General features: G+C 39.6%; 2 protein-coding genes across 4 annotated transcripts; both read right to left on the bottom strand.

The window, feature by feature from the left end:
• Positions 1 to 27,199: 27,199 nt before the first annotated feature.
• On the bottom strand, positions 27,200 to 28,239 carry phlda2 (pleckstrin homology-like domain, family A, member 2). Its single transcript, XM_023291249.3, has 2 exons — positions 27,665 to 28,239; positions 27,200 to 27,528 (listed from the first exon to the last, which is right to left on the bottom strand). Exon 1 carries the CDS (start codon positions 28,120 to 28,122, stop codon positions 27,706 to 27,708), a length of 417 nt encoding a protein of 138 aa, XP_023147017.1. The 5' UTR covers positions 28,123 to 28,239; the 3' UTR covers positions 27,200 to 27,528; positions 27,665 to 27,705.
• Positions 28,240 to 40,092: 11,853 nt separating this feature from the next.
• Positions 40,093 to 60,222, bottom strand: nap1l4a (nucleosome assembly protein 1-like 4a). Of its 3 annotated transcripts, XM_035957682.2 has the most exons (19): positions 60,110 to 60,222; positions 59,120 to 59,157; positions 58,723 to 58,795; positions 57,256 to 57,400; positions 56,570 to 56,656; positions 55,885 to 56,019; positions 55,732 to 55,803; positions 55,504 to 55,643; positions 55,128 to 55,273; positions 53,111 to 53,130; positions 52,882 to 53,001; positions 52,684 to 52,719; positions 52,452 to 52,505; positions 45,716 to 45,832; positions 45,582 to 45,632; positions 44,073 to 44,189; positions 43,939 to 43,974; positions 41,916 to 41,950; positions 40,093 to 41,556 (listed from the first exon to the last, which is right to left on the bottom strand). In XM_035957682.2, exons 2-18 carry the CDS (start codon positions 59,133 to 59,135, stop codon positions 41,945 to 41,947), a joined length of 1,371 nt encoding a protein of 456 aa, XP_035813575.1. In that variant the 5' UTR covers positions 59,136 to 59,157; positions 60,110 to 60,222; the 3' UTR covers positions 40,093 to 41,556; positions 41,916 to 41,944. The 3 variants fall into 3 exon arrangements, with proteins under 3 accessions (XP_035813575.1, XP_054865224.1, XP_023147015.1); XM_055009249.1 differs by lacking the exon at positions 41,916 to 41,950; XM_023291247.3 differs by lacking the exons at positions 40,093 to 41,556; positions 41,916 to 41,950; positions 43,939 to 43,974; ... (1 more) ...; positions 45,582 to 45,632; positions 45,716 to 45,832 and adding an exon at positions 48,782 to 50,524 and having other exon boundaries at positions 60,110 to 60,220.
• Positions 60,223 to 72,089: the final 11,867 nt, after the last annotated feature.

Genomic DNA, 72,089 nt, shown 5'->3' with positions numbered 1-72,089 from the left:
TGCACAAGAAGACCACCCTTCATCCTTTCCCTCGTAATTACATCATATGATGTGGGTGGTTGGCACGGCAACAGACAGGCAGGGCACAGCTACAGCCACACCAACAGATCGGTACTCGCCTTAAACAGTTTTTCTTTTATAGCGAGACTTAGTGATTCACCCTTTGAATCATCAAAGGCCAAGTTTAATGAGTCAATTTAGATGGAAACGAAAAGTTTGAGAGCTCTTCAAGGAAATGTAGGTGGAAGACTGAAGATATATAGAAATGTGAACATGTTTCCACACAGCAGGGGCGGATCTAGAGAAAAATTAATACGGTGGCAAAGGGGTGCATATATATATATACATATATATATATATGTATGTATGTATGTATGTATGTATGTATGTATGTATATATATATATATATATATATATATATATATATATATATATACTCTGCCAAGGAGGCAGAGCCTTGGCAGAGTCATGTGATGACTGGCATTGGTTTGTCTGTTAGCAACATTACTCAAAAATGGAATGACGGATTTGGATGAAACCAACCAGCAGGCGTTATCAAATTGACGCAAATACTGCTGAAATAAGTATGTTAAATAAGTAAATATCATTTGTATTTGTCAGCCAATCCTAAACATGAGTTGTTCTTATTAGCTGTTAATCAGAATATGTGATTTGATATGTCTAGTAGAAAGAGGAAAAGATTTAAACTGAAATAAAGTCAACCTTATACACTTTGAAGAAACCAAATGCTAGATATGTTAAAAATGTTTCTTAAATTTAGCAACAAATTAGATTAAGACTAGACAATGTCTCTCTTATGCATTGTTTTGGGAAATCTGCATTTGTGTGATCTAGCTTATGTTCGGCCTGCCACAATGATTACATTATTAATTCATCTAGAACAGAGTCAGAGTCCAGATAATTTTATTTATTGTCTTAGATTTGTGGTTTTATATTTTGATGCTCTTTATTTGAGACATTTCTTACAATAATTATTTAATTCCAATATTTAGATATTCTTAAGAATTAAGGATCTACTTTTCATCTTAAAATTAACAGACTAACTACATCAGATAATAATTTGTCCAAAAAGGTAATTATTGTGACAGGTGTACCTCTTACTCAGATATATTATACTAAAGCAATATTCATAGCAGCTGGACCAGAGATAGTCTCTGATTTACCTTTCACTGTCTGAGCTCTCCATGCCTTCATTTCTTTCTCTCTCTGAACTCTTCCTCCTCCATCTCCTCTCTGGGATGCTCTTCCTCCTCTCTTCTTTTAGGCTGGGAAAAGCTGGTGATGGTTCCCTTCCGCTTCTCCTACAAGAATCATACTGACTGAACTATGTTTTTTCCTTTGATAATTTTCATTAACTATGATACAATCTGATGTGTACCATTTAAACCTTTAAAGAGATATTTCACATGTAAACGTTTTTTCAGCTGTAAACTAAATGATTTGACTGTACTATGATGAAACACATCAATGTTGGTGTTATGACCTTGACACCAACATTATAAAAACCAGCATTAAACAAGCAGGATGTAGTTTTCAAACAGTGCATGAAAACCTGGTGTGACTGGAGGTTTAGTTACACTTTAATGTCATGTAAAGTCTTAGTGAATGTGTGATTTCTTTTGACTTACAGTCTGTTGTCAGAACCACAGGTTATAACTATAAAAAAGAGAGAAAAACTTCCACAGACGATCCCCCACCATCCTTCTGTAGCTGTTCTCTAACACTAGCTAGCTACCAAAGTAAAAATTAGCAAGGCCCAGACTCACTGCAAACCGTGGCTCGTCTCGCAAGCAAACACTCTATGTGAATTTAGACACTATTAGCATTTAATACATTGTGGACAGTTATATTACCGTGTAGTCTAGCCCAGTCTAACTAGTGTCTTACTGCCACACCGAAGTCCAGTTTTCATCCCCATGAGTGAGGTCTAAGAGCAGCCCCCTCAGGGGGGTCGTCTTGCCTCGTATCTGTAGCACCGGACGTGACGTCTACATGGTGCATTCGAAAGCACTCGGACATCGGAACTTCACTCGTTATTCGTCTTTCCTGAACTTTCGCTCTTTACGGCCGGCCACAACCTTCCATACACATATTTTCGAATTAGTTCGTTCAGAACTGGGGTGGCAGCCGGGGTGGCAAGGCATCTTCTCGGGGTGGCAGTTGCCACTCTATGCCACCCCAGTAGATCCGCCCCTGCCACACACTGAATCACATCAGAGTTGGCATTAAATACAGATAAATGCTACTGTAGCACCTCAATTAGGGTTGCCACCCGTCCCTTAAAATACGGAATCGTCCTTTATTTGACAATTAATTGTTGCGTCCCGTATTGAATCAATACGGGACGCAAATTGTTCCGTATTTTCATAAACGCCCCGTACACGTCTGTCACACACTCATCCAAACTGCATAAGGAACAAAATAAAACACAGGAAATACTAAGGGCAGCCAATAATAAACTTCGTAGGACCCATGTAGCGAGGACCCGATGCGAGGTCCAGCAGATCACGCTGCACCCTCGTGTTTAAAAATGTCTCCACCCGAAACTCAACCACGTCCACAGAAGCAAAAACGTTTGCAAATGAACCGACGTGAGTGGGAAGACTCGAACCCCTGGCAATGATAACAAGGCAAACTGTGTTTTCTGTTGCTCATGGACTGGCTGAAGTAAGGCAGCATCAGGAGACCAACATGTAAGAAACATGAGAACAGAGAGAACCCAACCAGCAGATCACAGTTTATCATCATCCAATCATCTCCTGAAGTCCATACGGTAAGGGACATTAGTATCTGGTTGTGAATTTACCACAGGATGCTTATAATCATGCTGATGTGGTCCTAGACTCTACACAGTTTTAGTGATTCAATAAATGCTTAAGTAGTTTTTTTTTTATGCTTTTTTGTTTTTAGTAAACATTTATGTAATAGCCTATATGTAATCAATAAATGACCTTTGCCTATCTTAAGAAAAACTCACTCAGAACTCTGATATGCTAACAGTACTAAATAAATCAATAAATACATGCATACACACATAAATAAGTTAATACATTAACTGTGTTAAGATAAGATTTACATTTAGATGAAAAAAAATGTCTGTAGAGAATTTCTTTGTCCAGTATTCTGCATTGAGTTGTTATGTTTTTGCAGAATCCAGTATTGCTCACTGGTTGGTCATTACATTTTATTTCATTAGTATGGTTTCATAGTTTAAAATGATGCCACTTCTGTTCAGGCAGAACCTGTGATCATAAAACAATACAAAACTCTTAGTTTCGTGTTAATAAAGCACTTAAAGCTTTAAGTATGGCTAAATGCTTTTTTTCAAAATTAAATATATCACTCCTTAGGTGGTAGTGGCCCCAAGTTCAGTAAAGTTGGAAAGATATTCACAGATTCAGACTTCTGACATCAGTAACTCGTTAGATATAGGTTGTCAAAACATAAACAATGCCTCTTTCCCATCGTTGTAAGGTAGACAATGTGCTACAAGGCCAGTTTTATCAAAAGTAGCTGTCTTTCAAGCTGCACAAATAACATTGATGTCTATGTGCAGCCGGCTGAGTGACGTCTGTCTGCAAAACCACTGCAACAGCGAAGAGAGACACAAATATTCAATAACTTCAATCTTGTACTCTGTAGGTACACAATGTGCTACAAGCCCAGTTTTATCAAGTAGCACATTGTGTACCTTATAATGATGGGAAAGAGGCACCGTTTATGTTTTCACAACATATATATAATGAGTTATTGATGCTGGAAGTCTGAATCTGTGAATATCTTTCCAACTTTACTGAACTGTGGCCCCGAGGAGCCGTGGTGGGCGTCCTTTATTTTCATTTCTGAAAGGTGGCAACCCTAACCTCAATTCACTCTATACAAGTAACTGGATTAAATTAGATCAACTGAATAAAGAATCACAAACCACTTAGTGGTTCATTTTGACTTTGACACGCCAACCCACGCACTTAGAAGAGACTGTAAGGACTTAAAAGCCTCAAAAATACCACCAAAATCACTTTAAACTCTTTTCTTTCATCTGAGTAATACTTATTTTTCTCCTTATCCTCAATCCAGTGGTGTTAGAAGCAATGTTCCCTCTAATTTTTCATGAGTCTGACCAAACACACAAACTCCCTGAGCGTCCCTTGGACCACTGTGAACAACATCAGACATGTGCACTGCGGTCACACCAGCATCGCATCCATTCAAGTTACGTGGTTCATTAAAAGAATCAAATTACAGCATTTACATTTCTGTTAAAACACTTTGTCAACAGGAGCCAGTTGAAGGCTGCAGCGATTTTAGTGACACTACAATGTATAAGAGTGAAGTTATTGAATATTTGTCTCTCTTTACTGTTGCAGTGGTTTTGCAAATTGCAGACGGACCCTGTTCACTCCATAGACACCAATGTTATTCCTGTAGCTTGAAAGACAGCTACTTTTGATAAAACTGGGCTTGTAGCACATTGTCTGCCTTGCAACAATGGGAAAGAGGCACCGTTTATGTTTTGACAACCTATATCTAATGAGTTATTGATGCTGGAAGTCTGAATCTGTGAATATCTTTCCAACTTTACTGAACTTGGGGTCACTACCACCTAAGGAGTGATATATTTAATTTTGAAAAAAGCATTTAGCCATACTTAAAGCTTTAAGTGCTTTATTAACACGGAACTAAAAAAATTTTATTGTTTTATTATCACAGGTTCTGACTGAAAGGAGGTGGCATCATTTTAAACAGTGAAATCAAACTAACAAAATGTAATGACGAACCAGTGTGTAATACTGGATTCTGCAAAAACATAAACAACTTTTTTTAAAATCTTATCTTAACACAGTTAATGTATTAACTTATTTTTGTGTGTATGCATGTATTTATTGATTTATTTAGTACTGTTAACATATCAGAGTTCTGAGTGAGTTTTTCTTAAGATAGGCAAAGGCCATTTATTGATTACATATAGGCTATTAAATGTTTATGAAAAACTAAAAAGCATTTTAAAAAAAACAACTTAGGCATTTATTGAGTCACTAAAATACTGTAGAGTACAGACCACATCAGCATGATTATAAGCATCCTCTGGTAAATTAACAACCAGATACTGATGTCTCTCACCATATGGACTTCAGGAGATGACTGGGGGATGATAAACTGTGACCTACTGGTTGGGTTCTCTCTGTTCTCATGTTTCTTACATGTTTGTCCCCTGACAGCCGGGTCCTAATGTTTTTTGAGCAACACACCATACTATGACGTTTTTAAAATGATGGTTCTACTATGGAACCAGTTTGACATGTTCAGGTGTTCTTTGTGTGAAAACTCAGAGATTTCAGGTATCAGAAGGTGGTTTTCAACTTTCTTTGTTAACTTTCTGCTTCAACTTTAAATTAAATTTCCTTCACTAACCCAGCCCTCTGGACTTCCAGTAAGCTGCGTTCCTATTGGCTGTCCAGGTGGCTGCTTGGCATTATCAGGAACACCTGAGCAGCTCAGTGTCTTCCTGCTTTATTTAGCTGCAGACAAACATTTCCTCTGCTTCTCTTCACCATTTAACCGGGTTTGGCTCCATTGCTTTGGTTTGTTCTTTAGGCGTTGGCTTGCAGCTTCCAACAGTAAAATCGTCTTTAATGTGTTTCTTGGTGTGTTTTAGGGCTTTGTACTGGATAGTTGTCTTGGTAAATGTGGTTCTTTAGCCACAGTTAGCACATGGTGCTAATGTCTGCAGTGATTAGTGGATTTGGTGCAGCTGAGTTGTGTCTTTATCTTGGCTGTAGTGAGTCTTTAGAGGTTTCTGGTCAGACACATTCTGTATTCTTGTTTGTGAAGCAACGTTGGTTGTCCAGAAGGTAAGAGTTCCTGTCCTGATTCTCTGTTCTCAGAGGTTCTCTGGTAGGCTGCAGGAGACTTTAGCGTTTGAGTTGTACTAGTTTGGTTTTTGTACGGTTTCATTTGGACGACTATCTTGAGGCCCCTCCATGTGGTTTAGTGAGGTTTTCTGGTGGAGTTCTACAAAGCAACTTGCAGCAGAAGAGACTTTGAGAGTTTTTAGGAAGTTCTGGAGACCAGACTTTAGAGCAGCAGAAACATTTATCAGCAGTTTGAGCAGGAGAAGGTGATCTTCAGAGTAGAAATGAGACAGAAACCGTCTTGACCCGTGTGGTGAGGTCTTGTACGAAGAGTTTGAGCAGGTTGTGAAGAGTCTGTAGTTCTTTGGTCTGAAAGCACAAGAAGAGTCGACTCATTAAAGGAGAAAACAGGAGATATTGTTGGTTCTTCTGTCGCACTGCAGTTTCCTTAGACTGAATATCAAGTTTATGTTTTAAATGATTTATCATGTGAGCCCAAGAAGACTTCAATAAACTCCCTCCATCCCCTGGACACAACATATGTTATTACCATCTTAAATCTTTATTTTTAGATGTTTTTGAGTTTTAATCATAGTTTTAGCATAGTTTTTTTCTCTTTGCTTGTTTAGTTTTGTCATCTGTGTAAAAGGTGCTAAACAAATAAAGTTGAATTGATAAACTGAGTAATTGACTAACTCATGATTGTGACAACAGAAGTATTTTCATTGTGATTTAAGGGTTTATTTCATTTTTAAGGTTTGGGTTAAAATCTTGACAGAAAAAGAAGATTAAAGACATAAACTACATAACAAAAAGCAATTAAATCAAAGGAAAAAATTAATACAATAAAACTATTAAAAAGTTTTATTAAAAAGATTTAAGAAAATTAAGATGTGATTTTCTAATTAAACATTTAATTTTTTTATTAAATGTTTTGTCTTTTTAAAGGTTTAATAATCTAATTAAATTTTTTGCATTTTTAAAAATGTTTAATATTCTTCTTGTTTAATTGTATTTTTTAAATGTTTATGGAAAATATTTTATCTGTAATTTTTAATATTTGTATTTTAAAAATTTTGTTTAATTTCATAATGACATGTATCTTGTTGAATTATCTCATTCGATATTTTGTCTGTTTAATATCATTTAATTGTATTTAATGTTTAACTCTATTAAACAGACAAAATATCGAATGAGATAATTCAACAAGATACATGTCATTATGAAATTAAACAAAATTTTTAAAATACAAATATTAAAAATTACAGATAAAATATTTTCCATAATTAAACATTTAAAAAATACAATTAAACAAGAAGAATATTAAACATTTTTTAAAATGCAAAACATTTAATTACATTGTTAAACCTTTAAAAAGACAAAACATTTAATTAAAAAATTAAACGTTTAATTAGAAAATTACATCTTAAAGACAATAAAACTTCAAATAGGAATTAAACAGAAAATACAATGAAGCATTTTTTAAAAAATTAAACATTAAAAGGTGGTAAAACATTTAAAAAGAAAAACCTTAAAGATTGAATCGAAACATTAAATATTGGGAAAGAAAAAAAACTCAAACAAGCCGATAAAACATTTGAAAAAACAACCATTAAAAAGACAAAACATTTGGAAATCAAATCAGACATTAGAAAAGAATAAAAAGTGAGAAAAGAGCAAAACTAAATGTTTAAGAAGAATCAAACTAAAGATAAAACATTTGAAAAGACACCAGTTAGACTTTAGAAGATCAAATTAAACAGAAGAGACAATAAAACAATCAAAAAGAGCAAAAACAGATCAAGGTCTCAAAGCGTTTTCTAGTCTGAAACGAAAACATCAAGTTGTTTCTTCAAACATTTCCTCTTTCTATGTTCTTGGTTTGATTGTGGATGGATTTACTAAGAACTCATTTCAGAAAACTGCTTTCCAGATAAAGTCTACTAGTAGTTAAAGGCATTGATGAAACTAATCTCCACAAATTTTTTTCTAAAAAAACCCACAGGTGAAGGTCTGAGAAGAACTCAGATGGATGGTCTAAATGTGAAATCAAGACTCATGGTCACAAGTTTTAAGGCTTCTGTTAACCAGAAAGTTCAAACTAACAGAGAAGTACTGAGAAACTTTTAAAATTTCAATCCTCAGACTGTGGAAAGGTTCAAACTAACAGAGAACTACTCAGGAACTTAGAAGATATCAGTACTTGGGCTGTCTGAACGTTCAAACTAACAGAGAACTACTCAGGAACTTAGAAGATATCAGTACTTGGGCTGTCTGAAAGTTCAATCTAACAGAGAACTACTGTGGGACTTAGAAAATTTCAGCCCTCAGACTGTGTGAAAGCTCAGGTCCTGAGGACTCGGGAGGTCTGGAGGCTTGGAAAGTCTTGGAACTGAGGGTTCCACCCTCCAGCACAAAGGCTGAAGCCCAACCTCCTGAGAAAAACGGTCGAGTCGAGACTCGAGTTAAAAAAAAACTCGAAAATGGCAAAAAATAGATGATAAATGCGCAAAAAAAAGAAGAATTAGTATCTGAGCGAGTAGCTCAGGAGGATAAGAAGAGGACTACCAAGCGGAAGGTCGCAGGTTCGAGACCCACCACTGGCAATTTTCTTTGTTTGTCTTTGTCAGGATTTTGAAAAACTTTAAGAAGGGTCTGGTCTTGAACCAGCGACCTGCAGCTCCATAGGCAAATCCTTAACTCACTGAGCTACAGATCAGATGAAAAGAAATAATTTCGTCGTCCCTTTGGCATCGTAGTTAACAAAGTGACCTCATGGGCAGAGCCAAGGCGGAGTCTGGGTGGAGTCAGGGCGGAGAGTAGGCGGGGAGGTGGGTGGCGGCCTCCCCCCACCTCCCCCCACCACCCACCACACCTTCCCCCGCCCGACGAGTTCTTCGAGTCTCCACGAGTTCTTCGAGTCTCCATGGGTTTTCCCGTGTTTCTGGAGTTTCCACGAGGTCAGAGGCTGAACAAGCTGTCATGAAGAGGTGTTGAAGTCGGCCAGGATGGACTGACTTTTTACAGCGACTAGAAGGAAGACGACTAGAAGAGCAAGTCTTTAACCACCATCCATAAAATCCATGGAGTCGCTCCAGAGAAATGAAAGAAGGTCAACTTTTATCAACCTCCATCCAGATGTTTAACTTGATATCTTTGACATTTTTAGCACCACAAACCCTTAGTATCACACTTTATCATTTATTAGGATTTTAATGGAATCCACCAGCAGATTTACTTTTTGTTGACAAACTTTATTCTTGTCATCGTGGGACTGCAGTATTTAAAACCATTCCTTCTATTTGACCTCATGTTTATTAGTTTTAGTGGAGAAAGTTATTTTAGTTGTCGATTAGTCTCTTAAAAACCAAATAATAAATTGGATTAGTCAAGAGGTTTAAATTTCTTACTTTGTCATGTTTTAAATATGACAAAAAATATAAAAATAAAGTGTCTTGAGACAATTTGACCTGTATTTGACGCTATATAAATAAAACTGAATTCAAATTGTATGTATCTTGTAATGTTGGAGTAATTCAGCCATATATGCTGGAAAACATTTTCTTTGTCCATTAATCTGTTGATTGTTTTCTCCAGTAATTCATTTCTTGTTTTGGTTTATAAAATGTCAAGCCCAAATATATTCAGTTTACGGTCATAAAAACCAAAAAGAGTTACATTCATGATGCAGGAATCGGGCAGTTTTTCACTTTTTTATCTTAGTTTAGTCAGAAAGATAGTTGATAATGTGTGAATTGTTGCAGCTTGTGAGCCGTAGAAGGTTTTAATCTTTGGGGCCGAGTGTCAGAAAACATTTAGAAACCAACATCAACAAAACACTCAACAAAGATTTGAACATCATTAAAGGGAAATCCAACTTTTGCGTGACAATGTCTAATTAAAGGACATTTATTTCCAACGTAAATGTGTGATATCTATCCTCTGGAGCTTTCTCTTCATATCGTCTTCCACCTGGACTGGTTTGGTCGGGAGCATGTGCAACAAACATTTGAAAAACTGCACTTTAACATCAATGAATGACACTGAAGTTTAATCTCTATATAAATGACACTGAGTCTGGATGTGCTGCTCTGTCATTAACTCCTAAGTTTAGGGAAAGTTCAAACAAAAGAGTTCAGATAAGACTTGAGAATGAGCTTATTTTGAACAAACATCTCAGACTTTCTGAGCTTCAGCACCTCTAGCAAGATATTTTAACAACAAGCAACTCAAGAGATCCAGAAGTTGGAGAGAGTTAGCTTTAGCTGAGCCAAAGAACATGTGGGACGCTAACCTAGCAAACATTTCAGACTTTTCTCTGTGAATTCAGAGAAATAATTTACTATTTAATGACAGAGCTACACATCTTAACTCAGTCTTATTAAAACAGACTCTAATTCAGGGTCATCCATCCATATTAAAGTGCAGTTACCCAAAATGTTTGTTGCATGAGCTCCAACAAAACTGTCCAGGTAGAAGGCCACTTTGACAAACAGGAAGTGGAAGATTCCAAGCAGGTTTATAGAAGGGGAACCGGACTGTACTAAGTGTGGTCGAGTATAGAGGGGTGTTTTGTGGGTTTTTAAGGCTGATAATGATTATTAGTGAGGCATTTGGAGTAGATATTCATTTGCAGTAAATGAAAGTATTTAAAATCTTGAGTTAAGCTTAGAAGAACACAAACTCTTAACAGAAAACTTTGTTGATACGTTTTTGTTTTGTTTACAGATGTTAAGTTAAAGGAGTTTTATTTGTTATGTATAACCAATCAAATCACTCCAGAAGACAGTGCGACCACAGGTAGATAAAGGTTCAGAGCCAAAGTAGCACCATTTTTAAATGTATTTATTACCGTAAATCAGTAAAAAATAAAATACTGATAATCAGTAAATCAGTCAGCCCACAATTACTACAATTCTAAAATGTATGTCTCTTTCCTTTGACTTGTTATTTGTACAATATACGATGTATATGATGGTGTTTTTTCATACCAAAGGCTATACTATGATGTTTTCTAAGAGACATACGATGCTACTCTGTTTGTTCTGGCCCTGGACCACTGCACTCCTCTGTTGTTTTCTGGATTGTACTCAGCTGCATGCCTTCGTCCACCCGGCCTCCGTTGACTCGTCCCGCCTGCCGTCTCTGGAGCTGAAGCTGGATTGGAACAGACCAAGTACAGTTAGTTAGAGCTATTTAATAAGTATAACCTTGTTTAGTAACATTTGAATTATTTGAGAGCAGTCCTAAAGAACTGCCTGTAATCCCAATCATAAAATGGGTTTGGAGGAAGAACATAGATGGTAATCTGGATATACATGAGTTAGGCTTTATAACTACTATTGGTAGTATTGGTGGTAGTAATAGCAATGTGACTACTGCTAGTATTAGTGGTAGTACTCTACTGCTGCTGATACTGGCACTGCTACTACAACTTGTAATACTATTACAAATGCTGATACTAGTTCTACGACTCTAACAGCTGTTTATACTACTACTACTGCTTGTACTTTTAGTATTACTACTACTGCTTGTACAACTATACTACAGCTACTATTAATCGTCTGGTATTTGGTTGTCAAGCTGCTAGCTCGCTTTAGCGTTTTGCTAGTGGCTAACTAGTTAGCTCTCATAGACTGGAAGCTCTCAACAAGATTTCATAATGAAAAAAGAGCCAAAAACTATTCTTACCTATGAAAAGTCATTCCAAGTTTCCTTGTCTCAATCGTACGACGCAGTGTGTAATTGTATGCAGCAAAGTGAGACGGCATACTTGTTTCCGTTTTCACGCCGTCTACATCAACAGAATGCACTGAAACTTTGCCCCCACTAGCTTCGCCTCGCTGTAGCACGCAGCTCAAAGGGGGCGTGTCCTATCTACTCATTCATATCTATGAGAACAACGATGGCTGCACATAAGGACGCCTGACGTTGATTAGCTGCGTAAATACCATTATATACAGTCTATGGTAAATACGTATGTGAATCGCATCATTGGCTGCAGCAGCCAGTCACCGGTCACTCACTGACTCACACTGAAAAATAGCACAGAATGAACTGTTACGTGTTTATTTTATTTACAATTTAGGTTGGATTTTTTTTTTTTTGTGCGCAGCGCAGATTTTCTGTGCGCGGAGACCGTGTCAGCAGTGCGCAATTCCGCACGTGCGCAGCTTAGAGGGAGCGGTGCTTACGACACATTCACTGAACTCAGGTGATCTCCTTTTCACTCATCATATGACTTCAAGCACCATTTGGCTGCACCTGTGTTGACCTAAGTGACTCACTTTAAAGGGGATGAAGATGCAATCTGTTAAAAAAAAAAAAAAAAAAAGACTTGTGTGATTCACGTGTGGCTCGCATCAGATTTTTCTGGAAGGGATCACTCATTTTGCACCGGTTTAATCACTTCGCAGAAATCTGTTTTCAGTTTGACACGAAAGAGTCTTTTTGTAAATTCTTGTGAAAATAACAAAATTAAGCTGATTCAATGTTGAAAGTAACACAACGGGTTGAATATCTTTAATAGACAAGTCAGAAGCTAACTGTTCTGGAAAGACTTAAACTTCTCTTCTGTTTTCTTTTCTTTCCTTATCCGTCACTCAAACAGTTGCTCATGATCTAATAAACACAAGAGTGAAAGCTGTGATATGAGATCACAGCTGGCGTGCATGTGTGTTTGTGTGTGTGAAACCCTATACAGACGTCATACTTGCTACCAGGAACACAGACATGTGACACAGGAGGGGGTTTGTTGCCAACAGGTTGTTGTCTTTTTGGAACAAATGCATTCTTGTCTCTGGGTCGAATTTACAATTTAAAGAACGGGAGGAAAATGAATGAAGCCAGATCCAAAAAAACACCAAATATCTCACTTGACTAATCAGAGTTTCTCCAGTCACGATGCCAGCTGCCTCTCAAAAGGCTCCTTCATCTGGCAGGTGGTTGCACTTCTTCTGAGGGGAAGCTGAGCTGGCCCAGCAGAACTTTGGAGATGTGTTCCAGTGGTTGGTGGATATGTGGGGAGATAGAGAGGGACCTTTGAATTGTTCACAAAGGAAAACAGGGAAGCCATTGGTAGTTTTAGTTTAGGCTGCTACTGCGGTTTGTTTTTGGGTTTTAAGAGGTGAACAGGAAGAGTTTTTTTTCGTATTGATTAGCTTTTACTTTGTTCCTGGTTGGAATGCCCATCAATGTCAATGTGAAGTTCACTTTTAGTTCTGTTGATTTATTTTTATTTTACTAACACCCATTTGCTTTTAACCCCCTCACATGTTGTGTTGTTGTAAACTTACTCTTTCAAATAAATTCTCATCAAACCCTCTGGAAACCAGTGTTTGGACTGTTTTTGTGTTGCTCCTCACCTACTGACAGCTGTGGACTAAAGGCTATACTGTGACATTTTTAGAGCAACATGCTATACTATGATGTTTGTTGGGCAACACGCTATACTATAGGCTTTTTAAATTGACATGTGACTGACGTTTTTTTTGTTTTATTTATTTATTTTTTTTTTAAGCAACATATAAGAATTCGAACAGTTTTAAAAGTTACTACACTTTTACTTGTGCAATGAAATTATTATTCTATGGCATTTTTTAGATGACATACGCTGATGCTTTCTTGAATTACATACTTTTTTGACAATATACTGCACTATGACACTTTTTGAACCACATATCATACATGACAATTTTAGGCAACATCCTATCATTCTGCGCTTTTTGAACCACATAATCTATGTTTTGGGGTTTTTTTTGGCAACATGCTGTACTATGAACTACAGGCCATACTATGTTATTCTTGAGTAAAGCATACTATACTTTGACATTTTCTGAACTACATCCTATACTATGGCGTTAAACACAGAGTGCTTTGGTTACATGTTGATTTATAATTACATTTTTTTCTGTTTTGTTTTTTGACGGGATTACCACAGACCTGACTGTGAACACCGTCGACACCCACCTCAGGGAGACGCTGCCTAAGATCTCAAGGCTGCTTGGTCGTGGTCTTTCTGGCACATACTCTTCCAAGATGAGCCGGGAAGTTAAACACTGATGGAATGACACCAGGTCTAAGCCGACAAACTTCCAATTCCTCCTCAACCCATAGTCTCTGGGAAACCTACATGGAGTAAGAAAAGTAGAGAAGTAATTAAGTCTGTACACAACATATTAAAAAGAAATCATGCTAATAAATTAAGTACAAAGAACCGAATTCGCCAATATACTGGAGACCAGAGCTATTTAATAAGTATAACCTTGTTTAGTAACATTTGAATTATTTGAGAGCAGTCCTAAAGAACTGCCTGTAATCCCAATCATAAAATGGGTTTGGAGGAAGAACATAGATGGTAATCTGGATATACATGAGTTAGGCTTTATAACTACTATTGGTAGTATTGGTGGTAGTAATAGCAATGTGACTACTGCTAGTATTAGTGGTAGTACTCTACTGCTGCTGATACTGGCACTGCTACTACAACTTGTAATACTATTACAAATGCTGATACTAGTTCTACGACTCTAACAGCTGTTTATACTACTACTACTGCTTGTACTTTTAGTATTACTACTACTGCTTGTACAACTATACTACAGCTACTATTAATCGTCTGGTATTTGGTTGTCAAGCTGCTAGCTCGCTTTAGCGTTTTGCTAGTGGCTAACTAGTTAGCTCTCATAGACTGGAAGCTCTCAACAAGATTTCATAATGAAAAAAGAGCCAAAAACTATTCTTACCTATGAAAAGTCATTCCAAGTTTCCTTGTCTCAATCGTACGACGCAGTGTGTAATTGTATGCAGCAAAGTGAGACGGCATACTTGTTTCCGTTTTCACGCCGTCTACATCAACAGAATGCACTGAAACTTTGCCCCCACTAGCTTCGCCTCGCTGTAGCACGCAGCTCAAAGGGGGCGTGTCCTATCTACTCATTCATATCTATGAGAACAACGATGGCTGCACATAAGGACGCCTGACGTTGATTAGCTGCGTAAATACCATTATATACAGTCTATGGTAAATACGTATGTGAATCGCATCATTGGCTGCAGCAGCCAGTCACCGGTCACTCACTGACTCACACTGAAAAATAGCACAGAATGAACTGTTACGTGTTTATTTTATTTACAATTTAGGTTGGATTTTTTTTTTTTTGTGCGCAGCGCAGATTTTCTGTGCGCGGAGACCGTGTCAGCAGTGCGCAATTCCGCACGTGCGCAGCTTAGAGGGAGCGGTGCTTACGACACATTCACTGAACTCAGGTGATCTCCTTTTCACTCATCATATGACTTCAAGCACCATTTGGCTGCACCTGTGTTGACCTAAGTGACTCACTTTAAAGGGGATGAAGATGCAATCTGTTAAAAAAAAAAAAGACTCGTGTGATTCACGTGTGGCTCGCATCAGATTTTTCTGGAAGGGATCACTCATTTTGCACCGGTTTAATCACTTCGCAGAAATCTGTTTTCAGTTTGACACGAAAGAGTCTTTTTGTAAATTCTTGTGAAAATAACAAAATTAAGCTGATTCAATGTTGAAAGTAACACAACGGGTTGAATATCTTTAATAGACAAGTCAGAAGCTAACTGTTCTGGAAAGACTTAAACTTCTCTTCTGTTTTCTTTCCTTATCCGTCACTCAAACAGTTGCTCATGATCTAATAAACACAAGAGTGAAAGCTGTGATATGAGATCACAGCTGGCATGCATGTGTGTTTGTGTGTGTGAAACCCTATACAGACGTCATACTTGCTACCAGGAACACAGACATGTGACACAGGAGGGGGTTTGTTGCCAACAGGTTGTTGTCTTTTTGGAACAAATGCATTCTTGTCTCTGGGTCGAATTTACAATTTAAAGAACGGGAGGAAAATGAATGAAGCCAGATCCAAAAAAACACCAAATATCTCACTTGACTAATCAGAGTTTCTTTGGAAAAACTGAATCTGTGTTCTGCTACATACACACAAAGACATACAAGTCATAGTTCCACCATCTTACAGTGGAAAGATAATAAATTGTGTTGTGCTTACACAAAGTACAGACAACCACACACTGTACATGCGCCCTTCAAATTTTCTACAGTAGAAGCCTTTGTTCCAGAGGCCATGTCCTCCGCCGCGAGATCCTGATCCTAGATAGAGAAGTGCACGTATGTGTGTAGCGCTGTCATCCGTGTGTGTGCACGCTGTATGTGGCCTGCCCACTCAGCTCTTCCATCCATGGGCCCAGATTCCAGCGGACCTCCCTGCTCGGGCGTTGGAGGGGGTGTTGGGGCTGGAGAGCAGGCTTTGAAGGAGGCTCCAGTGACTCATTACCCAACAATCCACCCACCCTTCATGTCCTCTACACCCCTCCAAACATCTCCATCCTCGCCCCGGCCCCTGCTCCGGTCCTCTGGCTCAGACACTCGTCCACAGAAGAAAAGAGATTCTGTTTCAGGGATTGTGTGGACGTCGTGAAAGGCTCCTCTGTGTGTGTCGTCATGCCTCATGCACGGCCGCTAAACTAGATCTTCTAATATTTTGACCTAATTTTGCGTTAAATTTTTATCAGCGTGGATATCATCTTCCATATTTAATGTTTCAACCTTTCGCGTGTGACGCTGAAGTCCTAATCTGTGGCTCAATCTCTCCTGCTGGAGTCATTTCTTGCTGTTTCCTTGGGGGTTGTGTAAATCTACACCACAAACTCCTGTTCCCACAGCTCACACAAGTCAAACCCCCACCTTCAACCGGTGTGAACACACATCCAGCACGTACCTCGTGGGGACAGAACCAGACATCTGCAGCCATGTTTTAGCAATTGGTTGAGGTTGTGTGTATGTTTTTAACATAGCGCTGGGTGTCCGTGTACGGTGTGCTCATTAAAGATGACATCCTAAGGAGATGACATCATGGGACCTCCTGTCTGGAGCACAAGGGGCAACATTACATTTCCAAACACACACACACACAACACATTAATATGTCTCTGCATTCATGGGAAAATGTTCCCAATAAAGTCAAACGTAATGCATTTTGAAACTGGTTTGAAGGCAAATAGAGTTTTCACACTAATTCGATGTGAAATGTGAAGCTGGATGGAGAAGTAGAGTAGGCAGGGAGCTGTTGGCATGAAAATTTCAAAGTCAGATCTGATTTTTACAAAAAAGCTTCACAAGAATGTATCTACCACCATTCAGGACGTAAACTCTGTTCTTTTGAATAACATAAATGGTACAACTGAGACTTTATAGCAGGGGTGTCAAACTTGCGGCCCGCTGGCCAAAACCGACCCTCCAGATGGTCCGATCCGGCACATGGAACGACTTTATAAAGTGTCAAAATTACAGAGAAGACATTAACTGCAGATTGTAAATTTGTAAAACTATAAATTTAAAATAATTCCTAGACCATGACAAGTTGATTTGATCATAAATACTAGATTGCTCATTGTTCTTTTGTCATTTTGTGTCTCATTTTTATAATATTTTGTCTTGTTTTTGTTGTTTTTTGTCTGACTTGTGTCGTTTGTCTCATGTTTTTGTCATTTTGTGTTTCCTTTTTGTCTCACTTTTGTTTTTTCTTATTTTTTCATTTTGTGTTTTGCTTTATTCATTGTTTTGTGTGTCACTTGTTCCATTTTGAGTTTTTTTTGTTTCATTTGTGTTGTTTGTCCATTTTTTGTTGTTTTATTTCTCACTTTTGTCATTTTTGGTCTCATTTTTGTCATTTGTGCAATTTTTTGTCCTTTGTCCATTTTTTTGTCCCTTTGTAACTTTTTTGTCAAATTTTTTTCTCTCTTTTTTGTTTCGTGTCTTTTGTTTCATTTTTGTAACATTTTGTCTTGTTTTTTTGTTTTTTTGTCTTTTTTTCTGACTTTTGTCATTTTGATTTGAAATTGAACATGTTTTTCTTAAGAAATTTTAGGTTGTTCATAAAGTTTTGTAAAATAATTCCTTAAATGTGAACATTTCCAGAATGTACTTTTTTGCAATAAAACAAAGCAAAAAATTTGGAATTGTGGCTATTTATGGGTTATTATTCTGTGACTTTACAGCTCCAGCCCACATGAGATCAAATTGGGATGAATGTGGAACCAACCTGAACTAAAATGAGTTTGACACTCCTGCTTTACAGCCTTTAAGTCTCACGTTTCTACAGGTGAGTGAGGTTGACCCAGATGGACTCTGTTTGCACTGTTGAAGTGTGCTTGCGGTGCATTTAAAGTGTGCTGTCTAATTTGATTAATGCTGACCTCCGATGCAGCCATAGTTGCCCCAGTGCTCGGTGTCGGGGCAGCGTGTGCACAGAAGGGACTATTGTGAGCTCCTCTGCTTCTTGGGAAAGACCCTTGAGCCATGAAAAACAGGACTTCCTCTTATTTCAGGCTTTAGTCTTCCCATTTCCTCCTTCTATAGAGGATTTATAAAGCGGCCACTTACAGCTCTGTTATGCCACATAAATTCAGCCCTCAGCTTTCAGCTTCATGAGGCCCACATTACTGCTGTGTCTGTCTTACGATTGTCTGGTTTCAAGTTTTTAGTAGAAACTCCCAGAGCGCTTCAGAATTTTACACATAAATAACTCGTCACAGGTTGAAAAGCACAGGTGTAAAAGACATAAATGATGGTTCTCTTTCATCCAGGTGCTTCAGTTTTGAAGGTTCTGAACAAACTGCCTGAACTGAGCAATTGTCAAGGTGATTACTTTTATGTTTCCTGTTAAAGGGGCTATAAAAGATGCTTTTAGAACTACTCATACAGACAGCCAGATCAGCATTTTTACTCTTTATTGAAGCTTTTACAGTACTACCAGCTGGAATTTAGAATCCATCTAAAACTTAGTCATGTCAGTGTTAACATTTTACACATTTCTTGGAAACCCTTCAGATTAAAATCTAGTTTGTACCTTGTTAACACGTCCTCTTATGGTCCACTTTCTACTTGTTCTGGGACTTTTGCAAAACTAGTTTTTTACCTTTATACCGTGTCCATGTGGTGTTCTAAATATCCTTGAAGACACATCATGACCAGTATTTCCACATTGAATGACAAAGGTGAGGCTTCCAGAAAAACATCTGGTTCAAGCATTGTGGCTCAGATACTCCACTCTTAGAACTTGCTACTTGTCCGGTAATTTCAGTGTTTGGAAAGACTTGTAGGTGAGCTGGTGTGCTTGAGCTGCAGCAAGTAGCAGTAGAGTGGGTGGAAAAGACTTCATAGATCTGCACATTTTAGAGAAAACAATGGTGAAGGGATTTTGTCTGAGCCATTTTCCTCATGGAAAAAAACTTAATATATTACTTTGACACACAGATGTGAGTTTTTGGGGTTTAATCAATGACTGGACAAACACCGGAAAACTGAGCATCAGTGTTGAACCCACAGAGATTTCTTGTTAATTATTTCCATTTTATGGCTGACTTGACTGTTTTGATTCCACGCACACATCACTCAGTAAAAATTAAACAGACACACAAAGCTGGTGACTATCCAGTGAACACAGTGGAGCATTTAGCAGCTAAAGTGCCAGATGTTTCCCTCAGGAAGCTGCAGAGACCAAAAATTGAGCTAAAAACAGAGTGAAAATTGGATTTGCTTTCTATCTGTTGGATGCGTATGAAACACTTTGGCCATATAAATTGTATAAGGTCATAATAAGTCAGTGTTATGTGGCGCAGAATGGTCAAGTGCAGCTTTAACCTTAAGTTGTAAATGTCTACAATTACTACAAACCTACCAGTGCATACATTTCTACCTTTGTCGTAGCCAACACAACTGCTACCACCACTAATACTTTTACTAATATCAAAGAATAACTACAGGTTGTTGCAGATTAAGTGTTATATTAGCATATCCAGCCATTCAGGCTTTATAGCTCATCATGACATGTTTTTAGCAAAGTTGCTGCACTTTGATTGTCTAGTTTAGTGTGTACAACTGACAGAACCTGTGTTTTCAGCTGTGAGGAGAGAACCCAAGCCAACATAAATCACATTCTTCCTTTAATAAGAAGAAAAAGGAATAAGAGAGACACAAAACCTGACGTTATTGAGCTCCTTGTCTCTGATCCATTCATAAATCAGCCCTCACGGGCAGCACATCACCCCAGCAGAGGTATGCAGGCTCGGAAACACCAGCCTCCGTCCTCGGTGTCTTTGAACAACACACCTCTGTTGTGTCCGGCTATGACTGATAGAAGCGTTTGTTGCTAGGTCAATACCACACTGTAGAAGTGATCAGGGAGCTGCAGCCGTGCAGAGTAACAATAAGGAGGATCTGGGACTGCAAGAATGCATTGTGTTGGAACCTGTACTCCTGATGATGGGACTTTCCAGCTTCCACTGCCTACTCATTATACATTTAAAAACACATAAATTCCCTCTTTTACAAAATCATATCATGTAAAACATGAAACTTAACTTTTAGAAAATGTTTCCGACACGATGATGGACGTTCTTCTTGGAAACATAATAGAATCTTTTAATTGTTTTGGTGCTAATTATACAAATACAAGCATTATTTAATGACAAAATGTTAAAATATATTATAGACTAGAAATAATACAGTTTATTGTAGAGAAAAGAGCAATTTCCTGCATTATAACCCATGTTGTTATGTGCAAAAAATGCCAGACTGACAAATGTATCACACAGAAATGTCCACCGTATGACACCACACAATACAATACACCATGTAATTTGCTCCTAAATTAGCTATAAAACTGCTCTCTGAATGGTTTATCTTTCCTGATTGTGTGTCAGCCTGAAAGATGGATTGAAAATCATTCTGTTTGTAAAAGGTGCAGCTTCCCTGATACGTTACATCCTTCTTGGTGTGTCTTGTTGGCTTTGGTGTGACACGGGGGATTTCCTGCATCCATTTTTTCCCCTCCTAGCAAACTATTCTTCTGCTACTTGTAACATTCTCACCGCTGGAATTTATCCCTCCCTCCCTCCCTTTATGTGCTCATTTATCTTTCTTCCTCTTTCCTCTTGTGTAATATCTGCGGTGAACTAATTTCCTCTCACCCTGATAATGGCTGTGGACCCGGGGTCATCATTACAGGTTATTGCAGCCATTCATTTCAACTTCGGATCTGTGTCAGGCAAAATTGATCATGTTGCTGCCTTATTGGCTGCACCAACAATCTGATGCAACTTACAGTAACTCATGTCAGCTGACGTGGAGTTATATGGCACCTGAAGAATTCATATGACTATGACTTTCCTTCTGAGTTTACCTTCTCTTTGTTTTACTTTGTGTTTCAGTTTATATGTACATTTTATTTGTGCTTCTTCCATTGTAGTAACTACAGTTGAGATGTGAGATGAAGATCATGTCTGGGGAAACACAAAAACTTCCATCATTCTCTCCAGACACTGTAATATTTCTTATATTAGACCCAACTTGGAAATGTAATATTTTTGTAGTCTGGTTTTGGTCATCTCTTCACACACCCACTCAGACAGGTGTTAGTAACTAAAACCTCCCCTCAGGAGCCCAGTTAGACTGCGATCAGACTCGTACTGTACAGAGCAGCTTCAGACCTGAACCACAGCTGCTCTGCTCCATTGCTCACAGTCCCATCATCCACCAGCATCTATATTTTCCTGCTATCAACCTATTAAAGCATTAATGACTTTAAAGTAAACCACTTACCTGCCGTGGTACTCAAGTGGTGACCTTTGAGGCTGGAAAAAAAAAGATAATGAAGTACTGAAAACTGCAGTTCCTCAAATGTCCACTTGAGGCTGTCTCCAAAAGCAAGTCAGTCCCCATAGATTCCCATGTTAAAATGCCTAACTTTAGAGCAGAAATAAACATGCTTTCAGCCTGGTGCAAAAACTGGTTTGGTCTCCATAGCTATATTCAGTGTTCAAGACAACTGTACAGGGTGAATTTTTATATAACTTAGCCATTTAAATTGTATTAAGAAATACATAATAAAAAAAATAAATCTGAGACGGCGGATCTGAAACGACACAAATTGACTCAGATACATTTCATAATATAAAATACAAAAAGCAGGTGGCAGCTGAATTAGAAACTGTGTGACGCTACAGAGCTTTGGTCAGATATTTTAAGTAGGAGATGTGGAGCGTTAAGACGATGAGGAGCTGATGCATCCCAGAGTTTATTACTGGGAGTTGAAAGTGTTGGAATATTTAAATAAAAGCACTTAATGAGTGACACAAACAAGCAGAATGAAACTGCTATAGTGTTTTAAGGGTGAAATCATTGTAGAATTATCTTTAAACACCTACGGTGCATGTATGCAATGGAGTCTTCCAAGCAGACTCCCACATGAGGATGTAGAATATCTGAATTGGCCTTAACAACAACTACACATCAATGGGTGTCCACAGCTGACATATGCGTTTCTGGAGAGTGTAGTCAAGGCTTATAGCTGCCCTAACTCAATCATACGACTGACAGTCACTCACACCTTCAGCCGGTTTAGAATCACCAAATAACTTGGCATGCACGTCTCTGAACTGTGGGAGGAAGCTGGAGCATCCGGAGGAAAACCCACGCAGGCAGAGGAAGAACATTAAAACTCCAAACAAAGAGTCCCCAGCTGACCAGCAGGTTGATGTAAGGCCACAGGGCTAACCACTGCCCCACTGTGTCACCTATGTTAACAGATGATTATTATAAAAGTTAATTATTAATTGAAATGTAAAGACAGCCTGTTAGCTGCTAATATCAGCTTGTGTGGCCTTATATGTTATACATCAGTCAGTTCCATGATATAGCCGAGAACGAGCCATAACCAGACTTGAATGTTCCTGCTTTGAACCCTTTATTCATGAGTCCAAATCCATAGTTTCAAGTCGACACTTATCTGATACTGATCTTTGTGTCGCCCGCTTCCTCAGACCACAGAAAGCATGTGGAGCTCTCTGGTCCTCGGCCTTCCGCCCCCTCACTGCCTTGTAGACATTCCTGACAGCGTCTCCTCTCTCTGTCTGAAGCTTCCCTCCGGACAGCTGGGTCTTAGGCAACATGATCCTCGCTCAGCAGTGCAGCCCTGCCAACACTCTGTATGCATATATGCAGCATGTGTGTGCGGCGGTGTAAGTCCAATACGCATGCATGTCTTAGATATAAGTGGTGCTACATTCATAAGATTCTCTTTGAAAAACAGGCGCACAAAGGGAGAAACTATCTACTTGTGGGAAATGTTTCTCTGAACCTGACATGTGTTGCTTGTTGTCTTTTTTTTTCTATATTTACAGAGTAGCGGATGTGGTTTGGATGTCCATTAGGACAAGTCGCTGTTCTGTGCTGATGTTTTGGTGTCGCTGAGTCTCATGATTCCCAATAAGAGGGTTTTTAAAATCACAGTGTATGCAATCCAGTATTTCTCAGGAGTTTCCATGTTTTTATCTACATTCAATGTTGTGTTCTAGCCTCTGATTTCATTGGAATTGGTTTGTAATTGTCACAATCACACCCAGACAGAGCTGAAGATGCAGATCTGGGGAGTTTTCTTGCTGTGACTCAGCAGACAGAAATGGATGTCTGATAAAAAACAAACACAGTTGTCATGGATGCAGACAATTAGGAGAATGATGCCTTTGTGGATAAGATGAGGGGGGGATTGGTCCATTTTATCCACAAGACCAGATCTGGGAATCAGATGACCTTTATTTGGATGAAGGAATGGGCAACAACAATGAATCATGGTGAGCTGGACTTTGGTCAAGAATTTAAGAGTTTCCCAATTTTAACTCTCAAAAAATTCAGTTTTTAATTGAATCCAGGTGAGTTGAGGTTGTCTCGGTAATGACCTGTGGGTGTGTGTGTCTCTTTGTGTTTGCTGAAGTATGTGCTCAGGTATGCGCTCACCTGACTCATGCATCACAGACAGAAATACCTTTAGAGGTTCTTTCCAGTAAAACAAGCCTGTGAATAGCGCTTCTCTTAGATAATCCCATTCCTATGGCTTAAAAAAAAACTGATGTGGTAGACCGCTGCCAGCCTTTTCAGATGCTCATCAGAAAACAATATCTGTTAATTCACCACAATCCAAAATTAGCAGACACTAATAGCGTGGCTCAGATCTTTCAGGTTGTTAATAACCAAAAGCATCTTCTTGCCAAACATCCTCTGCTGTTTGGGTTTAGGAGCTTTTTATTTACATGAAGCAGCAGTGTTGTGTCCTGCTGGCGTCAGATTAGACTCTGACGGGAAGCGCGAGTGAGGAAATGATACAACAACTTAAAGCGAAACAAAGGTAGAGGTCACTACATTGTGGATTCTGACGGGAAACCGAGCGGTATACCCTCATACTCATGCCGACATGAGTCATGACGCACACCTGAACATGCCTGTGAGTGAAGTGGTGCTAACATGTATCATCAGGCTCTTGACGAGCTCTGAGGCCACACGAGGTAAGATTTTATGTAAAAGTGAAGCAATTTGTACAGCCTGAATCACAACTTGTCTATATTTAGTATCTAAACCACCCATCTACTGATCTACTGAACAGTGACCCTCTTGTTTCCCAGTCCCGAGAAAGACGATTAGATCTCTGCCTCTTTCATCCTTTTGCTATGCAGTTAGTCACATGATAACAAGACTGACGAATTCCAATGAAAGATCTGAAACACGAAGTGGACGTTTCAACTTAGAATTTTGTGCTACATTACACACTGTTTTGAAATCTATAGGATGAGCTTTGACGTTGAAATGTGTCAATTGGAAGAGCAAGTGTGGAAAATGTTCATTTATATTTTCTATAAATCTAATCTCTCTAATTCTGAGGGCTGAAGTGCTAAATCGCTTCTTTATGTTTTATTTTATGGCCTATAAACAATCAAATGCAGTGACATTTAGTCTTAAAGTTATTATAATGAGCCTTTACACTATGTAACTGAAATAACTTTTGAGCGTATATATATATATATATATATATATATATATATATATATATATATATATATATATATATATATACATATATATATATATATATATATATATATATATATAGTTTGTGTTGATGTTTATGCTAACTCCATTCAAGCATTTTCTCATATTTGAACTAATTTTCCCTTCATTTCCGTTTTTCTATCTGCCAATGTCACTACTTTCCTCACAGTTCTGTGGTTCTGTAGCTTCATGTTGAGGCAAACTACCCCTGTGTGAGCAGAACCAGCGCACAATATTCATGTCAATAAAGATTAAAGATTTACCGCTATAAAGGATGTGAGAGGAGTTTGTGTGGGAGTGATGTTAACTTTATCTGAGTGACGAAACGGAGCGAGACATGTTTCTTCTGGCCACAGACCTTCACCTGACAACACCCTGGATCCTCTCGTCAGCACGACTTCAAGTGTTTACTACAAACGCCTCTGAATCATTCATTTTGCCGCCCTCGGTCGCACATGCTTGTCTGACATCTTCACCGTTTTTTGTATTTATGTTTTTCTTGAGAATAACAATGCATTGAGTGCTGCTCCTGACTGTGAAGCAGTGACGGCAGAGCTGCAAGTATGGCCTGAGTGAGCGCCGGTGCTGCGTCACAGGATGTTTATACGCTCGGATCAGAGAAGACGACTCGGCGTGTGAGTCCTTGTGGTTGGCGGTGTGTCTCCAAACCAGCCAGGAAGTACACAAGACGTCTTTACGTTCTGTGGCCAGATGCAGAGCAGATTATGACGTCTGCAATCAGCCTTTAAACCGCTGCTTAGAGTCATATGGAATGCGTCAGGAGTTGCTTCAACACAAAATATTTGGAAAAAGACTCCAGCTGGATGTCATTGTCGTCTAAATTTACACTCTAACGGCAGATCACTGGTAGCAAAAAACCCCTGTGTGGCCCTTGGCTCAGGGGCCAAAGGTGTGTGTGTGTGTGTGTGTGTGTGTGTGTGTGAGATTAACGCGGTGCCAATTTGTGAAGCAGTATTTTTAGACAGGAGGCCCCATCCGCTGCTATAATACTCCACAGATCAACCTCTTTGATGCGCTCATTGTAGCGTGATCCTACTTCAAAGCTGCACATATGGACGGGATGCGACAGGGAGGGGTGTGACTCTACGATACACTTCATTATTCCCCGCCGGCAGTTCAGCTTTCTGTCACCTCTGACCTCCGGGCATTGGTGCTCATAACACACTTCCACTCCACAAGATCCTCCAGCGGAGATATTTCTGTTCAGAAGGGTTCAGGCCAGGCAGTCCGACAGGAACGAGCTCCCTACTGAGTCTTTTTAAAACCCGCCTGTACAGACTGATATTTAATATCCAAGTCTAATGGTGTTGTGTTTTCTCTTTTTAATTTGCTTCATCCATTTTCTTGCACCTTTCAAATAACTTGTGACTGAACATTTCTAAAAAGTTCACTTGCTGCATATTTTTAAGAGGCATCAAACAAAGTGGATATCAACCACTGGTGATCAGAACTGTCAGCTGAATTTCAGAAGTTAAGCGTTCTCTTTTCCTCATAGACTTTCCTTCATTGCAGAAACACAACCAAGCCAGTTTTAAAAGTGTGTCAACTTAAAGAACTCTATAAAACATAACAAAAACAACACCTTATTACAATACATACAAAACATCTGACTTCTTAAATGTCCCTGAACCACTCTGGCTTCAAATGTCTAAATAATTAATCGTCTAGTGTCAACTCTTCACCCACATTTTTTGACCTGTCATCATTTCTGGAATATGTTTATAGCTTTTCCCACGTAGTTTATGACAGCAATTAGCTAGGTGTGTTTCTAGTGTCTCATTATATCTGTTTCTTTTATGATAGCAGGGCAGTAAAATGAACTTCCTGTGCAATATTCTGCCTTTTAAAGAACAGAGGCGTCTGATAAGAAAGGTGCAGATGAATAAATGATCTCAACACTGTTAGAAAGCTGACTTTTTAATCGACTAAAATTGATTTCAGCTTGTATGAAAACCACGTTTAGATGAAAAGAGAAATGTAGCAGGTTCAATTGTTAGTTTTTACATGTGATTATCTATGTCAACAGCAGCTATAAACCCACCACACCTCAGAAGCAGGTGTGTTCAAAGACTCCAGCGGGTCTTTTAAGTGTCCTGTGCTGCTTATCTGAAATGACTCAGGCCTGAAACCCTCCCAGAGACAATAAAGCGTCACATTCCACCTGACAGCAGAGAGGAAAAGGGACTTTCCTGTCCTCCACTCCCTTTTTACGGCCGCATGTCTGGCATTTACAAAGAAATGCAGCCGGTGAAGAGTCTCCCTGAGTGTCACTGACTCCCTGAGCTGGTAATGAGATACTATCACACCTTAACACCAAGCTGAGGGAGTGAAATGCTTCCAGTTGGGAAACAATAAAAAGCAGAAGAGAGCATGAAGTTGTGTCAAAAGAAGCATTGATATTTATTCAAATAAATACACACTTAACACACATTGAATAGTAAATAATTTAAACAACACAAGCTGTTTGCCAGTCACACCACATCCTGGAAACAAATAAATTATGGTTTTAGGGAGTCATTCCTCCGAGGAGAGTGAAATAATGTCGACAGTTCAGCCCTTTGTGAAGCTTCTCAGAGTCTCTGTCTGTCGGGTTGGATCTCGTTTTGTCTCCGAGAACTCAGTCCTTCATCTCTGGACCGGATGACCTCGTCTTCCTTTTGGTCCGCGTGTTTTTTTTTTTTTATGTCTGCATGGTCCACATGACACTGGAGGAGACAAACAGCACCTCATTAGTCTCAACTTCTACACACTGATGCCACCGATCGTGTATTTTTAGCCTATATTACTCATATTTGGATATTCACACATCATGACAGCCACATTTCACGGTGCGTCTCTCACCATATTTGGAGTCCAGTTCACAGCCGGAGTCTCCCGGCGGCTCAGGGCGCCCTCGCCATGCGCCTCTCCTGCAGTCCGGGCGACGCGCTCTCGTTGTCCTGCCGCGTCTTAAAGTCCTGGATGGCCTTCCTGTTCTGGTAATCAATCAGCGCCATGGTGATCACCGCGTTCCAGCAGTTCTCCTCCCCGGAGCACCGAAAATCGATCTCCTTATTGTCTGTGGTCACGATGGTGAAATAGACGAACTTGCCGGTGCGCTCCACGCAGTCCACCTTCTTGATGGACTGCAGCTTCAGCTCCTTGCCCTTGGAGCGCTTCTGCGTGTCGGCGTAAATGTTGAGGCTGTCCGTGGTCAGGACGCACGTCTTCCTCTTCCAGAACTGGAGCAGGCTGTCGCTCCTCTTCTCCAGCTCTCCCTCCTTGAGGACCTGGCTGATCTCCGCCGCTGACATTTTCATGTTTTATTCACGTCGGGGAAGGTTGGCGAACCTCCTGCGTTCCGAGGAGCCCTGTGAAGGCGCTTCTGTGAAGGTGCTGTGCTAATCCAGAGTGTGTCTGTGAATGAACCAACGTGCCAGAGGTCCTTTATAGTGCGCGCTGGGTTGAGCCCTTCCCTCTTGACGTCAGATGGTTTGGGAATGCATCAACAGTTGCCAGTGGAGTAATTCAAGGCTGTGTGTGGGCGGAAGCCGTGGCGCAGGAGGGGGAGAGGGGCAGAGGAAGTCCTAAGTGTACCTAATTGCACTGGCAACATGTTAATTAGTAATCCACATCCTACTGGGGAGATTAGTCCAAATATTTGCTCATTCTGCAGCAACCCATTCAATCTAGTCTGGTTAATTGCTGCGTAATTCTGACCCTTAACATCACCAAACATTTCCTCAGGATTTTTGGATTCCCTGTTAAACTTCAAAAGCCAGACTTTTTCCATGACATCCTGGTAATTAATTCCCTTCATAACCCTCAGCTGTGCCAAGTAGGTGCTGCTGTGCCTCCCTGCTCTCCAGAGATCCTCAGACTAAACGAGTTTCATCTCAGTGCTGTTCGACATAAACTCTCTGCTATTCTTGTCTGTGGATGTCAAACCGTTGAAATGCACCCAAACACCCCACAAGCAGAGTTTCCATTCAGAGAGCAGAAGGATTCATTTGACTGCAAGTCAGCAGCTACAAAAAGAAGTGAGGTAACAAGGTTTAAAAAGCACAGGTAGTTACAACTCAGCAGCACCAGAGCAGAGTAGTTTCAACAGAAAAACAGAAAGTTAAAGATGAGTTAAAGTTAGATTAAAGTCACCTTATGAGTTATGATTAGAGTTTCTTACTGTTTTATCAACTTAAAAGGTTAGTTAATCATTTAAGACAGTAAACTACTCCTGCCAAAGCTTACTGCAGGGTAAAACGTCATAAAATCATTTAGTCAAATCAACATATCTTCTCTAGGTTCCTTAATGTGGTTTACTAATTTCTAGTTGAGTGAACTTTAAATGTTTTATTTTCAGTCCACCTTTGAACTTAAAATCAGCGGTTTTAACTTGAGGAATTCTGACTGAGTGATGAGTTTAATAAATGAACAGCTGAGAGTTCACATTAAATGAAGTTTGTAATAAACAAAACTAGCATATAAGTCGAGTTTAAAACAGCCAGAGACTCTTGTTTTTATTCTAGTTTGACGTCAGAAAACATACATGGTGGAAATCTGACGTGTGTCCTTGTTAAATTAGGTTATAGAGGATTCTTCGGATAGTAATCAAAACAGTTCTAATCATGATAACGGTTACTCTCAGGCTCGACATCTGTAAACTTCTAGTTCGTCTCACTGAGCAGCCGAACAGACTGTCTTTGCTCTGACTCTGGTCAAAAATAGCTTCAGCAGCTGTGAGTTTAAGTTTTCAGTGCTAAATGAAGAAGAATTACTTTAAATTTACAACAAAATGGAAAATAAAGCACATCTGTTTGTAACAATTATCTGTTTGACTGGTTGATTCAACTTAATACCTTGAGCTTATTGAACTTGTTTTTTCAGGTTCTGTTAATTTCACAACTCATGAGCTAACTTTGACCTAATTAATCGTAGGAAGTCCACATTTTTAAACCAGCAGGAGAACTTGCATTTCTAAACTGAGTGAAATTAGAATGATTCAGATGATTAGGGTGTGGATTTATGGCGATTTGGATCCTAACCTTCATTATAGTTCCCCTCTTTTTCATTATCGCTATGAAAATAAACCCTTTTAATCACATAGCAAATACAAAAAGAAGAGTCCTTGGATGTTTATAACTCTCACATAATGTCTTCTAATTTGCTGATAGACTCAAAAAGGTGTCTGAAGGCTACTACTCTCTGGGTCACAATCATAACAAGAGACCTACAATGGCCCATCTCTCCAGTGCATGAATGATACTCACATGTGTCTCCAAACCCTCCTAAAATAGGGCAGCAGATAAATTATTGCATGGACAAATGAGCTGCATACATAATGTGAGTGAGCTGCCGGGTCTGTGGCTGTGACTCCCACGCTAATGGTACAGTCCAACCGCAAGCTAAAACACAGAAATGGAAAGTTAGAATATGGAGGCATTTTTTTAAATTTCAAATTATATAGCAGCAACCCCAATGTGCACAGTTAAATATGTAAAGTTTTTATCCCTTTGTGAAGTAATGGGAAAATAAGTACAATGTAAAGCTTCAAGCCTGTTTTTCATTTGATCAAGTATGATGATGTGAAATAGACAAAGAAGTCATTACAGAACGTAATTATTTCTAAGTCTGTTCACTAATGGTTCTGAAATTACTTCAAAATCAGAGCTTTAACTGGGTCAATATATAATTGCGGGACTTTTGAAGTCCATGGGATATATCTGCATACATTTTTATTAAAAATTAAAAACGTTTTTTATGTTCATTATGATCATGTGTTTACAAATTTCATAATTATTTATTATGGAAACAATCCCTTTTTGATAAAAAATAAATGGATATCACTAAAATGTCAACTAAATAACCGTTCCTTTAACAACAACCACCTTCTAATTAGCTAAACAATAATAAAATGAGCTTATTCAAAAACTGCTTTGTGTGTTGATTTTAGGCTTGAAAACAGCAAAAATGTCAACTATGATACCTGTCACCTATGTTACAAAAAGTCCCGCAATTATATATTGACCCAACTAAAGACGAGTAAATTCCTTTTTTTAAAAAAAATAACGTAGCTGCTTTTATGATTTTACTGGCGTCTCATGATGTTGATTCATACTGAAGCCCTTTGATCCGACTGCTTAGGTGTGTCTGCTCTGTTATCACCCTGACTTCTGACACTCCCATGCTGAGCTCCTTCACCGGCGACTGACCACAGTGTCGGTCTGTCAGTCGCTCCTCAAACCAACAGGAACACACACCGGTTGTGTATCGCTGAGCTCCTGCAGTCTGTGAATCAGCAGGAAGAGGTGGTAAGAAGACAGATGTCATCGACTGTCTTATCCCCTGCAGCAGTTCCTGCCCTGCCAGGGGGGTTCAACCACACAAACACAACCCCGACCTCAGTGTCCGGACCAGATAAACACAACGTGGTGTGTGTCTGTGTGTGTGGACAGTTGTAAAGTTGCTTCAATCACCCACTTCAGGCTCTCCTGTCCGTCTCTTTATCAGTCTCCCTTCAAATGACGTTTCGGAAACATCCCCCCTCAGGAAGTGAATTGTCATTATGGAATCATCGACACCCCTCATCAGCACACACACACACACACACACACACACACACATGCCGGCTCTGCAGTAATTACACACACTATATGGATATAAAACCTCTGTGTGTGTCAGTGATTTACAAGCCCATCTGAAAGGCCTCACACATCAGCACCGCCATGATTACAGATTGGATAGGACCAAAGATGCAGCCGTGATGAATCATGTTAAACCTCCAGTGTGCTAACTAACCCCTGCGTGGTTATTGACACGGGAGCAGGAAGTGGTGGTCAATTTAATCCCCCGACCTCAAAGACAACAAAACCCCATGTGTGCACAGAGTCAAACAGCCCGCCGCCTTCTGCTGAGTGAAAAGGTTCACTAACCGCCTCTTCACCTCCTTCCTCCTGCCCCCTCAGGGTTTGAGGGGCTTTTCTTTTCCCTTGTCTGGCAGTAAGTGTCTCAAGTGGACATGTGTGCATATATGGGTTTTTGTTTGAGGGAGTATTGCGGTGGAGCCTCGCAGACATGCCCAGGCAGTGACTCAACCTGTGGCAGGGCGCCTTACATTGGAGGAGTTTGCTTGCCAAAGGAGGGCCCGTGGTTGGTGTGATGGAGCTTTTGCAAAAGATGAATGTGTTGTGTCAACCTGCATGTGTGTGTGTGTGTGTGTGTAAGTGTGTGTCGTTATTTATTTTACTTCTTTCATAGCTGGAGAATAATAGTTTACAGTCAGCAGTTTTAATGTTCTGTTCATGTTTTTATATGCAATTCTGAGAAAAGAGGATCAGAGAAGTTTAAAATTAAGGATTCAAGGATATTTATTGTCTTTGCATTTCTGCAACGAAACTTTGCTGGCGCTTCCAAAAAAACATCATAGAATAACAAACAACAAAGAGCTGTATAAAACAAGCTTTAAAATATAAATATATATACAAGTAAATAGGAACAAGTATGTAAAAAAAGTGTAAAGAAGTTTACTAAATATGAAGAAGCAGCAATGTGAAATGTATGCAGAAAGCATACAACAGAGAGTACACTACGCCTGCTTCACATAAAGTGTTTTAGGTCTTGTCTCTGTAATCAAAGTCTCCACACATCACACACTCAGAACAGTGACGGATGAACTCAAAAGTCCACAAACCACTCAGTGTGACTGCTGAGTTACAGCTGGAATGTGTCACCGTTTTCCTCGTTTCTCCGGCTTGTGGGAAAGTACAGCTTTTTCTGGAGGGAGTCGGGCCGTGTGATGGATCCTGGAGGTGTGTTGTGACAACCTCGAGTTCAAATCGGTGCGCTCCGGTACTTGCTGTCTCCGCATAGACAAAATAAATCCCCCAGAGACTCACAGAGAGGAAGTCCGATAATGTGCCAGCTGCGACAACAGCTATTCACTAAAATGCGAGCATGAAGGTTTTAAGAACTTCATGTTAATTTTCTTTGACCTTGTTTATTCGGGTACGATGTAGCCTTGCAGCTATGGATGCATGGGTGTGACGAGACAGCAGGTGGAAGGACCAGAAAGGCCCAGAGTTTGGTAGTCGTGTCGGGGCATGAAGCTGCTGAGTGTTTACTGTGAGTCACAACACACAAAATTCACTGAAATAAGGTCTGAAAATAAGACAGCAGATGTTAGAGATTTGTAGTTATTGTAAAACTGGTAGGGTGTTTGTGCACTGTACAGTTTCCCTTTGTTTTATTTAACTTTTAAAACACTGTAAATAAGCTTTTTAAACCTCTTGAAATGTAGAATTAACCAGAACAACAGCAATAAAGTGTCGCTAAAAGTGTGTGTTACTGCAACAGTCACACCCCGCAGTTATACTGAGAACACACGGTATTCAAATAAGTTATTATCCTGAGTGTTGCAATAAAAGAAAGTCTGACAAGATAATAGTGACCAAATTCACATCCTTTAAGCACAATAGAACAGAAGTTAGGTTCCTCTGTGGGGGACTGCAATAAAAGATTTAAATTTAGGTAAACATTTAACTCAAAAATATGCTTGGTTTTGGAGGTCTAATGATCTAAAACTGAGCGGCGTTTTAAAGACCTGTTATCACCCTGACCTTTTAGATTTCTGCACATTAGTCCAGGTAAAGAAACATGACACCGAATGCTGATTTTATGCTGCTGAAAGCTTCCCTCAGGCAGCGAACTATAGATAGTCGTCCTAACAATGGGCAGCAGTATGGATGATCTGGGCCTGATGGGCCGCTGACAAACACAGCCGAGCCCGCAGGTAACAGCTGCATACTGGGACGCACTGACGACTTTGGCCTGCCGCTCGCATGCGCACACACACATACACACACACACACACACACACACACACACACACACACACACACACACACACAACCTCTTGTGCTCTTCTTGCTCTTTGGTGACATGCCCTTGTGATGAGACTCTGCAGCTATTTGAGGCATTGTTCTGATAAGCCCTGCGTGTGTGTGTCTGTGGCCACGCTGGCATTCAGCAGCGTGGGAAAAAGAACAAATGGCTGATGAAGGCAGCATGCAGCCAAACACAATGCTGCAGGAGCAACCGTCGGAGAACAATGCAAACAGACACGGCTGCCGTCATGCACTCCGGACAATTACTGCGCCATGACTGTGTGAGATAAAGATGACAAGGAGGCCAAAAGCACTTCAACTGCTTTGTCACTGCATGTGGTTTGGTGCTTTATTAAAAAACTGAATTGGTCTTATTGGTGGGTTGGTGTAATTTCCCACACATTTTTCAACACTTAGGTGAATGAACCATGCAGTCGCCAACAACCCCATTTCCTTCAGACGCTAAACGAGCCGTGACACCGGAGATGTGACCCAGCAAGTCGCTCAGAGCGTCCAGCACCTCATTCTTGGCAGTTTGACTCCGGCAAGGAATGGCAGGTATGCAGGTCTGCAATCCTTGTCCCTGCCAGGAATGTAGCATTCACCGTGCCGTCTGCATAGCTTCATCGCGGCTTTACACGATAAACCTGCAGTCTTTCCATAGAACTAAAACTAATCTGTGGTGGGAGCAGGGGGGCTGATAGATTGACAGTTAAACCTTTTGTTTATGTATTTCAGCCTTTCTGGCTTTGTGCTGGGCTCTGACACACGACTTTGAGTTTGCTTTATTAGTGGTTTATCCATACTGTTGTGCAGAAACAATGCAGACCTGCACTAAAAGGCGAACACAATATTTCATTATCAGAAGGGTCAATATGGAATTGCAGGACTTTCTGTGACGTAGTTGACAGGCATCATAGTTGACATTTTTGCTGTAAAATCAACATGGCCGCCTATAACCAAAACACCACTTGGCATTTTTACAGAAAGATTCTTCTAAAATATTACATATACAATTGAGTAATATTGAAATTGAAAGTTTTTTATAAAGATATTGTAGTAAACCTGTTGACATATGATAAATCCACACTTGACTCACACACTATATTAAATAACTCAGAAAACCTTGAAGTCCTGCCAGTCTTTAAAAAAAAAAATTTTTTTTAAACTTTTAATAAAAGTGCATGCAAGACATATACCATGGACTTCAGAAGTCCCTCAATTATATATTGACCTGATAATGTTCAAAAAAAGGAAGGAGGAAGTGACAAGATGAAAAATCACTTGCAGAAAATCCCCTGAATATGTGCTCCTTTATGCAGCAGAGATTGAACAAGTCTAAATTCGACTGGATTTCATATTCATATATAATGACTCCCATGAATTATCTAATTCTCTGGGAACTTCAGGTCTTCACCAGATTGTGTGATGCAATGATTAATAAAAAGTCTTTCCAATATCACAAACAGGTTTAATCTTGTCTGAGGCGTTACTGCTTAACTCCAAACAAAGCCGAGCATGGCACAGCATGCGAGCTTTACATATATTTAAACCAGCACGGCCTCAGTTTTTTCTATTCTACACTCCTTTTTATGTAACATAATACCTGTTCATGTGAACCAGTTCTGACCGCTGCAGCTTTATTTGAGCTCGGAAGTGGAGGAGCGTGACTCAGGTTAAATGTGCCACACCTAGTTCCTCGTCGATCCATTCATAAATCCACACTGAGGCGTCCTGCCCTGCTGCTGCGCTCTGATTGGGCGTGAAGCCTGCGTTCCCAGACATACCAAGCAGGTAACTAGTGATAATGCAGTAAAACAAATAAGATTAGCTCTCTTACAGCTGCCATTCGTTTATAGTGTGCCGAATTAAGCACACATGGATGAACAGAGGAGAACAAAGTGTGCCTTTAATGGAAGAGATTGTGCAGAACCTTCTGATAAGTCTGCTCCAATTAATCCTTGCTGTCTTTAATGATTTTTTTCTAGTATTCCTGCACAAACTGATCCTGCTTCTTTTCATCGAACGCACTTTTACCTAAAACGTCACTCAGTGGTCAACTCAGGTGTGATTTCTTGCCATTCTGGGACACATTCCAGCCTAGAAAAAGCCAGAAAAAACAAATAAAAAGTTGCTTTTTGGCCAACAGCTGTCAGAATCCCTCCATATTTCCATCACCTGACGCCCACACACAGCATTCACACACAAAGGTTCATTGTGAAAGCCGGGCTGACGTGTTAGTCATGGCCCTGTTTGGTCTCGCTCCTGGAGGAGATCGTGCCCCTCTCTTCCCCCCGCTAAGGATGCCGGCCTGCCAGAACACAGTTTTCCATGAGTCTTCTGCAGTGTGTGTGTGGCAGGTCTTGGATATGCTGTCAGAAGAGGTTTTGGTTACAGCAGAATTGGCCCTTTGCATGTTTAGTGTTCATTCATTTGCCGAGCTTTGATTCAAACTGCACACATACATGTCGATTGAGGTTTGTCAACACCCCACCATGTAAGTACGAGCTCTACTGAGGTCTAAAGGCCACAAAGTGTAAATCTGAGTCACCCTTTTTGTTCAGCCTTCTCTCTAATGATTAGGTGAGCATGTTTTTTGTGCAACAGAGGTTTTAGTTACAAACAATAATGATAATTATTACAAAAATGCAGCCCATTCTGAGAGAGGCATGAAGGTCTGTCTTTAATTTCATTGAAATCCATTCATTAGTTGTTGAGACTCAAATGCCAATCTCAGATGGCAGCAAGAGGAAAAGTCAGTGGATCAGCAAAGTTTTCAGAACTTATCCTGCCAGGATGATGAATACATGAACAAAGTTTGATGGTAATTTATCCAGAAACTGTTGAGCTATTTCAGTCTGGATCAAAGTGGTGGACCAACCAGAAACAATGCAAACAAGGAGATGTTAGTTTTGTACTTTATGTATAATCTGGGAAACTTTAAGAAAGATCAAAATGTCTCAAATGAGATAGTCAGTGGTGAGTGTGTGCAACGCCAGCAGTAACATTATCAGATCTAAGAGGTAATGGGCTCTTTATCCTGCTTCCAGTTCAGCTCATTCAGCTCTGAACACCGACCCGGCGTCGGCAGCATAAAGCTCCTCTCTATTCCCTTCACTCTGTGGAGCTTCGCCTGGATCGCAGCGCTTCCGACCGGGAGGGAGATGATACAGAAGACCCCACACAAACAGCCTCCTTCACTCATGTGTGTGTTCACGTGGAGACGCTGCCAAAAGCACCTTGAGGCCAAGAGTGGGCCGGTGGGTGCAGCTGCAACTCGGATGAAGGCTGGAAGAAGACTGCGCCCTTTACGCTTCTGCTGGATGAGGATGAGACGATGGCAAAAGGCGTCACTTTGGAACAATCTGAGCAGTCTGAATGCTCCTCTTTGTTCTGCCCTTCTTCTTTGTTCTGCTGCAGCCGACGTGTACAACATAGAGATCGTCTTCCTTTGAGTCCAATAGACTTATTTCTGCTGTTTCTGTTGTTATGTTAAACATCTTCTCTGTCCACCCGAGCATGAACGCTCGATAAAGCATCACATAGCTGAGGAGGAATGTCAAGGAGAGCACTAAAGATAAAACCTTGCTGTAGTATCTCTTGTTTTTGTTTTTTTTTTTATTTCTTTCACCTGGACCACATGGATTTGTTTAACAAATGGTCCGTTCATTCAGGAGACCCATCTCAACTTCTGGATGAACACCTTTCCACAAACTAAAGTGTGACGCCACACTGTCTGACATTTAGTCATTCAAATATGAAAATCAATCTTTTAAAGCAGTCAATTTTTTTCCATAATAGTGTCTTTCATATGTCAGAAGACTCATTGTGAGGAAAATAAGCAGCCAATGCCAAGGTTGAGAATTTCCACCTCAATTCCACCTTGGTTTCTGGCTCGAACCTGTACATCTGTGTTACGTCCTCTGCTACTTATTGTGGTTGGTAATGGACTTTGTAAAGCATCTGTTTGTCTGGATGGTTTGTGGAGACCTTACTGATTCCACCTGCAGTCATCTGGAGTGACTGATCTGGAGCTCCAGATCTCCATTAGGTTCTGTTGTTTGCGGTGAGTGTTCCTATTTTGATTCAATTTGGCTAGGGAGTTTAGTTGTTGTGTTTTTGTTTAACTAGATAAGATCCTCTGTTAGCCCTCGTTTGGTTTTGTTTTGTTCTTTGATTTGACAACACCCACTGCTCTTGTTTGTTTGTTTGTTTGACCACTTTTATGTTGAATTTGCTACTGAGCAATAAATTCCTTTACCTGAACCAATAACATCTGGTGATTTTGTTACACCCAGCTGACCCTAGAGGTTGGATTGTAACAGTCTGGATTACATGAATGTTACATCTTGCTATTGTGCAGCATCAAGTAGTTTTCCAATGTTTAAGCAGAACTGTAGGTGAGCTGGTGTTCCCAAGCTGCAGCGAGCTACACAAAGGTGGCTCAAGATAGAGGCAGTGACGTTTCTCTAATGGAGGCGAGTTGCATCTTGGCTATTCTGAGGAATAATGGGATTATTTTATAGTGTTACTTGAGTTCACGATCTATGAAATCTACTTTTATTGCGACTTAACAACAAAGCAAAAATCATAACTAGCAGAGTTTTGTAGTTTTTATAGGTTTTATAGTCCTCGTAGGTTTTATTCTAGAGGAGGTAATAGTTGCATCTAAGTCATTTCAGGGCAGAAAATGATTATTTTCATGAAAAATGCTTCCAAATATGTAATTTTGACACACAGATTTGAATTTTTATGGGTTTAATCGATGCTGTCAGTGCTCCAATACGGACTTTAAATGTATCTGTGTGGAAGTCTTACTGCTGTGTTGGCCTACTTATTCTTAATGCAGATGGCTTCTCCTGTGATCCTGTGGCTCCAGCTGTCTGCCTGTAAACATTCTAATGCAATTTTCATAAAACTGAAGAAACAGTTTGCTGTTCCGAGTATAATTAAATCTGTTGAGCAAATCAACATATATTTTATGTTTTGTCTAAAGAGCCATTCATGTGAGACTAAGGCTATATAAAAATAGCCCGTCATGAGGAGGTTTCTGGCATCAGTTATAATAATCGCTCCTATTGTTGTTTGATTGAAGCTAAATGAATACAGCTGTTAATGTGGTAGACATGTTTTTTTAGATTCAGAAGTAACACTTTCATTTGTGTTTTGCCCTGTCTAACATTCTCTTGGTGTGCTAGAGGTGTATATATAGTGGATCTGACACTTGAAATATCAGTTTCCAGTGCAAAGTATAAGCAGGCGAGTACATCATTATAACCCCGCTGTGCAGTTCCATTTCCCCGGCCGTGTTACTGAAAATGCAGAAATGAGTTCTCAGACACAATTGGACTCCTTGTTCCAGCGAGGCGATCCTCAAGCCCCCACACTGCAGCCTCGGCATGAATAGTGGCTTGTTTGCAGTACTTTAGAGCAAAATCCCCAAAATTACAGTTAGAGACAGCAGAGAGATTTCAGTCTGTGGTTTGTCTGCTGCAGAGGATCAAGAAATCAGAATTCACAGCTCCAGTTCAGCCCCGAACCATTCGTGACCAGGCCTAAATTTAGATTTACAGCAAATTTCTGTTTGAAATTCTGTCTGGAGAGGACATAAACAAGTGACAAAAGACTGAACGGCTTTGTGTTAGAGACGTGATGGATGAACTATTTCTATGTTGTGCCATGTACAAAATTATGGAATACCCCTTCTCAGTAGTGAATTTAAAAGCTTTTGTTTGCCACATCAATCAAATGATTCTTACATTTGCAAAGAAGCTTTTTGAATTTCTCCACTGGGATTTTGGACCACTCCTCTTTTGCGATGATCTCCAGTCTTTGAGGTTGGAGGGCTTCTTTCCCATCATTGTGGTCTTTATGTCCCATCACAGCTTCTTGATGGGATTCAGTTCTGGTCTCTGGCTGCTCCAAAGTATTGGTATTTTTTTGTGTTCTGTTAATCATTTTTAACCATTGCGTCCAGATGTTCCAAATTGTTGTCTTGTTGGGAGTTCCAATGCTGTCCAACGCTGAGATTTTTTGCAGATTCTCTGAAGTTTTCCTCCAGAATCTTAATGTAGTCCTCTTTTCTCATGATGGAATTTGCTTTGATGAGGTTGCCTGGTCTATTAGCTGAGAAATACCCCCAAAAACACCACCATGCTTGACCGTGGGAATGGTGTTGTTTCCAAACAACTCCATTATCTTCTCATTCGACCACAGAACTAATGACCAAAAGCTTTCTTCTTTCTCCAAGTGAGCCTTTGCAAAGGCAGTTGACTAGTAAGTGACGAGAGAACTGCTGCACCAGCTTTCTCATTTCATAGTGTACTATAGTTATGACAGTAAATACCAGGATAATTTGAAATAGTATATGAGCTGCATTTAGGGCGTATGCATAATTTTGGCAAGTAAAAATGAAGCAAAAGTAGAAACAGTGTTTAAGAAAAAAAAACATTAACATAAATCTTACATACTGCAGCATAACTGGCGAATGCAAACATATATTACCCCAAAAAAGCTTAACATATACAATAGCTATATACTTGCATTAAATGTGGAAATGAAGTATTATTTATGACTGTTTTGAGCAGCAGTCAGAATGTTTTAGGATACGCTGTGTATGCAAAATGCACATCCAAGATATTTCACATTGAGCTTTCACCCAGTTAACTTTAACAATAGTAGGATGGACTGACTGATGTGTTAACTCTCCAGTTGTTGCACTGGAGATGATGTTCATGTGTATAGCATCTCTAAGTGCTTACAATTCATTGTTATAATAAGAATAATACAGTGTTCCTCTAAATGCACGACTTCATACAGCTGCACGACGCCAGAATAAATTCATAAATCCAATGACATGATAATGAACATTTTAAAAATTCAAAATGACACATTGGATGTCTATTAAAAACACCACAACAAAAGAAAAACACAAAACCAGTGAAAGATTTAACCTCAAACCTGTTCAGCCGTTTTCTCCTAAACTCATATTTCTCTTTGCTGGCATTAAAAAACCCTGAGTAACTGACTTATTTTCATGAAAACCAAAGTTGGGATCTGTTCATTTCCTATTATTTTCCATATAATGATCGCTACAGAGAGGAGATCCATCACCTGGTCAACAATCTGGCTAAGGAGATCATGGTGGACTACAGGGTGGACAGACAGCACACACCCCACTGTTCATTCATGGGGAGCAAGTGGAGCGAATGGACAACAGCAAATTCCTAGGAGTCCACATCACAGCTGAGCTCAGCTGGGCCTTGAACACTTCCCACCTGGTGAAGAAGGCTCAGCAGAGACTCTTCTACCTGAGGAAGCTCATACAGGCTGGATTCTCCTCTTTGTGTGACTGCGTGGCACAGCACAAGACAGGAAGGACTTGGTAAAAACAGCCCAGAGGATTCTGGGAAGTCTTCTTCCTGTCTTGTGCTCTGCATATGCTGGTCTCTTTCAGGTCCAGGTTCAGCACTATTGCCACCCATCCCTCCTACCCAGGTTACAGCTAGTCCCTCTGCCTTTATTCAGAAGGACTCAGACTAAAAGAATGAGGAACATCTTCTTCCCCCAACAACTGAACTGAACTGTTTGCACTTTAAAATCTTGCACTTCACTGTTGAGCTTTACTGTTATGACTGCTATAACCGAATGCTGAATATTTTTCTTAAACTATGTTGCTTAAACTACGTTTTGTTGCTTTTATGGCTTGTTTGCTTTTCATTTTTATCTGTTGTTCTAATATGAGAGTATCAAACTGAATTTCGTTGCACAGTGTGGTTTGATTTGATTTGACTGATTTGATGGACAGCAGGTTTCCACCTCTCTTGATCATCACGGTTACTGCTGTTTGCATTCGGCAGGCTGGGGCTGTTCTTTCTGCAGAGAACACGGAGAGAAACCAGATTAGGCAACAGAGCAGCCAGTTAGAAGAGGTGTTACAACAAAGCAGATGCTAGAACATGAAACAACCTGGTGTGGTACAGCAAAGGGAATGATGTTAGAAACCTGGGATGGGACTACAGCAGGAAGGGGAAAGAGATGGAAACAAAGACAGGACTAAGAGAAGAGAAGCCAAATCTACCTAACATGTGAGTTGGGGGGTTCTTAAAGCCCTCAGACTACTGGGAGAATCAAGGATGTAGTGAAAGAAAAAAGGCGGCAAGAATAAGAAACCAAAGCCACTTGAGCAGACAGTGTGTAATGTATGTGGGACCCCATCCTTATTTCTCCCTTACCTAGAAATGCATGGGGTGAGAATGTTTGATTATGCCTGTAATGGAGGGGAGATCCAGGGGAGGGAGAGACAACAGTATGAACAAGTTTAATCATCACATTCACAAATGGCTGTGAGCACAGTGAAACATTGCTGAGGTTGGTGAATGTGCAGAATTCCTGAAGCATAAAAATCAATAACTCATGAGCTGACAGCAGGGACCACGAGAGGAAAACTCAACACAACAAGCTGCTAAAAGAAAGTCATTCACAAAGAAAGCAGCGTTGTTGGTCACTCCTAAAAAAAACCTGCTTACAGGGCACATGCTTTACTCACTGTCAGACAGGCATAGCTCATAAATGCAGCAGACATTGCAGCTAAAGCACAAATAAATGGCTCTTTCACTGCCTGTTGTTACATAATCTATTTTAGCCAACAGCCTGAGAAAGTCAGTGCAGAAAACACCAAGTTAAGTCTATTATATGCAGAGTTCCTTTGCATGTCTGAGTTAGTGGTGGAAATCAAAACACACAATTAAAGGAGTTGCATTAACAGGTGAAGCAGATACTATAAGATTCACCTTTTCATCATCATGGGTCTAAACTGAAAACAGACGCTTAAAACTGCATTTTTAGATCGAAGGTGTTCTGTTATTTCAGTTTAACAGTGGATTATGAAGCTTTACTGTAAAGAATAGATGCAGGAAGATTAGGTGATGACATCCTAACAATGACAGTTGCTTCAGATATCAAGATAATTACTGGTTGTGTAACGATCTGCAGAGATATTCAGTTAACCGAGATGCTTAAGTCTTTCATGACACACCTACTTTACAGATTATGTCTTGACTTTGCAGCTTAATCCCAGTTTTTATCATAATGGAACCCATACAGGTAGCATCTTCAGTAAGGTGAAGACAAATAAGTCTCATGATTAGAGCCCAAATGATATCAGTAGGCTGATACTGTCCCGTCACAGATGTATCAGTATCTGTGTAAATGTTATCCAGCATGTGCAGATGTAGAAGCTTTCTTTTACAGCACAGAGGAAAATATTCTTGTTCTAGTTTAGAAACACTGTTATTGCATAGTTTGTCCAGGAGAACAGCTCTAAATCCACTGTTAGCAGGAATCAGCACTGTCTGCAGCACATGCAGCAGAGTACACATTATAACTGAGCAGATGGTGGTGCAGAGTCAAGCTTTGTCTTCACAGTAAACAGACAACTAGTTTGTGACATACATTTCTGGAAATGTAATAAACAATGACTCCATCGTTTTCCCTTTTCAATGCAAGTCTAACATCACCCCAAACTCCAGCATCTATCAGGCTCTAATCATGATGATACTGCAGTTCTTTAGATATTTAGATAACTGGACACATCTATATAGTACATTAGATGCATTCAAGCTCAGTTCTTGAGTTTTACTGTGATGATTTAATGAATGCAGTTCTGTTAAATTGGTGCAAACCTTACATACTGATTTTACATTTACACAACAGTCCACACTTTAAGTACCCTGGCTCTTTAATAATTTTGCTGATAACTTTTAACAGAATAAATAATTTAAATGGTGTCCAGATAATTCCAATGTGAGGGGCTCACTTATTGAAAATGTTGCTATCACTTCCTACTCATATGCTTGTCTCCAGTTTAGTCTATATGACTATATGGCTTCACGAACACGAACAGAATAACGCTGTCTGTTTGGTGGACCTAATGATTAAAACTGTAGGAATTTAGAATTTATTTTCAAGGAGAATGTCCAGATGTCTAAATATTTAACAATAGTAATAATAAAAATAGAAGGAAAAGTTGAAAGATGCAAATTGACCTTGGGGTAAAAATCTCCCTCTTCATCTTATTCCTGAGACTCAAAGGCAGGACACTTTAAAAGATGCAAACAACAAGTTTGTTTACACAAGGACGGGTATCATTTTAAAGCTTAGCGTTGAGGCAGTTGCACACCCAAATAACACCAAATAAAAGCTGTTTGTTGCTTCAGATCAACTGTAATGTTACTGAGTGAAAGCAGAATTACTAACCTCTTCATCTCCTTCTTCCAGCTCCTCCTCTTCAGACTACAATACAAACAAAAGCAAGTGTTAAAACACTCAACAGTCTAACGTTTCATATCCTCACACTCACAAAAACAAAAACAAACAACAAAAACACTCACACTCTCTTCATCTTCCAGGGCCTTTCTGAAATACTGCGCTGCTTTGGGAACTACTTTTTTACAGATGAAGTGACCGATCTTCGAGGCTGTGGCTCGAGTGTGTTTGGAGTCTTTGTCCTATAAAACAATTATACACAGGTGATTTTAACACAACATAAATTATTATTATTATTATTATTATTATTATTATCAGTTTATTTGAAAAGGGACCATGTACAATATTAAACATAAATGTTTCCATTTGATGTATTGCACCAGAGTTAGCTTTAAACTAATTTCCATCTACAGTCCCTTGACAGGTCGCAATAAAAACATCACAACATTAAAATGTCACAAACACACACACTCACACACAAAAGCCCATTAAAAGGACATTGCTAGACTATAAAATACATGACACAGTGAAGCAAAACATTATACACAAATCTGGCAGATTGAACAGAATGAAAGGCAATAATACAGGAAAAAAGTACACATTACCACAGTCTAAAACACTTATGCACAGCAGTGACTTAACATGTTCACGATATACTGTCTACACAAACACCACTACATGCAAAACGTTCCACACTAGCCTTGCACCCAGCTAACATTAGAAGGAAACAACAAATCTTGACTTTGCTGGTGCGTTTGCTCTCCAGTTGTTGCACTGGAGATGGGGTTCATGTGTTCTGTAATTGGATGCACACATAAGCAGTTATTTCTAAAATGCTCTTAAAATGAGTAAAGACGCTGATGAAGGAAAAAACAACAACATAGAATTGGTTAAAATTGATCATAACACATCTTGTATGTGTCATTTCCAGCCAGAACACATCTACTGTCCGAATAAAAAATCACTCTAAATCTGAATTTGGCGTGGGTACAAATGGTTTGAGGCTAAACTGTAGCAGTGAATTCTGACTTCTTGATCCTCTGCTGCAGAAAAACCACAGACTGAAATCTCTCTGCTGTCTCTAACTGTAATTTTGTCATTTTCTCGCTCCACCTTGCTTGTGGCTGTGGCCCCACCATCATCTCATACCATCATCTCTCACCACATCACATCCATGCATCCACGGCTACACCACTGACTCACACACCTCACATCATTACTATTAATAGCAGTATTCAATTTAATAAAAAAAAAAAACAACAACACTTTTGCTGGTAATACCTGTGTCATCTTCTTGTTGTAGCCTATTTCCCCGGTTATGAGAAATTGGAAAACACAAAATAAAGCCTGTCATATGCATCAGCAAACTACTAGTTTGTGTTCAGCTAATTCCAATGTGAGTTCACATTCAGTACATATATTGAAAATGTTATGACTTCCCCTGCATATGCATTTTTTCTTGTTTAGCCTGTCTGATTATATGGCTCCATGAACACAAACAGAATAACACTGTTTGTTTTGTGACCTCATGGTTAAAATTGTCAGTACAACATACTTTTATGGAGATAAATCTTTAAATATTTAACATTATTAATAATGAAAATAGAAGAAAAAGGTGCAGAACGCAAACTGACCTTGGGGTCAAAGTCTCCATCATCATCTTCATCACCCTCCTCATCTTGTTCCTGAGACACAAAAGCTTCAGTGCATCAGCTTTTTAATGCTCAGGTCTAAAAATGTGTGTGTGTACATGAGGAAAAACACTCACATTCTCGTCATCTTCCAGGGCCTTTTCTAAATATTCTGCTGCTTTGGGAACTACTTTTTTATGGACAAAGCGGCCAATCTTAGAGGCTGTGGCTCGAGCGCACTTAGAGTCTTTGCCCTATAAAACAAGAACATGCAAACTATTTAAACACAGTGCAACAGATCGAACAGAATGAGAGGACAATAATACTGGCATTAAATGGAATTCACTTTACCACTGTTTCTTACCGGTGCACTTACACCGTTTAGGCAAAACATTATGACCACCTTCCTAATATTGTGTTGGATCTCCTTTATGCTGCTAAAACTCCTCTGACCCAGTGGGGCGTGGAACCAGGACCTTTGGAGATGTCCTGTGGCAGAAGTTACTCAATACACACGGGGTCATGCAGTTTCCACCTCTGAGTTTGGGATCTGATGGGACAAACAGGTCACCCCCACACAACACTGTTGCTCCCTCTTTTTTTAGCTTGATCAACACAGGATAAGACAATGTCTAGATGTGAACGGCTGACCAGTGCTCCCATTCTGGTGCTCTCCAACAGAAGGTGTCCTATTTCAATCGTCTGGGTCCTGTTCACCACCTCCTCCACAAACTAAGGCAGAATATTCCTCTGAGCAAAGACCCTTGTACCATTGCTGCAGACATGGCCTAGAGACAAAAAGTTGGCCATGAGAGCTCCCCTTACAGCGTCCTCCAGATCACTGTCCTGGACGATGAGCAGAGGAGAGTTCTCCTCAAGCTCCAAAGTCACCGGTTTCACCCCCTGGACCTCTGGGGACGTCCTGTGGCACCGGGATGGTGGCAGTGGATTCTGTGGGTCCTGTGGGGTGCAGGGTGGGACCTACCTAGATCAGACTTGTCCTGGTACATCCCACAGATGCTCAATAAGATTTGGATCTGGGGAGTGTGGAACCCTAGCGAACAGTTTAGCTTTGCTGTGTTCTCTGAGCCACTCCTGAGCAGTTTTTGCGGTGTGTCGGGGTGCATTGTCCTGCAGAGGGTGACAACTGGTATCAAGGACTGCTGTTGACATGAGGGGTGGGGATTGCTTGACCTGCAGTGCTTAGGTGGGTGGTACATGTCAAACATCCACATGAATGTCGGGTCTCAAGGTTTCCCAGCAGAACATTGTATTATAACAAGATGATCAATGTTCTTCACTTCACCTGTCAGTGGTCATAATGCTGTGGCTGATCGGTGTAAATAAAACATTTTTGCCCAGCAGTGACTGAATGCGTTCATGATAAACTGTCTATACAAACACCACTACATGCACAACCTTCCACACTGGCCTTGCACCCAGCTGGCATTAGAAGGATACAACAAATCTTGATTTTGCTGATGTGTTTACTCTGCAGTTGTTGCACTGGAGACGGTGTCTCCAAGTGTTTGAAATTGGATGCACACATAAGCAGTTGTTTATTAAATGCTCTAAAAATGAGTAAAGACACAGTTGGAGGAAAAAAACAGCAACATAGAATCAGTTAAAATTGATCGTAACATGTCTAGTCTGTGTCATTTCCAGCCAGAACACAACTACTGGTGAAATAGGAACTCACTATGAATCAAAATTTGGTGTGGTATGAAACCTTTGACACTTTTATTAGCTGATTTCTAATAAGTAGAGATGTTTTGGACACCGAGCAGGCCTTTGTCATGATCTTAATCTAATCCAGACTTCTGTTTTTTCGCTGTCATCACTTGTGTTTCCATGAAGCCAGGAGCATAAACACACACAGCGAGTCTCTAAGTGTTGCTGGATGAGGTGACAGGATAAGAAAGCACCTGTCTGTCAGCACTTTGCAGAAAACCTGGGTTGCTAGGACACAGTGTCGCCATCCTCCTCCAGAAACTTCAGAGCACTCAGTCATTATCTCCCACAATGCATCACAAGGGTCTCTTAGAGCAGCATGCATGCTTTCTCTATCTGCAAGACAGGATTCCAGACCTTCTGGTTGCCTTTCTTGAGCTCAGCAAATTCCCCCAAACTGGAAGGCAGCCGCCTGCTACAATGTCACTGTGGTGTCAGTGAAGCAGAAAAGGCACCAGTCATCTGCTCCCTGGTCAGCATGTTGAGGCTGTGACTGTGCTTTGCTCTGAGCGCTTGTCAGTCATTTGCAAACCGTCAGCTGATGTCTAATAAAGTCAGTGTGTGCGGCTATTCAGAGTCCCGTCACATTGTGCTGTCAACACTGTGAGCGTTCGTCCGAGGAAACTTCTCCAGTCGCTCTACAGAAATACTTTTAGACAAATCTGCCTGTAGCGTAGAATAGCTGGAGCACAAATTGACCAAGAGCCTTATTTAATAGACTTAATTTTGTAATTGAAATTAGCTAGCTGCTTCAGTTTCTGAGTCCTGCTGCTGAGAATACTGGAGCATACTAGGACACTGAATGGAAAAGAGCTTTCATAAACATCCATCAGTTTCTGTCCGCTTATCTGGGGTCGAGTCATGGAAGCAACAAAGCAGGTCATTCCAGACATCCCTCCCCCCGGCAACGCTCCCAGGCCAGATGAGATACATAATCCCTTCAGCAGGTTCTGGGTCAACCCCGGGGTCTGATCCCAGGCGGACAAGTTCGAAAAACCTCCAAAGGAAGTCTCTCCACAGGCGTTCAAACTAGATGTCCAAACCACCTCAACTGGTTCCTTTTGACGCGGAGGAGCAGTGGCTCTACTCTGAGCTCCTTCCGGATGTCTGAGTTTTTCACTTTAACCCTAACCCCAGCCACCCTACGAAGGAAGCTCATTTCGGCCATTTGTATCCACAATCTCGTGGTTATATACAAAATATAAAGTTTGCTATGGAAAAGGTCTGGACGTCCTTAAAGGTTGAAACAAGACTTAATTATGTTCTCAATTTTCTACCTTAAGATGAAATCCAGATAATTAAGAGAAAACAAATTGAAAAATAAATTGCTACACCGCAGGTATTTTCTCCTTTGCCTCTAAGTTCTTGTGTTTAGGGAGAAAAAAAATATAGGCAAGAATTTTGTTTTTTGAGTTGGTTACCTGTGCTACTTACTGATGTAAACACACACAAAAGACAGAGGATACCAAAAATCACATTTCCATGTCGCACAACTTTAATAGAATATCTTAACTAACTCTGTACAAATTGAAAAGAAATATTGCGCAAGTAACAAATTGTGAATAAGAACCAGTTAAGGCCATTGCTAGCACACGGTCCAATGTGGTGGATTTGAAGATGTAAACCGTGGCTCTGAGAGATCTGTCCAACAAGATCTACAATCGTTCTTTTTAAAAAGAGAGAAGGGGTGGGTTTTGTTTTGCTGTCGCTGCTATCGATGACCAGTCACCAGGCAAAGGTGTCCAACCAAACGGCCAAAATCCAAGCATAGTATAGAAAATACATTGGCACCCTCCTTCCTTTTGTTTTCCACAGACATTCTACTGAATCATTAGACAATAACAGAAATATTTATATATATTCTTAAACAACTTTAAATGCTGAATTAGATTACATTGTGTTAATGACAATTGGCAAACAATTCAATAAAGAGGACGGCATGTCTTTCATTTTGGCTTCTTGGCAACAGAATTTACACTTGATCCAAACTTCCTGCTTCCTGTCCCATCACTGACTCTAGATGACATTTGTTAAGAACTAGATACAAACCAGAAGTGATATCTTACAAAATAACCACAAAAGTTTAACGGTCAGCCACTGTGTCTGCTTGAAAGTGTCGTCTCTGAGAGGAATATTCATACATGAAACTTGGGCTAAAGTCACCATATTTGTTCTGGTCAAATGTCTTCATTTCATAAATCATTCCTATTATGCTTGTTAAGGTCAAAGAGCATTTCAGGGGTTGAAGGTGGAAAAAGGGAAGAGCAATAAATGAGAGTTTTGAGGTATAACCACGTGCCTGTCACAAGATCATAATTAGTCCTATATGTCCACTCAAGTGCTCAGTTTAAATGCTTGTTCAGCCCAATATACATCTGGGCAGATGTGAGTTGTATTAATAGAGGACACAAATCTTCAATGTTTGAATTCATTTTGAGCAAAAAAAAAAAAAAAAAAGAAAAAAAACACAACTTGGCAGTATTCACGTTTTGTTGACCTAAGCCCAAATCAGATTTGAGCCAGTGAGAGTGAGCCTACAAACTGTAGCCGGGCTTTAAAGCGTTCCCCAAAATGCACCACTTCATACAGCTGCATGACACCAGAATAAATAATCCAATGACATGACAATGAACATTTAAAAAAGTAAATTAAATTCAAAATGATACATTGTATGCCTCTTAAAAAACACCATAACAAAAGAAAAACAACCCCAGTGAAAGAGTAAGTCAAACTTGTTCAGCAGTTTCCTCGTAAACTCACACTTCTCTTGTTGGCATTAAAAAACCCTGAGTAATTGACTTATTTTCATGAAAACTAAAGTTGGGATCCATTCCTTTCTTATCTTTTCCATATAATGATGTTCTGAGTTTGGCAGTAGTAACCTACTCCACCTTACCAAAGAAGAAGACTGCCCCTATGTGATGCCATGGCAATCTGATTAAGAGTCGAGTCAATTGCTGTTCCGAGTTCGAATGAAGCCAAAAAAAGGGGTGAGATGGGCGCAAGACAAAAGAAAAAGAAGTCATGCACATAGTAAAAACGCAGTTTGGTTTGCGTTCTATTGCGTTCAGATGAGAGTTCGTAAAAGGAGGAATCTGCAAGACTAGGACGACTTGCTGATTGGCTAAGAACTGATTTGACGGACAGCAGGTTTCCACCTCTCTTGATCATCACGGTTACTGCTGTTTGCATTCGGCAGGCTGGGGCTGTTCTTTCTGCAGAGAACATGGAGAGAAACCAGATTAGGCAACAGAGCAGCCAGTTAGAAGAGGTGTTACAACAAAGCAGATGCTAGAACATGAAACAACCTGGTGTGGTACAGCAAAGGGAATGATGTTAGAAACCTGGGATGGGACTACAGCAGGAAGGGGAAAGAGATGGAAACAAAGACAGGACTAAGAGAACAGAAGCCAAATCTACCTAACGTGAGTTGGGGGGTTCTTAAAGCCCTCAGACTACTGGGAGAATCAAGGATGTAGTGAAAGAAAAAAGGCGGCAAGAATAAGAAACCAAAGCCACTTGAGCAGACAGTGTGTAATGTATGTGGGACCCCATCCTTATTTCTCCCTTACCTAGAAATGCATGGGGTGAGAATGTTTGATTATGCCTGTAATGGAGGGGAGATCCAGGGGAGGGAGAGACAACAGTATGAACAAGTTTAATCATCACATTCACAAATGGCTGTGAGCACAGTGAAACATTGCTGAGGTTGGTGAATGTGCAGAATTCCTGAAGCAAAAAAATCAATAACTCATGAGCTGACAGCAGGGACCACGAGAGGAAAACTCAACACAACAAGGTGCTAAAAGAAAGTCATTCACAAAGAAAGCAGAGTTGTTGGTCACTCCTAAAAAAAACCTGCTTACAGGGCACATGCTTTACTCACTGTCAGACAGGCATAGCTCATAAATGCAGCACAGACATTGCAGCTAAAGCACAAATAAATGGCTCTTTCACTGCCTGTTGTTACATAATCTATTTTAGCCAACAGCCTGAGAAAGTGAGTGCAGAAAACACCAAGTTAAGTCTATTATATGCAGAGTTCCTTTGCATGTCTGAGTTAGTGGTGGAAATCAAAACACACAATTAAAGGAGTTGCATTAACAGGTGAAGCAGATACTATAAGATTCACCTTTTCATCATCAAGGATCTATACTAGACTCCAGACCAAAATGGTCACATACGCGAATGTTTTGGTGTTGCTCTAACCAGTGCAGGCTGCTGCTGTGTTAGCCATAGCGCTGGAAAACATAACTTTTATTTCTTCCATGACTCTGTCAGTCTGTTGCAGCCGGATGTGTAAAATAAGCTATTGAGCTGATGTGTGCTCCTCAACCAAAAAGAGAAGGAGAAGTCCGACTGAGACACACCTGATGATTAGAGTGCAAGCGCAGGTAGGAACACACTGAGCTGGTGAGGTAGCAAAGTACAATGCCTAATGAAGCAGTAGGTTTGCAAAATTAAACAACAATTAATCACAATCATGAGTTTAGTTTCTAACTCTGGTGGTGCAGAGTCAGGCTTTGTCTTCACAGTAAACAGACAACTAGTTTGTGATATACATTTCTGGAAATGTAATAAACAATGACTCCATCATTTTCTCTTTTCAATGTAAGTCTAACATCACCCCCAAACTCCAGCATCTATCTGGCTCTAATCATTATGATATTGATGATATTATTTAGATAGCTGGACACATTCATATAGTGTATTAGATGAAAACTGCATCCAAACTCAGTTCTTGACTTTTACTATGATGATTTAATGAGAGCAGTTCTGTTCAGTAGTATGAACCTAAGCCTAACAGCTCTCACTTTAAGTACTCTGGCTCTATAATGTATTGAAAGATACAGACAAAATTATTAAATACTTTAAATGGCGGCCAGTTGATACCAATGTGAGGGCTCATTCAGCGCATATATTTAAAATGTATCACATGATCTGCATGTTTTTCTCTGGTTTAGCCTGTATGAATGTCCATTAAAACAAACAACAAAATCTTGATTCGCTGTTAGTTTGGTGGACCTAATGATTAAAAATGTAAGAATTTACAATGTATTTTCAAGGAGAACGCCCAGATGTTTAAATATTTAAGAACATTAATAATTAAAATAGGGGAAAAGACGTAGATTGCAAACTGACCTTGGGATCAAAGTCTCCCTCGTCATCATCTTCATCACCCTCCTCATCTTGTTCCTGAGACACAAAGGCAGGACACTAAGACACGCAAACAACCCACGTTTGTTTACACAAGGACGGGTATCATTTTAAAGCTTAGCGTTGAGGCAGTTGCACACCCAAATAACAGCAAATAAAAGCCGTTTGTTATTTCAGATCAAATGTAATGTTACGGAGTGAAAGCACATTTACTAACCTCTTCATCTCCTTCTTCCAGCTCCTCCTCTTCAAACTACAATACAAACAAAAGCAAGTGTTAAAACACCCAACAGTGTAACGTTTCATATCCTCAAAAGGAGTGAAACCACAAACATCCCATTTTGAGGCTTCAGAATATTAGCTTTTTTTATGTTGATGTCTAAAAATGTGTGTGTGCATGAGGAAAAACACTCACACTCTCGTCATCTTCCAGGGCCTCTCCAGTGAAATACAGCACTGCTCTGGGAACTATTCTTTCACGGAAGAAATGACCGATCTCGAAGTCTGTGGCTAAGGTGAACTCAGAGTCTTCGTCCTATGAAACAAGAACACGCAGACGATTTTCACACAGCAGTAAATCTGACAGACTGAACCCAATGAAAGGCAATAATGATTTTATGAAGAATAAGCAACATTTCACCCACCATTTCTCCATCTGGTGAAGCTGTGGGGTAAAAGGACAAACACAAATTTAGAACCTCAACACACTGCTTTACTATGACTTTATAAGGTAATTAAAAAAGTTCAAGTTGGAACAATGAGATTTTAAAAGTCACATTCATTTTTAAATGACCAGTTAAGTCAGTTTAAGACATTCAGGTGTCACACATTTTAGAACAGCTTTCTCAGCTCATCGGGATTAGTTGTAATCAAATCAACATCTCAAAGCTCACTTCAAGTTATGCTTTTAATTAATGGCATCACAAAGTGAGGTCATCATCCATAGAAAGTGGCAGACCATTAGCAAACAGCTGTGCTGCACCACCCAGCCGAAAAAAATGACTAAAGGTGACATCATGTGATCCTTTCTCATCCTTTAGAAATGCAGAGACTATACATACTATACAGTACACAGGTCAGAATTTCATTATGTATTCTACAACATTATTATAATACAGTATGATCATCAGCATACATTAAGAAAAATGGCCCTTATGTTATTCTTATAAATATAGTGCATGATAGCCTACTAGTTCCATTGTACGTATGTATGTAAAAGTCCTATTATTGCTGTTACTATTGTTATTATTGTCATATATCACAGGAGATTTCCACCAGTTTAGGTGCAGAATGTCACCTCAGTAGCTCTGCCTGGACTGTATATTCACAGTGGAGCATTACATTTTAAAACTAAAGTCAGTTCAGTAACTTTTACAACCCAACTTTTATTACTTTCTACCCTCTTTCATCGAAACCCAAATTTTCTGTGGCAGCTACATCCTAATTCAATTCAAATTTGGTTGTCCATTAAACAAATCTACAATGAATCTTCATAAAACAACGGATATGTTCAGCAAGTGATGCTGATTCAGTAATGGATATCTCAGTCCCAGAGCTGCACACCTTAGCACAGAAGACAAGGAGTTTTATATCAACCAGTCATACACCAAGCCTATGACTGAACCAGTAAGACAAACATTTGCTCAGCCAATGAATGATCAGGTCAACACAAGAAGTCAGAATAAGTCCAGACATGTTTAACAGGTAAGCTCAGTGGAGTCACTGAATTAAGGTGTATTCTGCCTAACTTAATGATTCTCTGAGGAACAATTCTGTATTTCAAGACTTCTGACTAAAGAGGACTGTCAGTCTATTATTCACCTCATGTTTATTCAACTGAACAAACGCTTCTAGACTGAACTCTCCTATCTTTAATGCAACCAATTGTGCTGTTAAGGCTCCCTTAGTCCAAAGGGTTTGGTTTCAATAATTAAACTAACAGAGAGAATTTATTCATTTACGTAACAAGCTAAAGGCCTTTAAACAATTTAGTATTTATTTATTTTTTACTCTTATTAGGATGTCTGCTTTTGCTTTTTTTTAAAAACAAGTGCTACAAATAAACTTGACACACAAGTAATTTGAAAGTTTTTCCATGTCGTGGGTAGACAGACTTATTTCTTCAGTCTCATCATGACCTCACATTTTAGTGTCAGTCCTTAAATCACAAAAGCTCCACAAAAACACACTCGTCACAATGGAAAATAATAGTAAAACCAAAGCTGATGTAAAAGTTCCGAAGTCCAACTACAGAAAGCAACATGCCAAATGTTCCACCTACACACAGCAGTCTTCAACACTCTAACATAATAAGAGGATCTGGTGCCACCTGCTGTTGAGTTCAGCTTAATGCACAACCAACTGTCAACACGCTAAATGCAAACATGTTGCTAAACAACCTGCATGTAAACACAGACATGTTAACTATCCAGTAGTGCGCTTTCTTTCTCCTAACAGCTTTCAGTGATTTAGGATTTCTGCGAGGAGTTTGCCCATGTATATAAACAGTTAACAGAGCAAATCTTTACATTTCAGGGCTTACTGCTATGTGCTATACATACAGAAAGTGCCAAAAACTAGTGGGAGTTACTGCTAGGAATGTTGCATTTAGACTCCCAGAGAAACACACAGCATTTTGTCTGCTCTTGTGTGAGCTCTCACCTTTGACAGGATTAAAGAAGTTGAAGAAAGAGTCATTGGGAACCTGTTTGGTAACAGTGCGGACGGTGCCACGGCCTTTATGCTTCTGCTTCTTCTTAATAGTTTTCACTGTCACATCCTTTCCCTTGTGCCAATCTATCTGACAGCTGGAGAGAGCAAGTGAACAAACAGTGAGAGACAGCAGAAAGCAGGGACGCAAAAAGGGAAAAGTTGGAAGATGTGCCAAGAGGAGGCTGATATGTGGGATGCAAAGTCAAGAGATTAATATAGAAAAAGTGAACAGAAATGTTTTGCTAACCACACAGTATCTATTTTTACTTCATCATATGTGTCAAACCGCAGTTTAACAAGCAGTTTTGTGTGCTCTGGCCCTCACCCTTCACAGTCAATGATCTCCGGTCCCTCAAATGAGAAAGGATCTGAGGCATCAGGCTCTGACTTCATCTTGTAGACTTTAGTGAGAACTGCATTGTTGAAGTAACCATTGGGCTCAAAGTGGAACTCTAATGTGAAACTCTGCGAGAGAAAGGATAATTTGACTTGACGTTTTAGTTTACAAAATTACAATTATATAGGTGCAGTATAACCCCATGCTGACACTGACCATTGGCTGTCCTGGCTCAGAAAACTTGACTTGAATATCTTTCAGGTGTTTTAGGATGGGTTCATCGTGTTCCTGATAGGAGATCAACAGTCAGAGACTCACAACGCTGTTCAGAAATGTGGCAAAATGACACAGGTGGTTATTGAAATGTACCTGTAGCATGTCACTGAGCATGTCCACACTCTTGAATATAGTAAGCCAGAATTCAGGGATGCCCTTAGGGTCTTCCTCTGGCGTGGCTTCCTCTTTCTTTGCATCCTCAATAGCAGCTTTTTCCTTTACCTCCGCCTACAAGCAGAGTAATCATGACAATTCAGTGTTCAAAAAAGTCTAAACAATTTAGTTTAAGTTTTCAAAACAACTGACTGAGATCAATATCTATTTACCAGACACAGTTCTTCCCAATAGCTTTGACACACAAAATCACAGCAAGACTGGCCATTCGCAAAACAGCTATCATCACAGTTAGTTCGTGCTTGTGTTTTGCATTAAAACCAAATTTTTGAGCTTTCATGAGAATGTTTTTCAAGAAACCTGCTTTTTAAAAAAATTATACATTCATAAAAAAGAAAACAGTGCTGAATACTAAAGGCGTGGCAGCAACTGCAAACCTTATTGGCATTGCTCTGATCCATCTGTAATAATCACAGTGATGGGTAATGATGTACTGATAGTTTCATAACAAATCTAAATCCACCGATCTACAGAGGCCAATCTCAGCACACTCATTGAATCATTTATAGGATCCAGGTTTGGTTGTAAGAAAAATGTCTTATCCTTTGCTGTGAAAAACCAGAAGCTCGATCAAGCTCTGTGGACACACCAAATCTGAACTTACAGCCAGCTCCTCCTCTTCTTCCTTGTCGCTTTGCCACTCACACTCCTCGTCTGTGGGCTCCACTGTTCCTGTGACAATCTCTCGTCTCTGTGACACACACACACACACACACACACACACACACACACACACACACACACACACACACACACACACATTATGGCGAAGTTAATTATTTTAGCAACGTATTAGATTAGTGTGAATTGTCTGCATATGACAAACATTCTTTTGGTTCAGCTGAATTATTTTCAGCTAGCACGTGGACATTAACACTATTTGAGAGAGAGATTGACACACACACATGACATACTCAAAGCAGACAGGTGCAGCAGGATTACAGCTGCCACTCTCCCCTGTGATTGAGAATGGCAGAGTTCTTGTCACTATCTCTGGAAATAGCCTTGACTGACAAAGGGGCAGTCGACTACTCGTTGTGGTAGTTTTCAATATAGCACCAGAGTGCACCCTCAAGTCAGACCAGAGGGACATATTTAAACACCCGCTAGTGCAGAGCACAACACAGTGATTCTTAAATATTTGGTATTTTAATAAATATGACACTTTTATTTTCAGTAGTCTTTCTTATAGTATTTACTGTTTTAAGCAACGTAAAATGTGCAAAACAGTCTATATGTTTACTGTAACACGCAAGTAAAATAAGGTCAGGAAAACATTACTTAGCATACCTTGTCAAACAGTGGCTGATAGAGAGCAGCATACTTCCTCTCTAGCTCATGGACCTCCTCGTAGAATTTAGCCTCTATGTTAGCACATTGCACCTGTAGCCTTTTCAAGGCATGCACTCGCCTTTTCACTGCTTTGGGAAGCATGCTGTAAGAGAAGACAAACATTAGACCTGATCTGAACTTAAATCTTCTATATAAAACCTACAATAATGAAGAGTGTTTTACAAGCAACACAATAATCGTGAACCCAGTGTGGTGAATAACCAGTAGCTAGTGTAGTTGGCAACAACCAATGGACGCTTTTATAGGATGGGGGTGTCAATTGCTTTATTCATCAGCCTTCTCTGTTGACTACAGAAAGTCACTAATCCAAAAACAGGTTTTACTTTACATGTACGAAATATTTTTGTGCGATACTATACAGAAGAGTAAAATTACTCACTGGACTAAACCATGATTGGATAACTTTATGTGATTATACATTTATATGTGTATTTTTTAAAATTTAACTATTTAAAATAAGGTCAACAAAAATAATAAATATGATGATGCCACGGTCACATTTCTCTAGATCACACACAAGTCAGCACTTGGGATTTACACAGTACCATGATTAGATAATGGTGATGTTACTGAAACTGCAATCCTTTGGCTGCTCAGTGCCAAATACATCAACTGGTAATTATGACCTCAAGCTTTGCATTTTTATACAGTATATGCACATACAGGTAATAATATCAAAGGCCCCGGAACACGTAAACATGAATTCTCTGAGTCACCTTATGATCACTGTGTAAGATAACTTTATCTGTAGTAATTGGTGTTTAAAAAAAGATAGGCTTAGACTTTCAGATACCAGCATGATAAGAAGCAAAATAAGCTAGCAATGTCTTCCATTGCCCTGTTTACTTGTTCAGACAATGATGTGAACAATAACAAGCTGACAATCTTTCCAAATACCAAGTCCAATTATTTACCTTTTACAGCTTTGGAAACAATGTTTTCTGGCTTTGCGGTTCTTGGCAAAGCCATACTATGTTTTCTTTAAAAGTTTGTAATAGACAGCTCTTTAGCTGATTCCAGGTTGGCCTCTCTCACTATATCCCTCTTTGTAAGAGACCAAGATGGCTGTCTTCTCACCATCTCGCATCATTTTTCTTCTTTCGGCATTGTTGATTGATAATTTAGTTTGGACTATCAGTTAACTTTACATATACAGTTAATGCACACAAACACAGTCACTTAAAAATGTTTTCAGCCATCTAATGGGAATGTCGAAATATATGTATTTTCAAATGTAACATATTGTATGTGTTGCATTATTACAAGACCCTTTGGTGTCGAGTATTTAACTCATACAATGCAAACAAAATGATCATTGGTGAAGGCCTGTTGTATAGACGGCAACTTGTGGCCTAATAATTATATCCAAAGCTGTAACCCACATGGCAGAGACATGGTACTGACCTTTCCAAGAAGTGAAAGCTGACAGGTTTGTCCATCTGCCCACCTGGATTTTGCATCCCTTGATCACCTTTACCTTCCGAAACAACACAAAACATGCAGGTGTACACTACCATAAGTAAAATTATCCAAAGTAAGCTGTGTCACTCCATTTATTAATAGTTATCGAGTGGAATAATCTGCAGTGGACACAAAATAAACACAATTTAACCAATACAACAGCATTAATAAAAACACTGTTATTGTTTAGACTGAATCAGAACTGATGAACGTTCAACTCTGTATTGAATACTGTGGTCGTTTTTATTTCCAGCAATTAAACGAGAACAAGTCAGAACAAGACATTTTCGCAATAGCTGTGTGCTGTGTCGCGGCAAAAATCAATTACATTTGTCTTTACCTTTACTGGCATCCATGACCACGTATCAGCTCCTTCCTCTGTTCAAAAGCACATCAGTTATATTAGTTGTATATTCATCATGAGCAGTGACAGTGATTTTGTAATGACTGGCAGAGCAAAGCGAATGAGATAAAGCTGTGTCGGCTGTATGTAATCTGAGTCCAGGTTTTCACTAAACATAGCGGTACATGAGAGACGTATTTTATTACTACATTGCAACGAATAATTAGTTTTAAATTTAAGACGGACGATGAAGTGTCAGCGAGAAAAAATGAGTGACAGCAGACCAGCTGAGCTAACTTCGACGGGGTCTATAGCAACACTGGTGTTGAGCAAGCGCAGGCCGATGACGCATTGAGATGCTAATGGTAGCTGGGCTAAGCTGTGACAAACAAAGTTAGCATCTCCCCATTTACAATGCGCAAAATGACTGTCGCTGCCTCTGACACTAACGGAGAACCTCCGGACGATATTAAATAAATGTACACGCTAACAGCAGGTCATCGACAAGCGCATAATAATATTTACTTAACTAGTATGGGCGGTACCAAAGATCTGACAGCAGCTAGCCAGGCTAGCTAGCTGGCGACAAACTGCGAACCAACGTGCCATGAACAAAGCTTTAGTCAACAGTAAACGTGACGGTTAGCACGTTACGTTAACATTTTTCAGGCCGATTGGTTCAACGCCATTAGATTAAAGCGGCTGAGCAACAATAACGTACATTTCCGTTACGTAGCTCGGTGAAACTGGCCATTGACGCTACAGCTATTAGTCTGCTACTGGCCGCATTGACAAGCTAACACCAGCTAGCCACCGTTAGCTCGCGGGTTAATAAAAGCAACAGCAAAGTGTGGGTGAAGACAGTTAACCGGCGGTCTGTCTCAGCAGTTAGACGGGTCCCGAGGCTGCTGCCTAACAGTCGGACGTGGCAGAAACCGCTCATGTTCATTAACAACCAGCGCTAGTTGTCTGTTTAGCAAATCTTACCTCTAGATGAGCCGAGTCCTCGCTAGTCGCCTCGCTCACGCGTCTTCGCTTCAACCCCCACGCGCGAGCAACACACGCGCACCAGCAGGCCGGACCGCGATTGGACAGCTGCTGAAGGAGAGCGCCGTGCTGCGTTCAAGTGCTGCGTTGCGAAAACCCATTTCTACAGAAGCAGTTTCCTATACTGTCTCAGAGCTAGACAAAACTATGAGCATTTTACAGAAGATATAAACTAAGATTAATAATCCCAAATAAATTAGTTTGGTAGATATCTAAATAAAAAACAAACAAAAATGACACATACTACTACTACTACTACTACTAATAATAATAATAATAAGTCATTTTCATGCAATGATATCAAATATTTCATCACTCCACTTTCTCAGATGTGAGGATTTGCTCTTCTTCTTCATAAAATTTTCAATTAACAATAATAATAACATTAACAACAAAGTAGCTAGCAAGATTTTGCACCGAAAATTATGTATATGAAATGCATAAAAATAATATTTATTATAATATTAACAAAACAATTGAAGCATTTTACAGCAGAAATAAAATAAGATTTTTAATCCCAAACTATTTTTTGGCAGATATATAAATAAACAAATACAGAAAATGAGTTATTATTATTATTATTATTATTATTATTATTATTATTATTATTATTATTATTATTATTATTATTAATAATAATAATAATAATAATAATAATAATAATAATAATAATAATAATCATAATAAGATGAGTGACAGAGTCAGAGTCGACCCTGGGACCTACACACTCCCTCTGATCATGCGTAACATGGATCTACAATCATTAAACAACAGCAGTCAAATAATGTATTTCCCAAGCGCCATTTTGATCTGCCTAAGTGGCCCCCTGGTTGCCAGATTTCCCCTTTCTGTGGACATTTGGGACTGTTTTAGCCCTCTCTGTCCACATCATACGACACAGTTAAAGAAAATGGTACCATGAGCCCACTTCTGGGCCTGTGCAGCACCACTGCACTTCTGATTCCTGAATTTTAAATAGTAATGGCACCGCAGCTTTTTACTTGTAGCCCACATTTTAAAGGTGCATCTGAAAGCTCTATATAACTACATAGGATGAGTAAAACATGCAAACCATATCACGAAAGTGCTTTGGTAGTAGCTAATAATAATTTACAACCTTTTAAAGTCTTAATGAGATATAGGACACTTAAAATAAGAGAAATATATAAATATTTTTTGCATAGGATTCAGATAACTTGAGATAAATTTTCTAGATCATGTTTAGACCACAAGAGGGCTTCATACACCCGTGTTTCATAGGAGACAGTGACTCTGTTAGTATCTGCACACCGAAAGAGATCTTACTATATAAATGTATAAACAAACCAATAAACGATTCGTAGGTGTAATGAGTCTCCATTCCTAAATCAGTTCCAATGAAAGTCTTACATGTGTTTGCTTTCATTCTCAAACATATATGACAAGTCCTGACAGAGCTTTTTTTTTTTTTTTTAAAATCTGTCTTTTTTAACAATAAAATATTCAAAGAAGAACACATAATAATAAGTAAGATTTTTTTAAAAAAAATTGTAATAACCCTTATTTTACCAAAATGACTGTTATTAATAGCCTATTAGAGACTGGCTGGGATGTGGTTAGAAATGGTGAAATTCTTTTTTTATAATTTTTTTTTTTAACAAAATGTGAAAGCGCAGAAAAGCCAGGAGAAGTTAAATACTCTACATGATCTTCTGTAGAAGTGATTAAATTAAAACCTGTATTGTAAGTTCAGTGCACCTGAGTGCTTGTGATCATCTGCTACCATTGGGGGGGAAAGTGTAACTGTATACTGTCAAAAAGAAAGAAAGAAAGAAAAAAAATCAGTTTACCAAATTGTGAAAATCTGGCAGTAAGAGTGGCAGAAAAAACATATCAAGAAACAGTGGAATAATGTAAAGTTCAAAAATTGTAAAAACTGTGAAAATAACAGCAGGTATTTGTAAAATAATGACTTTTTAACTAATTTAAATACTGTAAATGGTGCAATTTTGTAATCACACTATAAAAGAACAATTTGTAAAAAATATAGATTTTTGAAGTGGACATTTTATACAGTGTTTAATATTTATTCATTAGTTTATAGCATGTTGACAGTAAAATATTGAATTTTAGCATCATTACAGTAGATTTCTGTAATTTAACAAAACTGGAAAAATCCGTTTAAAACAGCAGATTGTTCAAAACAATTTTTAAAATGTTTAAAAGCATTCCTTTTTTCCCAGTGTGTGAAGTGAAGCTGATGATGGGTATTGTAGATGACAGAAATCGCGCTTTTATTCTTTTTTTGTCATTTTTCTGTATTATGAAGCAACATACCACTGTTCAACAAAAAGCTACATTTGAGAAAAGACATTAATGAGTTTTGCATGAATGAAGCAGCAGTGCAGGGGCGATCATTTACCTGCTTTGTCAGATAACATCAGTGTTTTTATTTGAACCAAGAAATGACATCGAGGGAGATTTTAAACGTGTGTGACAGAGAAGTTTCGCAGTAGGAAGTGGTAATAGCTTTGAGCAGTTTTCTGTCACCATCCACAAGGCGGAGGACTCTGTTGCTTTTCTTTTCTCACCATTAGAAACTACTTTTCAAGCGGCCATGCGCACTGCCATTTCATTTTATATTTACTTTCTAGAAATAAGGTGCTGCTTTGAAAATGTTCTGTCCCAAGTGCACAGAACATACCACGGGACTAAATCATAACTGATCATGTGCTCACATACAGTATCCCACTGTGCCATCATTAGTTGTTTTTGGTTTTTTTCCTTATAGAACTGTGTTTTTTTACAGAAATAGCCCACTGGATAAAAGACATAAAACCAGTAAAATTCAGCCTTCTCTGTGTTTGCTATCAACCACTGCTTAGTCTCTACACTTGAGAGGAAGTGACAGCGCTGGGGCCCCTCGGGGAAGGATCGTTGTGACCAGGCTTTGTGCCTGTCACAGTGTGACATTTACCAGCAGGGCCTGTACCCACAGAAGAAATCAAATGTGATTGTGTAGCATTTGGGATGAGCCATGGATCTAGAAACAAGTGTAGTATAGTAATTGCTAATGTACAGTACAAATGTACAGTGGAGCTCATCGTGCACTATCACTGCAGTGTAAAGTGGATCCTTAGTAGCTACTATGAATAAATCATAATAAATCAAGCAGGGAAAGGGACGTTAAATTTGGTCATTAGAAAGCTTTTGATTGCTTTGTGACCCTCTGTGGATGTCTTTGTCGAGGTGATATTTTTAAGACAATAGTAACACCTGCTGCTCTGCACAAAGCTGTTCTTTACAGCCTCAGCCCACCAGCGAGTCCTCAACTCCAAGATCACACCCCCTCTCAGTGTTTTCTGTCCCGTCCTCCCAGTGAGTGGGCAGAGACACACACCTGGCTGTGCAGATGTTATGTGTGCTGGTAAATCTCTGCAGCTCAGTGGTGTGTTCACATACACGATTCAGTTCAATTTTATTTGCACCAAATCACAGCATACATCATCTCATTTTACATAGTAAGGTCCAGGCCTTATAATATTATAGAGAACAACCCAACAATTTCCCACTGAGCAGCATCTGGCGATAGTGCCACAGGACTCAGGGAGGCTGCCTCCATTGATTGGGGCGAGAAGAGAGCAAAAAGAGAAAAGACCAACAGTGAGAAACAATGAGGAGGTTGATTTTGTTTAGTAAAGGCAGATCAGAAAGATGCAGTTCCAAAACCAGAGCTGGCGGCAGAAAGGGAGACGGAGAGAGAGAACCGAGAGGAAAAAGCACAGATGGCAGGAACGGAGAAGGTAGAAAGTTAATGCCATGCAACAGTGGCATATAAGTCCATGGAGAGAGGAGAGAAGACATGCAGCATAAAGAGTAATTAATGGTCAACTTTCAGCCAATTCAATTATAAATTCAACATCTGATCAAATGATGTAAGGCCATCTGTACAAAAGTTGAACCAGTTGGACCAGTAAGCAGGATAAAGATCCTCAGTGCACCGGTGGATCTGGAATGACCAGTTTAAAGCACATTAAAGTGTGGTGGGAATGTGAAAGCATTTTGGAAATTAAAGATTTTATATGGAAATCGATGTTTGAGACTGGTGGTGGACAATTATCCAATAACCTACAAGAAGTTATTTCTGCTAAAGTTGGAAACATTGATTTCTGAAGGTCTGTGTAGATTCTCAGTCACCCAGGTCATGGTAATCCTAAGAGCTTTTAGCAAATGGTTGCTTCTTTCTAGTTCTTGAACCCCTTATCAGGTACTTGTAATGCCATCTTGAGATCTGGCAACAGCAACGTTCACCACCATTAAAATCTTGAGTCATCCATGATGTGGCAGTTTCACAATCATCCACACCTCGAGGCATGTTGGTAAATATATTCTGGGTGACAATATACAGTAAATAGGACCCTCCATCACTTAGTTAGAACTGAAGAAATCTCTTAGATAAGAAGTTATGCATCTTCAAGAACTAAAAAGAAAACTCCAGTTGTTCTCTACTGAATTCTTCAGGATGGTTGTATGGACTTTTTTCCACAGAACTATATTACATCCATTGATACTTTTGTTGAATATGTTACTGAAGGAAAAGGAAAAGGAAATTTTCTTGTGTGGTTGCTCATATATATCATTTTTATTTGTAAAAACCACATAAAAGAGGATACACTGTTTGCTTTAATTGACTTATCAGACATATTTTTCCTCACAACCAGGGGCTCACTTTCACTGGTCTGTCTAAAAACTATTGAAGAAATACGTCATTTCATCGATGCTCAGTCCTGACAGTCTTCAGTCGTGATCTTGATCATTTTCTTTCCTTGGTTCCAATTTGCTTTGTTTCTACAGCCCAAAACATACAAGATAGCTCAAAATCACTGATGTGAAAGAGTTGGTTTCTGTGTTAGCTATGTAATTAAGTTGAATCCTTACCTTCTGCCATGTTGTATGCTCAGATAGTCAAAGCCCTCATGACCATGAATATAAATAAGTGGGAAAAACAGTAAATAAATGACTAAAGCTCCGTCTGTAGCTACATTGTCATTCATTGATTAGTCAATTCCCCTGCATCGATCGGTTAACTGCAGAAATGTGTGGCACAAACAAATCTACAAAGTGATGTGTTTGTAATTTAAAGCTCTCTAATCAGTATTTTTACCAACAGAAAGGCACATTTAGTTGCTTATATTGGTCAGTTGTCTAGCCTCAGTCAAGGTGGTCCGGCCAACGCCTCTGTTGTTCACTTGTGTCACTTGTACAAACACATCCGCACAAAGCAAAGAGAAGAAAAGAATTGACATCCTGAATGTGGACATCATGATAGCCCTAGTCTTTTTTCCCCTCTTGATTGAACGGCGTCTATGTTGGCCCATCCAATCCCACCGGGGTATTGGTTTTGTGAATGAAGTGGCCAAACTCCCAGATGGCAGTATTGATATGGCTCGGAGGACAGGCCAGTGTTTTCGAGCCATCCTGCCTCTGCATCCTCTTTCATCCATTAAGCCCCTCTCCTCGTAACGCATGGGTAATGGCCTATCTGTACACCATAATCAGACAGACACACACATACACACTGACTGTAAAAAAAGCCATCAAAATAAGACACACAAACAAGCGCACACACACACACACACATGACGAGCTGCTACATTGACACAGCTGCAGTCATTATTCACAGGGGGAGGTGTTGGGTGGGGGTGGTGTGAAAAATGGCAAACGGAAGTACTATATCTCCTCTGAGGTGGCTGCGTCAGATGGACCTGCATGTGTAACAAATTCAGCAAAGCCATCGATCCAACTTGTGGCAGCCTGAGTTCTCTGTTCACGCTTTCCCCAATTCAAGTGCAATTCACTTTCATCTGCACCGATAAGCAATTTCAATCATGACTTCTTGTTTGTGTGTGTTTCTTTTTTTTTAATGTGTTGTCCTCTGCTGTCGCCTTCATTCTCATTCTGCGACGACAGCTAAACCTTTTAGTTACCAACAAAAACAATCCAAAACACCCACTATCACATGCACAGACACATACAATGACAGATTTTATGTGCTGTTGGGATTGTTTTTTCCCCTATGATTTAAACATCAAAAAACATGACGACAAAACAGGATTTATTCAAATTCTGACAGCAAAGGATTTTCTGCCAAGGGCACTCTTACTTTTATGTTTCATAATTTTCATTAGTAAAATTACTACACTGCACATGTATCTTCTTTTGTTGGATAAAAGGGAGTTTTCCTCTTTGCTAAATGTATGGTAGATTACTTTTACAAAGCCCCTGTAGCCTTGAAAGATTCTGTTTTTGTATTTTGTACTAGTAGATCTGTATATTGGGAGCGTTTAACAATGACCTCATTGTCTGTCCTGCAGCTTAACCACATTGGATATACACATTCACCTCAGAATGGAGCATTACCAAGTTTTATTTTCACTTGTGAGTGTTTTGAAGCTACAATCTTTGCTGCTCTTACACAGAACAAAGGGATTGTTCTCAGTAGAAATCATATCGTGCACATTTCCAATACAAGTGATGATGCACAGCTTTAAAGTGATGTCTGTAACATGCCAAGAAAATCATTATATTAACTAAGCTTGATTATAAGCACTCCACACTAATGGAAACATCTCCACAGAAGACAGCATCCATAAGCATTACACTAAATCTTTGGCACCAACCATAAACCTTTTGGCATGTGTACTCATGAGCATACTGGCAGCTTCTCATACAAACAAGCAGCAAGGCGTTAGTTTGACATTTTGTAAAACGCTTAGAGGTATTATTGCAGGTAGCAAACCTTATCCAGCTGCTCACTTCCTCTTTGTTTTTCTACCAACAATATGTTTGGAAATGATTTCCAAAAACTCCGCTGGGAGTATATTTCAGCTGTCAGTGCAAAATTGCAGTTTTAAACTAGTCCCGGGCTTCCCACACATTAGAAATAGGTCTCTAGACATTTTGACTAGAAGTACTGCTACTAGTAACATTAACAAAGTAAAACTGTCAGTCTTTTTAAAGGTCCCAGGAAGGAGAGGATTTGGATTCATAGGCTCGGGACCACCATGCAGGATGCCTTAATGATGTCTGATTGACTACAACCAACAACCCCTGGTGTGGTTGTCACAAGCCTCTCTCCTGGCCACTCTCCTCCTCATCATCACTCTGCCTGGAGACTTCATCCACGTTTCAGTAGTCCAGTGCTAACTAACTTCAACCCTGAACTACTAACCCCAAACCCAAGCCTAACCCTAACCCTAACGCTAAACCGAAGTCTGCTAACTTGAACACTGGACCTTTTAGTTGTTTTTCACTTTTTTTTAAGACATAAGACAAAACATGGAAAATAAAAATGCACAGTAGAGCACAGGGTAGCAGTCGTAGTCCAAGAATAACACATCACACATGTGACTGATTGTGTGTGTATATGTGTATATATGTGTGTGTGTGCGCTATATAAATAATGATGACTTGACTGTTTACATATATACTATATATACTTGACTATAGTCACAGTTGACTCCAATCTTGCATCAAGATGGCAAAAAGAAAATCCCCAAGCAACACTGAAAATGGATTGATCATCAGGGAACGAATGGTATTAACTCCAGCCACAATAGCTGTCCAGCTATCCCATTATTTGTCCCAACACAACAGCTAAAGCAAAAACAAAAACAGAGTTGAGATTATCTTGTTGAAGTTTAAATGCTCTATACAGTATTTCACTGTATACTTTCAGCTGAGAGATGCCCCTGTTACACCTATCACATCTTTCAGCATGGATTTGGCAGCTTATATAAACTCTTTAGGACAAACTTGTGACTGTTTGCTTTCATTGTTTGCTCTCACGATGCAAACATGAAGAGATGGTGAGCACATTACTGTACTGTTACAATCCACACAGATTAGTAGTAAACACAAACGATCATGTCCATGTAATTCTTAAGCAGCTGTTTCCACACTTCTGCAAAACAACTGCACAAACCACTGCATCAAGTTTGTACAGTCAGTCATGATGTGTAGATGAGAGTAAACAGCTGATAGACTTAAGAGCAAACAGTTAAAAGTTCAGTACAGGATGTGCGGGATGTACATGATCTTATCATTCATCCATGACCTCAAATGAGTCAACACTGAAATGCAGTGCATAGCAGTTGAATGCATCATTTCCTTACATCCAGCATCTCTGACAAATGTACTCTTGGGTCATTATAAATGCTTGTCAGGTTTAATTTTTAAAGTGAGTAATTATCTAATGCAGCACAGTAAAGACTGTGACTGTTTGCCTTAAAGCTGGTACTGAATAAAATATCTACATCTGAATTTGCATGCATGTAAACAGTTTAAACAAGCACAACAAGCAATACTAACACCACAGGTGAGGTTTTTCTGAGGCTCCAGCTGCTTGATTTCAATCATGAGCTGCAGTTTGCTTGGCCCTCCAGGCTGGGAGATGACAGGGGCCCATTAGAAAAGGTAAATCTAATTTGGAGTCTCTCCAGCCACAAAGCTCTGTGTCCCTGCTGAAGGGGAAATGGGTGATGTTACAACATCAGTGTGGCTTCTGTGACCCCTGCACCACCTGGTGACTGCTTACCTACACCCAGATTTATGCCTCTGGATGCTGAGGGAGGATGGACATGAGAAGTGCTGAGTTGTAAGAGAGAGTTTCTACGTACACATATCTCCATAGTGCATAGTGGCGGATGCTGCTCTCAAAGCAAAAACTAGTTTCATATTTACATCAACATCTGGATTTTTTCCATTACTCTCTGTAGCCTGTAAGCAGGAAATAAACTTGTTTGTGCTATTCGTGACCAGCACGTTCTCAGAACACTTACAGTGATTGATGGAAATCATTGTTGAATGACTAATAACTCCTTGTGATTTTTTATCCTGCTGGGCATATCCAACATGACACACACAGCAGATATGTGGACGCATCCGGACCACAATCAGACTTATCAGATATGACATTTTAAAAAACCAAAGACCAAGCAAGAACAAGCACAACATGTGTAGCCTCAAGCACTGATAATGTATGGTAGAGAATATTCAACAAGTAGTTCAGAAGGTTAAAGCCACCGCTTCCCCTTTAATTGCTCTTGAAATGAACCAGTTGGAAACTGTAATTTTAAATACATGTCTTTGTGCCTTCTTCAGCATCCTTGTTTCTATATCATCATAACGTGCTGTTCCTTTTCTAAATAGACAAGGAATGATTTGTTTTAATCAGGCACAAACAAAGTCTTTGAGCTTGATTTAGAAATCTTCAATCAACCATCCCCATTCAGTCATAATTGGATCACATTAAATTGCATCTACATGTGAATATTTGGACCTTTGGAAGAACAGGGCAACATTAAGGCCACCAGCCCGGAAGACTGTAAACCAGACAGCTTTAAAACATGAATGGGGAGACTCTAGTTTGTGGTGAATCACGACAGGGTCACAGCAGCCTGCTGGTGATGCTGCGGTCGTGTCACAGCCACAGCTGTAGTTAGCAGCCACCTTGGCACCGGCATGATGACGGCAGTCGACACGGACCATTGAGCATCAGTCCCTCAGCCACTCGCCCACCCGAGGAACACTTTCTGCCACCGCTGTCATTACACATGTAGACGGAGGAGCACTTTGTGTGATTACTCATTCCACTTGGCAGCTGTATTTTGACACATGCAAAAACAATCACAGTCATCGCCAGCCACAGATGCTCCGTTAAGAAAAGGGGGATGGGAGATGTGGGGAGGTTACTTTAGGATCCTTTAAATCTCCTTTGAATAACAAAATGATAAATGATGCAACATTGGCAAAGTTATCACATTTTTCAGCAGCACTATTTTTGACATATGATCATAAATATGGCACTTTTTTTGATGAGTGACTGCTCCTTCAGAGTAAGATGAACACCATTCTTAAATAACTTATTTTACTGCTTAGTGGAAGGATGATGTTGCTAAGAATATTGTCTAACATGTCAGTCTAAAATTTTAATTGGGAACAAGTTGGGGTTTGGTGACTTTGATGACTGCAGCAGGCCTATCTTATCATATAATATCATATCCAGTTACCTCTCATACCTGGTGTAGAGGCGTCTGCATCAGCTCTGTAGCAAATCTGTATATTATTAATATAGCACTTACAGGAGCATTGTTTTTATTTTATGGAGCATGGCTCTGTTGGCAAAGAAACAGAGATTTGTACCAATGGTTTCACACTACTCCACAAATCAAATAATCTTTTCCAGTTTACTTAATGTAAACAAGTGCGATTTGCTATTTTCTAGTGAATTTAAAATAAGATCTTTAATTTTTACTTTCAGACCACTTCAGAAGCATTGCAAAGAGAGGTGTAGGTAGCCTACTGAGGCATGAGGACAAACCAAAAAAGTGCTGGAAAATAGGAAGAAAACTTTGACAAACTGCATTCAACAATTCTCAGTGCTGCATTGTCTGAACAAGCCATTACCTGCTTCTGTCCCAATACATTCCTATATAGAGAGGAAAGGGGCTTGCCTTTCCAGTTTAAACTGGACAATCAGGGCACATCTATTATCCAATCAAATTTAAAATCCCACTTCCTACTCTGTGAATCTATAACAGAGGCATAGCTCCTCTCTGACCTCCAGGACAAGATGGCCTCTGCAAGGAAGAAATTCAGGTGTTGTCTTCCGTATTAAACATTCTGCTCAGTTTAACCAGATAATTAATCTTAACTATAAAAAGTGCATTTTCTCTGAGGCCAGTGGACTAAATAAATTAAACAGAAAAACAGCATGGTGTGTGGTTCATGCCCACCTCTCTACAGAAAAGGTCAGCATGTGGTCAGATAGATGCCTCCTAACAAGAACTTACATAACTTTGGTCTAAAGAATCAACCAAAGTGTAGCTAACTTACATTTATAGGCAGCAGAGGAACTTTAAGGGCTTGCAGTGACCAGCAAGTGTCAGAAACATAGCAAGATGCACCACAAGTACATCAGCAAAGCAAACTTCAAGCATGTAATCATTAATGGAAACAATGCAGTTGTCATATTGTTTGAATAATCAGTTTTATATTTCATGAAAATAGAAATTCTTGCAGCTTGTCTTTGGACCTTTAAGCTACACATGCAGTTTTTGTTGAGGATCAATGAATGTAAACACAATTTTTTAACCAGTTACATTATTTTACCAGCAAATAAACCACTAATGATATTTCTGACTTGCAAAGCTAATAAGGTATCTATTGGTTTTCCTATTAATGCATACACGTGCAAGCAGATAAACACATCGAAGGCTGCATTAGAATTTGATCTTAATCACAAGAGACAATCAATCACACTTATTCAGGCGTCATACTGACGGCTCAAGCATTGCAGTTGCGAAGCCCCTTTATCCTTGTTGTAATTTTGCCATTCAGATACATCCATCTTGAATGAACTGTGTGCTGACCAGACAGAGCAGCCATAAAGCATTTTGATGCATACAGTATATAACAGACAAATTTAATGAGGATTGGCACTGGGGCGAGTTGTACAGGAAGCACTTCTAGCTGATAGGCTCATTTTGAGGCTGTTTACCCAACATTATTGCAATTAATAGGACATTTATTTTGTGTTTTCTCCTCTCTTCATCAACTGGATGAGTCTAATGACCGCTACAAAGGTGACCGGCATTGTTCAGCAGGGAGAGAGAGAAAAGAAATGTGGAGGATGATGAATAATAGCCCAGCTGGCCGTGTTAGCTGCAATTAGCCCGTCTGAAGTCCCACAATTATGCAGGGAAAAGCTGACACGCACAAAGCCACAATGCTGCAGCTGAATCAATACATAATTGTAATAATTATCATCCTGGTGTCATTTGTGGACACATCCGACACTTCCAGAAAAGAAGATGGAATTGGATAAACACAGAGGGATGAATGGCAGAGATGTATTGCCTCTTCAAGTGCAACGTTTCCA

Source organism: Amphiprion ocellaris, chromosome 3 (genome assembly GCF_022539595.1).
Source record: "Amphiprion ocellaris isolate individual 3 ecotype Okinawa chromosome 3, ASM2253959v1, whole genome shotgun sequence".
NCBI classification, from domain to species: Eukaryota; Metazoa; Chordata; class Actinopteri; family Pomacentridae; genus Amphiprion; species Amphiprion ocellaris.
The sequence above is the reverse complement of the archived record's forward strand: the minus strand, read 5'-3'. Positions and strand labels throughout refer to the sequence as shown.

Bases quoted from the DNA above. Each gene is read 5' to 3' on its own strand.
- phlda2 (XM_023291249.3), bottom strand. From the start codon at position 28,122: ATGAAAATGTCAGCGGCGGAGATCAGCCAGGTCCTCAAGGAGGGAGAG.
- nap1l4a (XM_055009249.1), bottom strand. The intron at 55,804-55,884 runs GTACATTTCAAT...ATCTCCTATCAG, and splicing joins TGCTCAGTGACATGCTACAG to GAACACGATGAACCCATCCT. The intron at 52,506-52,683 runs GTTAGTAAATGT...TTTGTGTCTCAG, and splicing joins TGGAAGAAGGAGATGAAGAG to GAACAAGATGAGGAGGGTGA.